Source organism: Aricia agestis, chromosome 1 (genome assembly GCF_905147365.1).
Source record: "Aricia agestis chromosome 1, ilAriAges1.1, whole genome shotgun sequence".
Classification (NCBI taxonomy): domain Eukaryota; kingdom Metazoa; phylum Arthropoda; class Insecta; order Lepidoptera; family Lycaenidae; genus Aricia; species Aricia agestis.
Window position 1 is genome coordinate 25206800 of NC_056406.1, and position 62004 is coordinate 25268803.

General features: G+C 36.0%; 2 protein-coding genes and 2 non-coding genes across 6 annotated transcripts; 3 read left to right on the top strand and 1 right to left on the bottom strand.

Annotated features, from left to right (window-relative positions):
• Window positions 1-26984: 26984 nt before the first annotated feature.
• On the bottom strand, window positions 26985-34565 carry LOC121725455 (HEAT repeat-containing protein 1). Its single transcript, XM_042112453.1, has 4 exons — window positions 33297-34565; window positions 28558-33054; window positions 27998-28417; window positions 26985-27225 (listed from the first exon to the last, which is right to left on the bottom strand). Exons 1-4 carry the CDS (start codon window positions 34463-34465, stop codon window positions 27033-27035), a joined length of 6279 nt encoding a protein of 2092 aa, XP_041968387.1. The 5' UTR covers window positions 34466-34565; the 3' UTR covers window positions 26985-27032.
• Window positions 34566-35748: 1183 nt separating this feature from the next.
• LOC121726922 (lysosomal thioesterase PPT2 homolog) lies at window positions 35749-39779 on the top strand. 3 transcript variants are annotated; one of them, XM_042114586.1, is made up of 8 exons: window positions 35749-36183; window positions 36461-36602; window positions 36797-36904; window positions 37193-37364; window positions 38511-38612; window positions 39050-39265; window positions 39458-39491; window positions 39574-39779. In XM_042114586.1, the coding sequence occupies exons 1-6, from the start codon at window positions 36046-36048 to the stop codon at window positions 39249-39251; spliced, it is 864 nt and encodes a 287-aa protein (XP_041970520.1). In that variant the 5' UTR covers window positions 35749-36045; the 3' UTR covers window positions 39252-39265; window positions 39458-39491; window positions 39574-39779. The 3 variants fall into 3 exon arrangements, with proteins under 3 accessions (XP_041970520.1, XP_041970515.1, XP_041970506.1); XM_042114581.1 differs by having other exon boundaries at window positions 39458-39779; XM_042114572.1 differs by having other exon boundaries at window positions 39050-39779.
• Window positions 38335-38406, top strand: Trnaq-cug. Its single transcript has one exon. It is a non-coding gene; the product is annotated as a tRNA-Gln (tRNA).
• A 3890-nt stretch (window positions 39780-43669) lies between the features above and the next one.
• LOC121734616 lies at window positions 43670-43789 on the top strand. Its single transcript, XR_006036764.1, has one exon. It is a non-coding gene; the product is annotated as a U5 spliceosomal RNA (small nuclear RNA).
• The last annotated feature ends 18215 nt before the right edge of the window (window positions 43790-62004 follow it).

Sequence of the window (62004 nt, forward strand, 5' to 3'; positions counted from 1 at the left end):
TGTGTTAAGCTCAACCTGAAAGGAGCAGCGCTGAATGAGTCACTTTTCTTGCACACCCTGAAACATTAATATCACTTGGGTTTGTTACACCCTCTATCATAATATTATTTATACTATACTGGGCTTGTTTGGAGTAAAATTACCTATGACGTTAAAACTCGGTGCCTTGAAATAGGATTTATCTACTTTCGCAGTTTTGTCGGTAAAAAATACTACGTGGTAAAACTTTCAACCCCAATTTTTAGCCACATCAAGTTTGTTTTAGATACAAACCACGAGAAAAATCACAATACTTCATAGTAAAAGTTCATTTTTAAACTCTATCACTATTTTGGACCGTAGACGAATGTTATATTAAAATTATATTAAAATAGCCTAAACACATTAACCATGCTTTTAATATCAGCTAAATAGCTTAAGCTTAAAATTTATTTTCAAGTCAAATATTGGAGAAATCGGTGATGATTATGATGAAAAATATTAAAGCAAGCTGATTAATTCATAACGTATTAATAGACCAGGGTAGAAGCCTTTAAAAATAATGAAATGTGAAAAAAAATTATAATAGAATGAAACCCATTAGAAAAGGAGGGAAATATGATAAAAATTAAAGGAAAAATAATTTACGGGCGATCTGAGGTTGGGAAGGGGATGGGGGTGAGTTTTTAAGGGTAAAAAACGGATTTTCTCGATTTCCGGCAAAACTAAAAGTCCTATCGAAAAAAGTCAAATGGAAAAGTTGTAGATAATAAAAAGATCTAAAACTTTTGTATTTACACTTTTTTCACATAACCTCAAAATTTATGTGAAAAATTCAAAAAACCAAGTTTCTGGTTTTTTATTTTTATCTTTTACAATTTTTTTTTTTTTTTAACGAAATTTTGTGAAAACTTACCTTTTTATGTCCCAAATACGCTGTAATTTATTTAATTAAAAATATTTATTTTTTCACCTTATTTTGAATTAATATCGAAAAAACACCCTAATTTTCAATCGAAAATTCACCCGTCAAAATATCAGCTTTTTTCAAAAAGTTGGTGTGGTTTCTGTTCGTTGAAATCTCTACTTTCCGATGGTGAAAAAAAATATATATGTTATTATGGTAAATCTTCTCAGAAAACGCAAAAATTAAAAAAAAACTTGAATTCGAAAAACTTTTTTTAATTATTATAAATAATTTCATCTAAAAAATGTGATTGCTGCAATTTGTTTCAATTAAAAAGTTGATTTATTTAATTCTAATTACATTTATCAAAATCATTTAATGTGTTCTGTTTTTTAATATACTGTAATACATTATTTCTTGTATCGCTGCTTTGAACACATGAAATTTTTTCTTTTGATTTATTACCGAAAAATCCACCGCAGATAAAGCAATGAGACCCTGGACTATTAAAGCAAATGTGCACGTTAAAACAATGGAATAAACTTTTGTTTATGTTCTTTCACAATTTCAACCGTTAAGTATTTTAATAAAGGGCAGCAGACGGGTCTGGAGTGCTTCATACTAGATTGTCGCTGCGATTTACTAATATCAATATTATAATAAATACGAAAGTGTGTCTGTATGTCTAGTTATCCTTACGTAAGAAGGTTAAACCGATTCCATTAAACTCGATATGGAAAGTCTCGGTGAACTGGCTAGGATTCCTAAACGAATTCCTTCGTGAACATGTTAAAGCATATTTTAGTTTCATAATGAAACCACGGTCCCATAACAAATACCTATTAGGATTTGGGCTAGTACAAACATTTAGACTCTACATCTAGAAGGCAACATCTAGCTATAAAGATAATATCGTTTTTAGTATGAAGCGCCTTTATTTGTGTATAATTTCTCCAGCATTAATTTGTCGGTTATGACTGAAGTTATGAACATGTAGCAATATTCAGCGCTTGCTTACAAATAACTAAGTCTATGACTTAGTCATTAATTATTCATCATCATCATACCATAGTAATGATGGACATGGTTAAAGACATTAATATTAAGCTTCACTTTGATCGCAACCTCGTTGCAAGTGTGTAGCGCAGGATACGTAAATTTATCCGGGATAAAAACAATCCTTTCCCGAGACACATCGATTTCCACAGTTGAAGTGGGAAAAGGTGTCAGACAGGCGACACACTATTGCGTTTAAAATATTTTTGTATGGACTATCAAGAGGTTGCCCGCAATGGTGATTGTCCATTTTTTTTTATTTTGCTCATTACAAAAACATTTCGAGGAATAAGGTCAGTGATCGTTTTTCTGTATATAAACGAGAAAAATACCCATTAGTTACTTATATTTTTAAACAAGTATGTATAACGTTTGTTTGACCTTCAATGGCGTTAAATTAGCAATAAATTCGACCAACATTACGTTTCGAACTTTTGGTAAGCTTCTCGTATCAGCTTTCGCATAATGAACCAGCCATTATAATGTTATTTATAATGGCTGGTTCGTCTAATGCAAGTTGCATTTGACGAACCAGCCATTATAAATAACATTGAAAGGAAATTTAAAACATAAATTATGCAGAGGTCAATTGGCGGCCGATGATGACGTCAGAGCGAAACTTTAAAAATTTATTGAGAAAAAACTAGCCAATGAATTTCAAAATTATTTAATTTATATTCTTAAAATACCCTATTTTAACGAAAAAAAATATAAAAAGTACATGTGATTTTTTTTGGTCAATGCCCAATTTCTATGCGCCAATACTTATCTACAGTGTGTAACAAAAATAAGTGATAATACTTTAGGGTGTGTACGTATTTCTTGTAGAGTTCACAGTCAAAATAGCAGCGCTAAAAGACCAAAAAAATTGTTCACTTTTGTATGGGGAAACTCGTGACGCTCGGGCCCTTGCCCATACAAAAGTGAAAAAAAAATCGTCGTTCAGAGCTGCTACTTTCACAGTGAACTCTCTACAAGGAACACGTACACGCCCTTAAGTATTATCACTTGTTGTTATATAGAATAATTATTATCACCGTAAACTATAATATTATGACGAACCTATATTTCGTATAACATTAGTATGTATATTGTATAGCACATGAACGTGTGGGCACCTAGTTACTATACATAATATAAAGACTAGGTATGAATTAATATAATTACAGCCGTCACCAAGTTTGAGGAGAGCCGCTGAGTATAAATTGCGATGTGATGAACTTTTCCCACAAACTTCCATGATTGCTTTTCCAGGTATTTGTCAGTGCTGGTGTACCAACCAAATATTAGATTGAAATAGGTCTGCTCATAATTGAATGCCCAAGTCTATAACGGCCGCACTCACAGTGCAGCAGTGGAACAAATGTAATTAATTTAAAATTTTGACATAAGCCTCATACATTATCAAACTCTTCATTAAATTGAATGTTAATCATAGGTAGTGTAGTGGATTTTATACTCGTAATGAGTTGTGTTATGTTTTTGAAATATTGTTTTTTCTCTATGACATTTTTAGACATTTACTTTGTGTTAGAATTTGTCCTACTTATTCCGTACAAATGCAATAAAATATTTAATTACAAACCCGTGGATACTTCCTATCAATTAATTTACACACACAGGTAGGGAAAGCTCTATGAATGACGGAAATGTAGGAAAATATCAAAGATCTCTAAGCCTGAAATATATTGCATTAATTATATTTTCCCAAACTTGTAAGCTTCCCAATGATGGATTAAAAAAATATACCTTTTCCACCAGCAATCAAAACATATTCCGGCATTGACAATAATTTGCAATGCCTTTTTTTTAGCTGCGACGCGGTTGAAAGTCTAACGGCCTCACTTTGATAAATATAATAATGATTTAACTTCAATTTCTTGAAAATTTGAAAAGAAATTGTATGGGGCTTATACCAAAATCTTCATTTAACTACAGTTAAATAGTCAATATTCGTCTCTGTCTCTGAGTTTGGCAGTTACTTAACATCTTTAAATTTTAATAATAATTATAAAGAGGCCAAACAGAATCACAGATTACTCAATATCACGAATTCACGTGAATTCACGTTCAAGAACAGAATCCACGTGTCAATCTGACCTACTTACCAGACACTAATGTGCTAAAAATAGTTTGTCCCCAAGCCAGAAGTTTTCCCATTAGCGATACGACCCATCAAGACAGTCCGGTACAAGGATAAGGGAAGATCCATCATTGATCCTATCCATATACCAGGGATATTCCCAAATTCGAATAAAAAGAATACGATAAGGAAACGTAACTCTCATACATCTACATTCTATAGTTTTTATTATTGTTCCTTTACAAACACTGAAACACAGTATTTAAAAAACACTTCCAGCACGTTTTTTTTAATGAAATAAAGGGGGCAAACGAGCAAACGGGTCACCTGATGGAAAGCAACTTCCGTCGCCCATGGACACTCGCAGCATCAGAAGAGCTGCAAGTGCGTTGCCGGCCTTTTAAGAGGGAACAGGGTAATAGGGGAGGGTAAGGAAGGAAAGGGAAGGGAATAGGGGAGGGTAGAGAAGGGAAGGGAATAGGGGAGGGTAGGGAAGGGAATAGGATAGGGGATTGGGCCTCCGGTAAACTCACTCACTCGGCAAAACACAGCGCAAGCGCTGTTTCACGCCGGTTTTCAGAACGTGGTATTTCTCCGGTCGAGCCGGCCCATTCGTGCCGAAGCATGGCTCTCCCACGTATAAACGTTCAGGCGTGCGCTTTTTCTGTAGCGTTTGGAAAAACACGCGAGCTGAAGCGCGTGTACAGAAAATGCGGAACGCGCCCTTGCAAGTGTCTAAACACACTAGGCCGAAGTTCGGCATGATGACTTCTGCAATGTATTTTAAATTACTGATGACACACCGTGCCGAAATTACGTCGCGTTATATTGTAAGCGTAGCGCATTGCTGGCGTAAAAGCCGAACTTCGGACGCGTATTTTCAGCCTAGTGTATTTTGAAGACAAACGGATGACCTAATGGAAAGCAATTACCGTCGCCCATGGACACTCGCAAGTCACAACATCATAAACTTACTACGTCATAAAGTCGTACTTGATACTCAAAGTTACGAACTAAAGCTCACATCATGATATTAGACACGGCAATAATAATTATCGCAGAACCTTTTGACACAGTTACGTTACCTTAGTATCATCTTATTTCGATTGTCGATTACAAAATCTATAGAATACTAGCTGTTCCGGCAAACGTTGCTTTGCTATACAGTATAAATCAAGTATTTCACCCATTTTATTTTATTGAAGTGACTAAATAAGTATGTTACCATGGCAACGTCCATCGCTCTCCCGTCGCACAAACAACGGTCGCCGTCAGTCTCGAGTTGTAATAATTTACTATTATTTATTCAACAAACGCACTTATCAATATAAAAAGTACCCAGTAGCCGATTCTCAGATCCACTGAATATGCATATAAAATTTGGTTAAAATCAGTAAAGCCGTTTCGGAGGAGTACGCGGCCTAACATTGTGACTCGAGAATTTTATATAATATAAGAAGATTATAAATATCCTATGTCCTTTCCTGGGATTCAAACTATCTTCATACCAAATTTCAGCAAAATCAGTTCAGCAGTTTGGGCGTGAACAGGTAACAGACGTCAGATAGACAGACAGACAGATAGACAGACACACTTTCGCATTTACAATATTAGTGTGGATGTGAAATATGTCAGTATCTGTCTGTTACCTCTTCACACCCAAACCACTAAACCGATTTTGCTGTTGGTATGGACTATGGCAGGGGTTCTCAATCTTTTTCAGCCTGCGGTGCAGTTACACGTAAAATATTTTGTCACGGCGCCCTACTTTACCTAGCTATTATAAAAATATACATCAATAAACACCTTTAATGATTATAGTTAGGTTAAGCAAGTAAATAATAATAATTAATCATCTGCTTGCTTTGTATAATTCATAATATTATAATTTAGATTTTATAATATATTTTGTGGTTTCGGATAATGATGGAGGATCGACTCACGAACCACGGCGCCCCTTTTGTCTTTCCACGGCGCACCAGGGCGCCGCGGCGCACAGTTTGGGAACCCCTGGACTATGGAGATACTTAAGCGCCGAGAAAAGACGTAGGATACTTTTTATCCCGGAAAATGTGCGGTTCCCGCGCGATTTAAATTACCGCACTGTCCGCAACAAAAGAGTGTTCTTTTCATTGCACGTCTATTAAATTCAGTCTATTTCGGTTAAGAATTGTTAATTCGGATTCAACGCATTCTTATTTGTTTCTTGAGCCTATTCTTAAAGGTATAATCCTGTTTAGCAAGACAAATGTAAAATAAAGTCAAGGTTTTCCAAAAATCCCTCGAATTATGCGATTAGTAAGGTAAGAATATTAATTATTAAATCTACGGAAGACCGCAATATAACAAGAAGAAACAAACATCCTATCTACAGGGTGTAAAAAACTAAGCTTACTTAAGGGTGTGTATAGGACGTAGGTCACCTATATAGAGTTCACTGTGAAAGTTGGACTCAAAGTATCTCCCAAACAGAGAAATCGGTTCAGCGGTTTAAGCGTGAAAAGGTAACAGACAGACGGACAGACTAGCACACTTTCGCATTTATAATAGATATTTCATATTACTTATGAGTTATGGATGTATGACTATACACCACCAGTATGATTAGGTACGTATAAGTTATTAGTTATAGGACTCAAGTAGCAAAACTCAAGTACCTCAACTCGACAGGGCTTAAAATACATTCAATAAAAAATTTATTCATATTTTATTTAACATGTAAAATTATTGTTGCGAGCAAAAATATATGCAAATCGAGTTCGGTTTCGGATGAATATGTAACGAGTGGTTTATACTTTGAACCGAGCGATTCCTGGAGGCTTTGTGCTGAAAAGAAGCAAGGACCTTTTATTTGAGGTAAAAAGTAAGCAAGGGGTTTCTCAGCCTTTCATTTGTGGCAAAAAATAACCGAGGAGTTTCTCAACCTTTACATTTATGGTCAAAAAGCAAAGAGTTCTCAACCTTTTTTTACTTGTAAAAAGAAACAATGATGGATTGTGTTTTCATGTCAAGAATAGCATTAGCCGTACTTATCGTATATTATGTACTGTACATTTTAGATCAAAATTACTTACCTAGACTTAATAAAGAAAAATTTACTTGACTGTTAAAGATGTATGGAGTTTGATAGAAAAAAGACTTTCCTAAGTAACAGCACAGACATAGATCAAGATAGATACCGCATGTCCCTCCATTTGTATGAAAACGAGCGTGCCACTTTTTTCCTACCTACTGTGACGTACCGATGATAAGAAACGTGTCCATTATCTAGGCCAACGTTTCTATTAGAATTTATACAGCTCTATAATTAGGTATTTTTAGGGTTCCGTACCTCAAAAGGAAAAAACGGAACCCTTATAGGATCACTTTGTTGTCCGTCTGTCCGTCCGTCCGTCTGTCAAGACCCTTTTTCTCAGGAACGCGTGGAGGTATGAAGCTGAAATTTATATCAATTATTCAGGTCTACTGTCCCTTGAAGCTGTGAAAAAATCAAACTTCTAAGCCAACGCAATCAAAAGATACAGCCGTTTATGCCGCAAATTTTCGACACTTGCAAGGGAATCAAAACCTACAGGGTGCTTCCCGTGAACTCAGAATCTTGAAATTTGGTACGAAGCAACGTCTTATAGCATAGATAAAGGAAAAATTACGAAAACCATAAATTTTTAGTTACATCACATAATATATTTTTTTTTAATAATTTTAAACTTACTACCCATTTCCTCATAAACGCGTAGAGGTATTAAATTGAAATTCATACCAAATACTCGGGTCTATAATACCTTTAAGCTGTCGGAACCCTCGGTGCGCGAGTCCGACTCGCACTTGGCCGGTTTTTTTTTAATTTGATTGACGTCCGATTCCGCAGACCTTCGAAAGACGAACATTGCTTGTCGTTTGAGAACGCGATATGGCACGCGAAGTACATACACATGCGGTATCTACCTATCTCGATCTATGTCTGTGGTAACAGATCATTTTGAGATGCTGATGCCAAATTCCATATAATTTCTAACTTTGACTGTAAACTGACAAAGGCATTTTGACTAATAGGCAAGGCGCTCATATGTAATTTGAAACGTAAGAACTAAAAAAACAGTCAATATTTTCACTTTGAGTCTTCGTCCAACTAAAATAGGTAATTTTTGCAAATGGAAGTAGGACCTACTTCCATTTGCAAAAATTACCTAGTATACATAATTAATATTTAATAAATTCCGCCGGAATCTAGATAGCAGAATGCTAACTTTATCTATAGCTATGCAAATGACTGGCTGGGATGTGCTGATACGCTCGGTTTTAAATGCCTTATTAAGTTTAATAAGTCCTTCAAAGTCTACGTTTTCTACGTTGTTGAATACATAATAATATAATAATCTCTTTCATTTTAGATCAAGAAATGCACTTATGTTTTTAAAAACATGCAATTATAACTTGCACCATTCCCCAATGACAATATAATACGTAGGCATGTAGAGCCAACGTTTGAGTCCTTAATTATAGTTTGTACTTACATTTGAGTATTGACATTCGCGAATCGCGTGGATCACTTGAAATTAAATCATTTATGCCAACGCAATTTTTGATTTTCTACCAAATAAAATCATGACTCGTACCTCCTGTGTCCTCTTTAAATCTCTGCCAACGGTATAATTACTGTTATTTTCCGTCAATAATGGTATTAAGGTACACCGTACAGGTTTTACTGAGTGATTGAGTTACAGCGTGCGTTCAATTCGGCGGAAGGCTTTTAAGGAGCCTTCTCCACCACCTTATCACATTAACCTACATGTTACTTCTTGATGTTTTATTTTCTAATCAGCTTTAGAAATTTTCCTTTCTGAAGTTATTTATTGTAAAATTTACTTACTCGAGTGCGACGTAATATCATTATATAGTATTAGAATATTATATTCGAGTCTAGATACTATTATCTACAAAACCGGCCAAGTGCGTGTCGGGCCACGCACAATATAGGGTTCCGTAGTACCGCTAGTTTTTGATAATTTTTGTATGGTCAAAGAATGTACACTTGTAACGTGTTTTACACTATTAACAACATCATCTCAGTTACGATCAAAGGAATTTGAACGAAAAGTTCCTATACTCCTCCGAATAGTTACATTTTTTTTAGTTGATCGACTATTACTCAATAACGTATGAAGTCTTTATTAGCCGTGATAGTTTTCCTTTTAAATTCAGCATACTTCCTCCTCCTGTGAATTGTTTTACATTTCCAGAAGCAACCGTTTAGCTAGTAGAAGCGGGGAACACTGGACTCTAACGATTTTTCCACTTTAAAACTTTATATTTCACAAATGGTTCCTTAAATCGGAAAATTATGTGTAAATACTCGTAATATTTTTAAAAAACCTATCCAACAACACCTTACACGGTAAGGTGGACGGGAAAAAATATATCATCCCCGTTTGATGTGTAGGGGAGGTACCTTGTTGACTACGGAACCCTAAAAATGCAGCTTCGTTCCTTATTCGATTCGGTCTATTACATATCAAACTACAAAATGGTATTCTCATACCTAGATGTTATGGCCTAAGTTATTAATCTATTTTTAACACCTTACATGATATAAAATGTTGTCAAAAAAGCCAAAATAAGAACGAAAACAGAAACCATTCATCGTATCTACCTTTAGCTATGTCCACACTATGCACTTTCATCTTCAATTTTTGTCATATTCTCTCATTGAACTTTCGTTTTGGCGCATTCAATTATTGAATGCGTCAACGACCGCAACGCCAACATTGTCATTTTTGTTCAGTTGCATTGGGTGGAATATATTAAGCGACTTATTTGGTCATAAGAAATTCCAGAAAAAAAGAACCAAGCGAAAGTTTTGGATACGGTCAGAGCGCATGCGACGCGGGCATGCCTCACGTGCGCTGTTGACTGCGCTATAACGCATGCCCTTGATGAAAAAAAGAGGCACAGTGTGGACATAGCTTTTCACATTTTCTCACTCATCACTTCAATATGAATGTTTTAGGTGAAAAAATGCGGTAGGCTGATGGGATGGCTCTAATAAAGTTTATTAAGCCTTATTATACAACATGGCCCTCGCATGTCCTACTTTCCCCCTCTTGCCCTCACGAGAGGCGCCGCGAACGCTCGACAAGATTACACAATTAAATTTTGTCATTCGCACTTTTTAAAATTATATTAATAAGTAGGTACATTTTAATGAAGATACAACAATAAGAAAAAAATATTACAACAGAAAAGATAGACAAGCAATGAGCGGGCCGCGGGCGTTGCGTCCAAAAGGCGACGCTGGGCGACCGCCCAGGGCGCCTGATAAAAAGGGCGCTGAAGGCAAACAAAAGGGGCGCCAATTTTTTCAGCACTACCAGGATCCTGGGCGCCGGAGAATTCTCGCCCAGGGCGCTGGTAAAGCAAAAACCGGTACTGCCTATCTGCATACCTCAGCAAAATCGGTTCTGCGGTTGGAGCGTGAAGAAGCAACAAACAAACAGACACACTATTTCGCATTTATAAGATTAGGTGAGTACTATTACCTTTATATTTTTTATACAATTGTGTGTTCATCATGCAACAAACAAACTAAATATATTATATATTTTTCAATTTTTTACAACCTTATATTAATTTATTTATGAAACTATCTCATATCAGGAATATGATAGCAATGATAATTGTTATTACACATACTTACAGAAAACTGTTTAAATTATTCAGTTAAGATTTATAAGGTCAATATACTTAATATTATTATATTTTTATATTGCTGTTTCTTTTATTATTTTGTATATATTTTTATGGTATCTATAAAATGCATCAAGTAAGATTGTATCTCTCTGTTGTATTTCTCACTAGTTTAATATTTTAGAATGTATTCATTATTTTTCACACAATATTATGTCTACATCTTATTATATTATATACTAGCTGTTACCCGCGACTTCGTCCGCGTCAACAAAATGTAAAATTCATAGGTAAAAAATAAAAAAAGTAAAAAAATATCCTCCTCCTTTTTGGAAGTCGGTTAAAAAGTAGCATAAGTTACTCCTTATTACATCAGCTATCTGCCAATAGCAGTCCGGTCAAAATCGGTCCAGCCATTTCGGAGATTAGCCGGAACAAACAGACAGACATACAGACAGACAAAAATTCTAAAAATTGTAATTTTGGTGTAAGTACCGTCTTATTATTCATATGCATGTAGTAAAAAACAGTTATTTTAATATTACAAACAGACACTCCAATTTTATTTATATGTATAGATTATATGATATTATAATACTGCTTTCGTCTGCTTGTCATCTGCCCGAAAATAAAGGGGTCCACGGAAGATCAGGGACGACAGTACCGGTCGTCTTAACCTGAGTGGTCTCCGTTTCTGCACACTTGGGTGTTACACTGCCGTTCTATTGTCATAATATCAATTAATTTATGTTTTAGCTGTAGATTAGGGTAAATATGCTTTTATTATTATTGTGCTTGTTAAGATCAGTTTTATATATGACCTATATTATGTGTAACACTTAATGGTGGCAGAATAAACGTTTATTTATTTATTATATTTATTATTTATTTTACTAATTATTATTATAAAGGCTCCACGTTGGGCATCGCAGATAAAATTATCACCACGATCGCGAAGCTGTTTTTTTTTTTTTTTTTTTTTTTTTTTTTATTATAAAATTGGGGCCGTCTATAGACTGTTCGTCCATATCCTTTTTTTGTTATTTTATTATTTAGATTTTTCGCACCAAGGATAATTGAAATAATATTATGAATTTTAATTAATTGTGGTCCATCACGCCATGGACACTTTTTTTTTTTTTTTTTTTTTTATATATATATGTGTATATGTATATTTAATAGAATAGAGTATAATATGTTATACATATAATAAATAAATATATACATTTATTGTTTTATAAATTGCATAATAATAATATTAATGTTTTGAACGGTGAGGTCCCAGTCGGTGTGGTGGCCAGTAGATCCAACATTTTCCGATTTCCTTACATTTTATGCTGCTCCACCCTTTGCCTTTAGATGTTGTGACATTGGCTTGGTGGAGAGGGGTCACTCAAGCTGGGTGGAGTTTCTAGGTTGTTAAAAAGACATCGTTCTGTGTCGAATCTACCCGCCATGTGGCTTAGGACTTTATCGTTCCTGTCTTTTATAGCCATTTTTATATTATAATCTTTTATGTGTTCGGTTGACACCTCCGTGGCTCTTTTTATGAAGCTTGCCACAGCGTCTCCATCAGTGTCAGTGTAATAGACACAGGTGTTAGTGTGCCGGGATATAGCTACAACTGCATGAGGAACGCTGTCATGGATTGCCAGCTTTCGGGACTTGGTCTGTATGATGATCACCGAAGGACTCGTTAATCCCTGAGCTTCATGGATTGTGAGGACGCGAGAGTCCGTTCCCGATCCATAGCCTGTATTAGTGAGGGCTGCTTTCTCCTCTTGTGTGTGGACAAGATACAGGGTATTTAGATCGGTTTTAGGTATTCTCGCTCCTGTATACGCGAAGCTGTTTAGAATTCACCATCAACATGGACGATCATAGACAAATAAGTCCTAGCTGTAAACGTATCACTTCTTTTCTAAGGAAGAAAAATCAAAATGTGCCCATTTGAAACCTCCGTACTCAGAGACATTTAATTATGATTAACCTTCAGTTGAATGAAGAGTTTGACAGATAATATGTATAGGGCTTATATGTTCCACTCTGATTGCGGCAGTAAGACACATTAAATATTTCATTCTGCTTTCGATAAACTAAATCACAAAAAAATAATTTAAAAATATTAATTGGCCACCCAATTATGACTTTTAAAAACATTTCCGTAGCGAGTGGAAAAAGTGTTTTTGCGTCGTTCAAGCGCAACTTAGTTCGGAACTCGCGTTAATCCGGGGTATCAGAGTTGCCGCAGTTCGAAAGTCCCTGAAAGTGTCAGGGTTCCGTAATCGAAAGATAAATAATACGTGTGGCACTCGGGGACTGCCGCGGTTAAACGCTATAATTGCATAGCATTTTTTATCAACTTAATATGCAATTATAATTCGTATACGTCATGCGGGGTTTACACGGGTGACTATAGGCGCACGATTAACGGACGGAATTTCTTGAATGGGTCGCCGCGCCTAAAGCCCGCCATAAAAGCTATGCAGTAGCTTAAAATATGAAAGTTTAAGTACCGTAAGGTACTAATTATTATAATTATATTCTGTCATATTCTGTGGTCCCGTATTATTATAAACGTATTTGAATATTTGCACAGAACCCTTATGTTCCAATGTAGTTACACTTGGCTGATTTTTTGTCCACATTTTGCAGAATAACATTAACTGCATTGTTTGCGGAGTTGTGGACATCGTTCTAGTCGGCAGTGTTTTTTTAAAGTTTTAATGTTATTAGTTATTACCACGATTTTATTCACATAATGCATATAATATGCATTTGTTTATCCTGTTAAATAAATAAAAATAACGAAATAAATTAAGACATTCAGAGTGGATGAAGTGGGTAACAATTTGAAACCGACATTTTTTTCACACAAATGCACAGAATATATATTAGTAGTACCAAACAAATGGAGGCTTTAGAGTTAAATATAATCAAAGTTTATATATTATGTATGCCAGACATTATTTACGCACCGGCCACCGCCGAGGAAAAGTTAGAAAACTAATAAAAACTTTTGAAGATTTGTATGAATTTGACAGCTAATTTGCGAAACGTCTCATCACTCATGATCACAATATCTAACAATTCAGTAAAAATTTTGAAATACATCTACGCGTCGCGTTGCGGTCTAAATTAAACCCTAAGTCTTCGTCAAATCCGCAAGTTTTTATCTACCTAGTGACCACAAAAAATATGATCGATGAAGGAGATCCCGCTGGCTACGTCGATGCGATAAAAAGTAGCCTATGTGAGTTATAGCCCATAGGCTTACGTACTAAAAGATGTTGCTGTTACTCTAAGTAGTTACATCTTTTTCAGAAAAGTTTCATTCACATCGTGTATATAAATTATAAAGAAGAAAGAAGTACACCGTGAGAGTGCCATGCTTCGGCACGAATGGGCCGGCTCGACTGTAGAAATACCACGGGCTTACTTACAGATACAATTAAATTAAGAAATTAAAAAAAACCCTTGCGAAACAACTTTAAAAAGTAATAAAATAATATATTTTACTGACTTTAAGTTTAAATAATTCCTAAGTGTAAAGTGATATTTTAGTCCATAATTGTTGTCACGGTGTGTCGGGGGACCGCCAACAGTGTATTTTGTATCGCCAGGTCACTTATTGTCTCGATTTGGTTCGCTGTGAACTGACCCTTAAACTATAATGTTATGTGAAATCAAATATCTACATTAGCCGTCCCCCGACACACCTTGACAACAATTATGGACTAAAATATTGCTCGACTTGGCGGGGGCACTGCCTTGCCCCAAGATCACTTTACACATAGGAATTATTTAAACTTAAAGTCAGTAAAATATGTTATTTTATTACTTTTTAAAGTTGTTTGGCGGGGGTTTTTTCAAATTTCTTAATTTAATTTTATTTCATGCTTTTAAACTTGTGTTGGTTATAGTGCAGAATAATTTTTATCAACAGGATCCTAATATTACATCCCAATAAATACCAACTAGGAATGTCCTTTTGGATGAGGCCGTCAATATGAGTCCAAACATGAAACCTCCACTTTCGGTTCATATGGAGCTCGGCTCCTATAGAATCCAGGCGATGCTGCAGCAGCAGCATGCAAAAATTTATTGGTTATCTACGTCTTACTAGTTATCGCAATTAAAATGAGCCCAAACACGACACCATTGCTCTAAGTTGGTGAGGAGTTGGGTATCCTATTGATTACCAGGTGATGCTGCAGCACCAGGTCAACTTTCCATTAATGTGTAAATATTTATAAATGTCACGAACTAGTATGCAATTATAAGCCCACCAAACGACTGCTAATCGGCCCTTCACGAACCAGATGAACCGCGATTTTCCAGCACGGAGCAGGCTGATGATGATGAACTATAACTAACAACACTCTCAATTAAGTCAGCTTTCAAACAAAAAAAAACTAGATCAAAATCGGTCCAACCGTTTGGATGCTACGATGCCACAGACAGACAGACAGACAAATAGACCGATAGACAGACACGTCAAACTTATAACACCCCTCTTTTTTGTCGGGGGTTAAAAACCAGCGTTAAACAGCGCCTGCGCTGTATTTCCCCGAGTAAGTGAGTTTACCGGAGGCCCAATTTAACCTACCCTATTCTCTTCTTTACCCTCCCCTCCTCCCCTATTACCCTATTCCCTCTTAAAAGGCCGGCAACGCACCTGCAGCTCTTCTGATATTGCGAGTGTCCATAGGCGACGGAAGTTGCTTTCCATCAGCTGACCCGTTTGCTCGTTTCCCCCCTTATTTTATTAAATAAAACAAGGATCCAATAGTTTCAGAGCCTTGCAATTTGCAAATAATATTATGTATTTACACAGTAAACACTTTACACGCTGTGCTTGTCTTTGTCATGTTGAAAAGGTATATTATAATCTACGATTATAATTTATAATATTATATTATATTGTAGGTAATAATATGTTATATGAGTTATGACACACCTGAGACAACAACTTTAAATAGTTGCGTTCTTTAGGCTTAAGGCCCAGTAGTCCCTAAAATAAGCAGGTCGATGTCTGTCAGTACGAATATCGACGTTAAGAACATTAAAATAATAGTCCCCAGTACACGGAACTAACTTTTTTCTGATACATACAAATTTACCACTTTGTGAGTGCCTTGTTTACGATGAGTCCGACAAACTTTTCTATGCGAAAAATTTCGGCGCTGCTGCATTTTCGAATGCTTGACTCCTGGAATTGTCGATATGACGTCACCATGGCTCCTCGTACATACAACTTTCATTTTTTGGAATTTGTTTAATAAAGCTAATTTAAAAACTGTGGTCAACTTGTCCGACAAGAATCACGCTGCGTATGGAGTGTCCGACAGCCCAAAGATGTTAATATTATGTCACTATGGCTCTTCGTACATACAACTTTAATTTTATTCAAATTTGTTTAATAAAGTTAATGTAAAAACTGTGGTCAACTTGTCCGACAAGAATCACGCTGCATATTGGAGTTTCGACCAGCCCAAAAATGTTGATGTGACGTCATTATGTCCCCGTATATGCAACTTTAAATTTAGTAGTTTTCGATTTAAAATAAAGTAGGGTAAATGACTAGTGATTGGACAGTGCCAGTCATTGGAAAAAACACAAAAACACAATATTTATTAAGGTTGCTTTAATTAAAAACTGCCTTTTTTTAATTCATAGAACGCCTGATTTTAAATAAAAACAGGCAGTTTTTTAAGCAACCTTAGTAAATATTATAGAGGCCCTTCAATATTTAAATAATCGGCCAACTGCAAGTCGGACTCGCGCACGAAGGGTTCCGTTATCCGTACCATTATCATTATAGAGCAGCATTAGGCCATAAATTGTGTTTTTGTATGGGATTAATTAATTTTTTATTTTATATAAATTTTATTATGAAATATTAATGTAAACATATAATTAAGGATTTTGTGAAGAATTCAAGTACCTACCTGTTGTCATTATTAATATAGTGCAAAAAAGGCAAAAAAATCACATTTGTGGTATGGGACATTAAATATTAATTTTTATTTGTTTTTTTTTTTATGAAATAAGGGGGCAAACAAGCAAACGGGTCACCTGATGGAAAGCAACTTCCGTCGCCCATGGACACTCGCAGCATCAGAAGAGCTGCAGCCCCCGTAGACAAGTGGCAAAACGCTAACGCTAACGCTAGCGCTAGCGCTACAAAATGTATGGATTTGACATTAGTATTCGCTAGCGAAGCGATGACTTATGTCAAATCGCATACATTTTGTAGCGCTAGCGTTAGCGTTAGCGCTTTGCCACTTGTCTACAGGCCCAGGTGCGTTGCCGGCCTTTTAAGAGGGAATAGGGTAATAGGGTAGGGTAGGGAAGGGAAAGGGTAGGGGATTGGGGAGGGTAGGGGATTGGGCCTCCGGTAAACTCACTCACTCGGCGAAACACAGCGCAAGCGCTGTTTCACGCCGGTTTTCTGTGAGAACGTGATATTTCTCTGGTCGAGCCGGCCCATTCGTGCCGAAGCATGGCTCTCCCACGTATAAATTTTTCTTATTTGTTGTTATAGGGGCAACAGATATACATAAATCTGTGAAAATTTCAAATCTGTAGCTATTACTTTTCTTGAGTTACAGCCGGAAGACACACAGACGGCCATACAACGAAGTCTTAGTAATAGGGTCCCGTTTTTACCCTTTGCGTACGGAACCCCAAAAAACCGGCCAAGTGCGAGTTGGACTCACCTATATTGGTTTATTTCTATGAAACTACATAAAAGGTTTTTGATTTATTTTTTATATTTCAGTTGTATTTAATGAAAGTTAAATGAAGGTTTACAATTTATGACGTATAAAAAAAACTACTAACTAGATATTATCTCGTTCGTGATTTTTTTTTCATTTTCTTGTCGGACTGACTATTTAACTCAATATATTTGTCGGACAAGTTGATATAGGTATTTAAAATAACATTATCTATCATTGCTATTTTTGTCCGACATGTATAATGTACGAAGAGCCATAGTGACGTCATAGCGACATCTTTGGAGTGTCGGACACTCCAGACGCAGCGTGATTCTTGTCGGACAAGTTGACCACAGTTTTTGAATTAACTTTATTAAACAAATTCCAAAAAATGAAAGATGTATGTACGAGGAGCCATGGTGACGTCATATCGACAATTCCAGGAGTCAAGCATTCCAAAACGCAGCAGCGTCAAAATTTTTTGCATAAAAAAGTTTGTCGGATTCATCGTAAACAAGGCACTCACAAAGTGGTAAATTTGTATGTATCAGAAAAAAGTTAGTTCCGTGTACTGGGAACTATAACATTAATATCAGCGCGCCTTGTATAGTGGCTGTTACGCGCTCGCCGCGTGCCTTGATACCTAATAGAAAATAGGAGTAAAAACTTTTTGTTTTTACTTTTTTAGTATTACACAAATCAAACATATCAAATCGTTTACGTTAGGTTACGACACATATACTACATTTTTTGTTTTTTCTAGAAAGTGTGTAATTTAGCCATAAAATGCTTTAATTATGAAAAACAGCGTTATAACAGTCATCTTTGAGATTTTTTTCTATGGAGCAGAATTTTTCAAATTGTGTACTGATATACCTTTGCGTATAGGAAATTTTCTCAATTTTAAAACGGTACTTATTTTATACTTAAATAATAACATTTCCTTTACTAAAAACGTGTTTTAAAAAACCCATTTTACGTAGTCGCAACAACCACAGCGCCTTAAGAGGCAACCTCTATTAATTTTTTTGGGTAGGATTTAACCCAGAAAATTGTGTTTATTTCAGACAACTTTATACAAAAAACTTTTGATTTCAAATAAATCTCTTTACGTAAATCTCTCTATAGCGATCTATATCTCTGTATCTCTTTCACAAAGGTCCGGGGAACACATCGGCCGGACAAATTGAAAAGTCGCTGAAGTGAATCCACTACCAATACACCTCTTTTGAATCTGGAAATTGTATCCTTTAAATCGCATTTTGTTTGTCACGTTGTGTACGCTAAAAATTAAGTTGTGCAAGACAAAAATATCAACAGTGGAATTCTGAACGTCCATTATACCACAGAATAGGTAATAGTACAAGTAATTATAAATTTAGTTTGTTATTATTTTTAGCAATATTCCGCGAAAACAACTTCCACCTTTAAGTAAATGAGTGAGTGTACGCATAGGCATGCGTACAGCACCTCCCTCCTCCCACACTGCCTATGCGTACACTCGCATGCAAGAACTTGCAAACACCACCACCACACAAGCAATAATGTTGGCAAATCCGTGCAAGGCCCCTCACCACCATGCAGGTTGAAAACCTCGACGCGCGTTTTGCCCCAACACCGGAGCATCCTCAGGATGTGGACTCTACGAACAACGTCCGTTAAGACTTAACGGACGTTGTTCGTAGAGTATAGGCAGTGTGGGAGGAGGGAGGTGCTGTACGCATGCCTATGCGTGCACTCACTCATTTACTTAAAGGTGGAAGTTGTTTTCGCGGAATATTGCTAAAAATAATAACAAACTAAATTTAAACTATGGATTTCCGCAAACTAACGCCTGATTCCATTAACTATTTACAAGTAATTATACTAACATTATAAATCTGTCTGTCTGTATAATTCTTTACGCCCAAACCGCTGAGCCGATTTTGCTGAAATTTGGTATGAATATATTTTGATTCCCTTGAAAGGACATAAAGGATACTTTTTTTTTTTCTTGAAATAAGGGGGCAAACGAGCAAACGGGTCACCTGATGGAAAGCAACTTCCGTCGCCCATGGACACTCGCAGCATCAGAAGAGCTGCAAGTGCGTTGCCAGCCTTTTAAGAGGGCATAGGGTAATAGGGGAGGGTAGGGAAGGGAAGGGAATAGTTGAGGGTAGCGAAGGGAATAGGGTAGGGGTTAGGGGATTGGGCCTCCGGTAAACTTACTCACTCGGCGAAACACAGCGCAAGCGTTGTTTCACGCCGGTTTTCTGTGAGAACGTGGTATTTATCCGGTCGAGCCGGCCCATTCGTGCCGAAGCATGGCTCTCCCACGTATCCCGGAATTCGATTTCCACGCGATAAACTAATTTTGGCGCAAAGAACTGGAGACGAAACTGAGTGATGGTAATAGCACATTAGTTCCAAAGGCCACTGTTAGCCGAAACACTCTTGTCGGTCTGTAGGTTGGAAAGTATTTTTGAACATTAATTTTTTTATCTTGTTTTAACAGCCGTCATTTCAAATTAATATGCCGGCTGTTAAAACAGACTCTACGAACTAAAGTTCTATGATAAGTTTTCGTACAACTTTAGTTGTAACTATAATAACTTTAGATTTTGCCGTTTCTATACTTCTTATAATTTACATTGTGAACAAGCAAGTAGCGAATGAACCCTCCTTAGCGGTTCAAAACCGCAATAAATCTCGTCACGCGACTATAAATTGTCGCCTAACGTTTTTTCATTCCGATCGCAAATGGGGCTGAAATGTACTCGTAAACAGTACTTTGACTCGATCACTTGTGGTGGGGACAGGACGCCGTTTGCACGTTTAATGTCTCTGAAAAGAGTGCCCCAATGCATGCAGTTGTAGGTGTTTGTGTTGCAGTTTATTCTACTAAATAAATAAGTAAAGATTGTTATGACTATGTACTTATAATTATAGACATAAATCATAATCGTTATTTACAAGAATAATACATGAATTAATGATAATTATAATACTCCTCTCTTGCTGTTTTAAAGGGAAAGCATTACATTTGAGCTCATGGGCGTACCCAGGTTCTGGGCCCCCCCCCCCCCCCCCGGCCCAGGTTCTGGGCCAGGGGGGGGGGGGGGGGGGGGGCAATCAGATTTTTCATAAGCTAGGTGTTTATAAAGAATAAAAAATTAATAATTTTTAGTTGTAAAAATATTGTATTGCAAACAAAAGGCAAAATTCATTTTCTTAATTTTTATAGATAAAAGTACTAGATAATATCATGACCCCCCCCCCCCCCCCCCCCCCCTTGGTACGCCCTGGATGTTTGAGCTTATGTTAGCTATAAAATTATCCGCAACGCAACTTTGCAAATCCATTAGCGCCAGCTAGGAAGTAATTGAAATGTCTCTCACAGTAATGTACTTAATCTCTGAGTGTGTAAATTATAAGAGTGATAATTACTCGTTGGCTATTTAACGCGTGTGTTATGAGAAGTAAAATCACTTTGAACAGACTGTACATCATAATAAAAGTTATAATTATCATACCTAGTTTCAGGTTTAATAGAATAATATTAATAGTCTTCATACAAAACATAAGCAGTGGGTAGTGCCTCGGCTTTATTTCAAAATCATTGCCCTGACTTGTATAAATTACCTCGCGAACATTTGGAAAGAATTGTGGAATCAAGAGCTGAAAAAAACTTTCAAGTACAATTTTTCCGCTTTTTACGTGACAAAGGACTGACGGTAGTCGCTAACAAATAATATATTTATTATCAAACGACTATATATAAGTATATATATAGGTATATATATATATATATATATATTGCGAATTCGAATCGCATTATACTTCCCCAATTATCTGCGACAAAATTCATACTTAGTACATAATTATTATTTTTAACAAACAATTTAACCCGACTACCAAGGTAAAAGGTAAGTAAAATTATTTTAAATAATTTAAGAAGGATCAAAATATACCTAATTATTATTCCTTATTATAGTGCCGTCTTCAGACATCAACTAAACCTCAACTATTTCTGTATACTCAATCTTCATGCTTTTGAAGTCGGTACCAGTCCCAGAAACCAAATATTTTGTCATAGAATGACGATTCTGAGCTGGTACTGACATTACTACTCGTAAAGAGTAAGAATTATTTAATACTTTTTAGTCTTACTTAAAGATTAGAGTCGGTTTAAATTTTTTGTTATTACAATAATTTTCTCGGAGACATTTATAATTATACTTATCTAACTTGTAAAGCGTTTTGAAATATTACTCAATAGTCTAGCTCAGCTATTGGCATTAGTTACACAACTTGGCGGTTTATCCGTCGTCTAACAAATAGCCCATAATCTGTCATCTCTGTCCCAAATCCCAATTATTGTGGGATTAAAGCGATTATACGGGTAGAGTTGTTGTTTCGATCTTATTACTAATGCAGAAAGGTTCTACCTACTGCAGCCTGCAGGTAGTAAGACTTGGTGTGCAGCACACGTAGCTGTTGCACCTTTGGAATTAACACAATATATTTTGTGAAAATATTGCTAAGTAATCGATATAATTATTTTCATTGTCTTTATTGCGCGAAAACAGTAATATAACTGATAAGTATAACTTATTTCTAGATGTCCCGAAGTCTTATTATCTTTCTTTGAGTTGTATACCTACCTATAACTTTAGTTTATCACGCTAAGATTAATGGAAGCGAAGAAATAGAGAAAAATTTGGAAAAAATGGGGGAAATTATTTGAAATAGCTTATTTGAACGCGCTAATCTCAGGAACTACTGGTCCGATTTGAAAAATTCTTTCAATGTTAGATAGTCCATGTATCGAGAAAGGCTATGGGCTATATTTTATCACGCTACGACTAATGAGAGCAAAGAAATAGAGGAAAATGTGGAAAAAAAATGGGGGAAATTATTTGAAAGGGCTTATCTCACGAACTACTTTAGCAATTTTTCTGTTATTTCGCACAGATAAGAAGTAGACCACTTGAGGGATATTTTTTGTGGACTAATATTTTGTCTGTGAAATATCTAATTTACGCGGGAGAACTTCTCCCGGAGAAGCTGCGTGGAACGTTATATTTCGCGTGGTCATGACATCACGCGTAAACGGCTGGACCCATTTTGCTGGGTATAAAGATATTATGAGTCCCGAAAAAGAATATAGGATACATTTTGTCCCGGAACGTTACTGCACATTATACTTTTATGATTTGCGCGTAAACTATTCAATCTATTTTGATGGAATTTGGTATGGAGATAATTTAAGTCTCGGGAAAGGATTAGTATTAGTATAGATTATTCTTCGTTTCTCCAAACAAAAAGCAATATTGTCACATTAATTTAACGAACCTTGCATTGACGCCCTCTGCACTCCTCACTGGCGGAAGCCCATTTGCGCTAGTCATTATTGCTTTAATAGGTAGGTAACTTTATAGTTTATATAGTTTTTATTATTCGTAGGTTTATATTCATCATTTGACATTTTCGCGACTAGCAAATAGCAATATGCTACATAGTACCCTATAATTAGTCAAAAAGCGACACTATCAGCATCTGTGATCAGCATCTAGGTACACACCTTGTCGACACTCGACCACGCAAATTGCTATCACAATATCACAATATCGAGGAGGAATTGATCCCGAGCTCTAATTAAAACCGAATGAGGGGGAAGTAGAAGAGTAGGGGAAAAGGGGGGAGAGAAGGAGTCACGTCGTCGAAATAATTGACGTTTTGTCTGTAAGCGCCTACTACATAGCTGATAAACTCGAGATTAAGTCGAAGCGTGTTTAATTAAAAATTAAACCAATTGTTGTCTAATTAAAATGTTACAGGAAGTGTATGATTGGGGTGTGTTAGACATATAGGCTTATTATAGAATAGACCCCACCTATTTTACAGTACATTGGTACTGTAAAATAGGTGGGGCGCGGCGCGGCATGTATGGATTTGACAGATTTCAATTGCGTGAGACGTCTTGCGAATCTGTCAAATCTATACTAATTTAGAATTTTTTAATGCATCTACGTGTCGCGTTGCGGTCTGAATCAACCCTTAGGGTCAGTTCAGACCGCAACGTGACGCGTAGATGCATTTCTAAATTAGTATGGATTTGACAGATTCGTAAGACGTCTCACGCTGACGACATCTGTAAAATCCATACAAATTTAGGTCGCGTCGCGTCGCGCCTCGCCTCGTCACGTTGCGGTCTGAATTGACCCTAAGGTCATTTCAGACCGCAACGTGACGAGGCGAGGCGAGGCGCGGCGCGGCATGTATGGATTTGACAGATTTCAATTGCGTGAGACGTCTTGCGAATCTGTCAAATCCATACTAATTTAGAAATGCATCTACGCGTCGCGTTGCGGTCTGAATCAACCCTTAATATTAGCTAGCCTCACAGAACACCGAAATAAGGAGCTCCTACTAGAAAAACAAAAGCGCCTGCCTCAACATACCAGGGGTGCTATTTATGTATCCGGAATTAAAAAAAGAAACAAACATATATCATTTAGTATGGTTTTATTGCTTTTCAAAATATTCGCCGCGATGATCGACACACTTTTGCATACGCTGGAACCAATTTTCATAGCACTTTTTCCATTCTGATTGAGGTATCTCCAAAACGTGCATTTTGAACGCATCAACAGCCTCTTCGCGGCTCGAAAAACGTTGACCACGTAATTTGTTCTTCGCGTATGGAAATAAAAAGAAATCGTTAGGTGCCAAATCAGGGCTGTACGGCGGATGACCAGTCAATTCGATCTTTTGACCCTCCAAAAACTGAGTTGTTTCAGCTGAGGCGTGACAGCTAGCATTGTCGTGATGTAATATGATTCTGCGTTGTCGGTTGTCCTTTCTTATTTCTTCAAAGACTTCTGGTAAACAAATGGTCGTATACCATTCAGAATTAACCGTTTTACGATTCTCTAATGGCACTGTAGCCACATGTCCATTAATTCCAAAAAAACAGGCGACCATTTGCTTCAAAGTACTTTTTGCACGAGTAACTTTTGTTGGTTTCGGCTCATCTTGGAACACCCACACCGTTGACTGTTGTTTAGTTTCGGGGTCATATGCATAGATCCAAGATTCATCACCTGTGTAGATATTATAAACGGCTTTTGACGTACCACGGTTGTATTTTTTTATCATTTTTTTGCACCAATCGACACGAGCCCGTTTTTGATCGATTGTCAAGTTGTGCGGAATCCAACGCGAACATATTTTTTTTACAGCCAAATGTTCGTGTAATATCTTATGTATGCTCGTCATACTTATGCCTAAGGACGCCTCTATCTCGCGATATGTAACATGACGATCACGCATTATTAGTTCCCGCACAGCATCTATATTTTGTGGGACAACAGCTGTTTTTGGGCGACCTTCTTTATTTTCATCCGTGAGCATAGACCGCCCACGATTAAACTCACTGTACCAGTGATAAACAGTGGTTTTTGATGGTGCTTCATCTCCAAAAGTTGCGGTGAGTTGAATAAAGCACTGTTGTTGATTTAGCCCACGCCGAAAATCGTAGTAAATCATTGCACGAAAATGTTCACGCGTTAAATCCATGGCAAATGAAGACACGCAATTTTCAAAATGACGCCACAATGGAAAAATAATTGACAGTCACATGAAACAAAATGTATTCTTCAACCAAAGAGTTCTTTGTATTTTCAAATGTTGTAATTACTTTTTAAATATTGTTCTTGTAAGTGGCCAGTTCCGGATACATAAATAGCAGCCCTCGTAACTTCTAGAGTTTTTAGGGTACGGACCCAAAGGGTATAAACGTGACCGGGTACTGAGACTTCGATGTCTGTCCGTCTGTCTCCAGGCTGTATCTCATAGTATAGGTATCTCAAGAACCGCTATAGCTAGACTTCTATCACAGATTGTCTATTTCTGTTGCTGCTATAACAGCAAATACTAACAACAAAATATAATTAAGTAATATTTAAGGCAGGCTCCCATTACAACAAACGTAATTTTTTGCTTTTAATCAATAATGGCTAATGGTAGGCACGTGAAATACTCAGAAAATCCCTAATTATATTTGTATTTTCATAATTAAGTATGTACTTAATAATAAAATTAAATTAATATTTAAGATGGGCTCTGTCCCTCCGTGCGCGAGTCCAACTCGCACTTGGTCGATTTTTTATTATTGGTAATAATATGTCATTCTCACATTCAAGGAAATATGTTTATTTCCTGGCAAAAAGTGAGTGAAGATTTGACATTAAATTCAAGTACATAGGTAAGGATTACTATTTACTAATTACCCTACGGGCTACGCCCTACAAAAACCTACCTAAGTAATTTAAGTAAAATTACAGATTGAGTAACTTTTAATAGTTTGCATTAATTTGTTTATTGAATTTTTTTCCTGTAAAATGTACGACATAGCCCATCTTGAGTTTATAAATAAGCGACGTTAGTAAATTATTACGTTAATTAAATATATATAGAACGTTATATAAATATATAAATAAATATAGAACGTTAATAAAATACGCTAGTAAAAAAGTAATAAAAAATTGGGTCCCAATATGTAACTTGTTAGCTAGTGTTTTGAATAAGACCTAACAATCAAATTCTAGTGGAACAGTCAGATTGCAAATTGGCAGTATTTGCATAAGAAGTGGCTCCAGGCGCCTCTAAATTGTGGATGCCTCGACACGACTTGCCACTAACGGCATTAGAATATTATATTATCTACCTGATTTTAGACTACGGTACCTAGCTCACATGAGAATTAGAAATTAAAGTTACATTTAATACCTTTACCTGTAGCTACATACCTCTACCTATGACCTATGTACTTTAATAACCTATTAGTTTATTATAATGTAACGCGACCTCTAAAATTGTTGAAGTAGTAAAATAATATTAAAATTACCCGGCAAGACTTTAACTATACTTACCTACTCAGCTTTACTTTATTATGGTTCCTGAGAATTAAAAATATACCCACCAATAGCGCAGTCTATAAACGGTGAATGGAACTGTTTCTGTGTCGACGGCAGTCAGCGGCACGCGTCGGCGGTAATCTTATGATGTATGAAAATAATATTGTTTTATTCCTGCTCCGCCTTGATGAAACAATCTTAAAGTAATCTTACCTACTTTTAAGAAGTGGTGGTACAAAATCTCTAAGTAATATTAAAAAAACTGCTTTTAGAGGTGGTTGACTGCCGCCAACACGTACCGTCGACTGCCGCCAACACGTACCGTCGACTGCCGCCGACGCGTGCTGTCGACTGCCGCCGACACGGTGCCGTTCATCTGTAAGCACTCTAATACTCTGATATAAAAAAAAAAAACGTATATCAGTAGCGACGGCAAAAGGGATCTTGGAAGATATTTCTCAATCGATATTTCTATAACATAACTATTAAAACTAGCCCTTAGTAATCTGCGACTTAAGAACTAGTTAAGGACGATAAGAACAATAAAACAACATGTTTAACACTGTAAAATATAGCTTTTAACACTACTTAATTAGAAAAGTCCAGTTTATGTTCCATATTTCCTACTTATATTGCAAAATAAAAACAATACGTCCTGTTATATAAATGTTGCGTATATTTAAGCAAAACTCAAAGAGATTCTAGAAATATTTCTCCAGAGGCTCGCCTAGTATCTGCTCGAGTGTTCTGACAGCGTTCTTGGTGGCTGTCTCTATTCTGGGGTCACCGTCTTCTAGAAGTTCAGCTAGGAAAGGTACACTTTCTGCCAGTAGAGGTAGCCAGTTGCTGCCGAGCTGTGAAGCCATGGCTACTAGACATTCCAGTGCTGTTAGCCTGTAACAAATGAGAATTGATTTCTTGAATAATGGTCCATTCTACTACTGTCAAAGTCAATTCATAGGCAGATGGCGGACCTTTTTTTTTCGTTGGGGAAATGCTATTAAGCATCCCCAGCGGTCTGGGGATGGCTACCGGGGTATGTGGGACTCCCCAGGGCGGTGAGGCCGCGCCCGGGCATACCCACTAAAAACCCAACGAGTGTTCCTACTTTCCGCTTTAGACAGAGCCACGGGATACGCGGGATACATAGCCGCGACCCTGCCAGCGAATACTCCTAAAGGCACTAGTGCATGGCTGTTAGGCCCACAGTGCACTGTACTATGATGCGATGCGCGGAACACTTAGCGCATCGCAGCCAACTCGGGAGAGGCAGATGGCGGACCTACGAGATTTGTTCGATTAAACCACAAACAAACAGAAGATCACGAGTCACGACTTATACAGAATTGACACAACCCGACCAAATTACTCCGCCACCTGCCTATGAATCAATTTCTTAAATGGTACACAAGTAGGAACACATTTTGCAATTACTCTCAAGACAAGTTTACTCTAATGATATTTTATCTACATATATTGAGATAAAGATTAACGGTGTTAACACATTGACGCTGCAAACCGCGAAAAAGAGATGAGAAGACAATCGATTGAACGTAATTCAACATAATGTTTGACGTTTAGCGTTTGACGTAAAACTTAAGATCTATAAGCCGCTTTTCACAGGTTATATCGTCAATTTGGTATGTTAAAAATGAGCAAAAATTACCTTATTTCAGAATCATTGTGTCTCGTCTTCAAGAGTATCTGATAGTTCAATAACTTCCATAGAGAATCGTCAGCTATAGCCACTGCGAACTGCGATATGCACGGTATCAGCAGCTCCGTAGCCCTGGACTTCAGACCTGGTACTCCACCCAGGGTATTCTCCAACTGGTCTACAACAGGCTGCATGAGAGTCTCAAACCTGCTCTTATTGAGGAAACTCTGAGTGTCATACAAGAACACTATTTGGAGGGTTTTAATTATGTTATTGACCAAGGCTATATTCTTCTCCTCGGAATCGAAGAATAGTTCTTCGGTCTTGCTGTTGTTGCATGCGTCTAGCAGTTCTGCAGCATTTTTTACGAAATGACCCGCAAACAACACAAAGAGTCCTTTCAGTTTGTCGGCAATGACGCTGCTAAGTCTGGAAATAGAAAAATACATGTTGGTTATTATAACAAAAAGGTACTAAAAATATTTCAGTAAACAGCAATAAAACATTTTAAGGAAAATAAACTACGTCTTATTTTGGAAGAGGAAATGAAATCAAATATTTTCAAATACCTGTAGAAAGTAATAGTCCTATCCTTTTGTCCATCAATATTAGTCCGTATTGCCCAGTCGTAGATCTTGAAATAGAACGGTCTGAAGCTCGTCTCCGACAGTTTCAGCACCAAGTTGACTAAAGCGTTTACAATTTCTCCCTCCGCTTTGTCAATGACTGTTGCGTCTACGTCTTTTTCGGCCGCGTCGCTTCTTAGTTGTAAAGCTGACAGGAAGAAGGTCGTCAGATCCTGCTGCAAAGCGGTAAAATCAGCGGCGGTAACGTTCACGAAACTATCAGCCAATACAGACATGAGGGGCCCCACAGCATCGTAGTTTTCCTTCTCCAAAATCAACTGATGGGTCTCGTTGGCAACGGGAATTAAGACTCGAGGTGGAATGGAAGTGGCTATCTTCTTCTTGATGTTCACAAGCTTCGCGACCACCTTACTTTCCTGATCGGACGCCTGCCATTTGCCCAACAGAACGGAGTACTCGTACAAGATCTTCTGCAAATATGGACTCAGGAAAAGCGGCACACTCTCGACTATCTTCGATATAGCAGTCACCGTGCTCAGCAGAACTAATTCGGGCGTGTCTGCCTTACGTTGTTTCTTTAGAACTTTAATCAGGGCGGGCATAAACTTCCTCAAGCTACCGAGTGCGTGCGCCTTCAGATTGGAGCACAATTCAGCCAAGCACAACACCACGGACGCCATCACGTTTCCATTGATATTGGGATTGCAGGTGTAAGTTGTTACCGTCTCCAGAACTGGTCTAAATGGTTCTGGGTTAGAGGAAGCTAATAAACGAGTCAGGAGTTTTAACGATAGCAAGGCAGCTTGTTGGTTCAGTTCTACCTCCTGCACTACGTTATCTTTAGCAGTTTCCTCAGTATTATCTATCGTTTTGACAATTTCCAGCAGCGGCGGCAGCAGCGAGAACAGCAACTCTTGGTCAACATCAGCAAACATTTCGGGAGAAAACTGTATTTTAGAGTTCAATAGTTCCATGGATTTCCTACGAACCGTGTGTATGGTGTGCATAAGCAGCCCTCGGATAACTGACAAGAACATTGGAGCAGAAAGCAGGTTGTTTGTATGATCGAGAAGGTCGTAGCTGTGATGAAGCATGACCCGCCAATATTTGGCAGTTTTCTCATCGGTAACCTTAGAAATAGTTTGAATGAACGTCAAAGTGTTGATGATGAACGTCTTGTAGTTGGTCTCCATTGCTTTCGCGTCAGTAACTTGAGTGCAGTGCTGGACAAATCTTGACGACGATATAAATGAGTTCATAAAGGTAACGATGACGTATTTGTAGTGTCTCAGTTGGATTGGACTGTGTCCGTTCACACTGAATATGTCGCTCGGATCGACGTCGGTGTCCATAGAATTCTCGTCCTTCTGCATAGGTAGTGACTTCATGTAGAGCATCAGTTTTATAAAATTGTCCAAGCATATTTCAGGAGGATATTCTAGTAAGATGCTCTGGCCGAAGTCCATCCTATTCACTGGGGACTCTTTATCGGCTAAGGTCCTCGGAGGTCTCGTATCTTTCTTCTTATTGTCGTTGAAGTGCGCAATATGCGTCTCTAGCAGTAAAGCCAGGAATACCCATAGAAACTGGCTGGGACCCAACGTATCGATTAACTTCTTGTAGAGCGGCAGTCTTCTATGTTCCGGAACGTGTAGGACTACGTCTGCGAATATCCGCAGCACGGGCACTACGCGCTTTTGAAGTTTTTCAAGCTCCTTCTCCGAATACTCCTCGACTTTCCTGTCTAGTTTTACCAATATAGGGATAAGGGTTTCGATGATTCTTATTATAATTTGGAAGCTGTATGCGTCGTCGTGTCTGAGAACCGATGAGCCCATAAAGGTGAATATCTCCATTGTATGATGAAGAACTTGCTCCGGCAGCATGTACGCGGCATGCGACAGCAGAATCAGGGCATGATGCTGTGTTTGGGGATTTTGGGTGCCTCGAATACATTGCACCACAAGTTCCACATCGAATATATTCTTCAAAGCCTTCATTTGGTCTTTCTCAGTTTCGTCGACGAATTTCTTGCTGTAGAACCAGAGAGACGAGAGTATTAGTTGTTTCGTATATTCTACGTACGACTGCTCCTCAAACCGCAAACATTTATTGAGTATCTGGAACATCATAGCGACGAAGGAGTTATCGACGGTCATTTTCTTCTTATTCTGGACGTACTCGAGTAGAGTCACCCCTATACGCCACTCATCAGTTTCGACAAGCTGGTGTGACAACATAGATACAGATGTCTTTTTCTTCTTTGGCACATTCGCGCCAGGATCTACCGCATTTAGCATCTTTTCTAAGATTGGCTTGTAGTCTTTGAAATTCAAATGCAACTTTTTCATAACCTTGGACGCAACACTGGCGATAGAAGAGTTGCCGCTAAAGGTGCCAGCAGATGTGATAAGATAGACCAGATCTTTTACTTTCTCTGTAGGTACTTTCTTGAAAGCATCCTCTGTAATTTCTTTCATAATGAGAGCGCATGGACTCGAAAATGTTTGGTCTTCATTCAGCACACACTCTCTATACTCTTTTAATCCCGCTTCGATTGACTTCCAGACTTGTTCCTTACTAAATACAGCAACAGTACTCTCGTTTATTTGACTGTAAACGTTTCTCAGCAAATTGGACTCGTAAATGTCGAATGCGAACTTTTTGTCCAACTCATTAGTTTTCATTTTCTTTTCTAGATGATTCAAAGCGGGGACAATGTGCGAAAAGCTATTTCCAGTATTGATAGCCGATAGAAGTTTAACTAAATTACATTTTACGTGTGATGGTGTGTCTCCTAGCAGTATCCCAGTCAGTTTCAGAAGACAATTTTTACGGAAGAGCTTATTCCCAACTTTATCATGAGTGAGTATAGTTTTTAAAATTTGCAGAATTTGTTCGTGATCCAAGACTAATTCTTCTTCGTGAGCCAGTAATTCTTTCAGCAATTGCACATACACTAGATTTTTATCAGCATCATACTCTTGAAGATCTTTCATTAATTCAGTGACATATCTTCTAATGATAGCAACGGGATGGTTAAGGTTGAACAGCAGAGTGGCAATGAGTACATCAGATTCGTAAATCCATTTTGAGTCTCTCTGAACGGCTATGAAATTTGAAATCAATTTAAGACTTCTTATTTGGAGTTCAGGGTTCACTACATCTTTTGAGTTGGTTGCATAAAGAATATGAGCGCTAGCGACATTACAAACAAACTCAAACCTCTCTTTACCATTATTGAACAGTTTTTTCAAAAGTTCCTGTAGCAGTTTTGCATAATTACTGGAATAGGTGGGTATGCCACAACCAGCAATAAAAATTTCAAATAGTCTTCGCACCAGAACAGTCTCTGGTGTGCTGAGAATATTGCACCAGGGTTTTGTTATGTCTTTGTTACTTACTTGCTCAATGAGTCTATAAAATACATACTCCATAAACTCAAATAATAATTTATTCTGCTTAGCAAGGGTGATGAACTCTGTAATATTGGCTGACGAAAATGATGCTTGCACAGAACTTGCAATTATTGTACTCTTCTCAATAGTTTCTAGAAGTAGATCTAGAATATCTGTCACATCTTGTGTAGATGACTGATTCAATGAGGCTGACTTTAGAAGTATGTATAAACAAACATCCAAAACACTCTGCTTATTCACTCGGTTTATATCCAGTATTTTATTAAAATCTACACTTCTATTAACAAAGAGCTCATTGAAAATATTCTGGCAAATTAGTTCATGATTATCTTTGGTTTGCTTTGAAGACTTTAAAGTTTGCAAACCAAATTTTTTGCCCCATGTAGATGTCATAATGTGGTGAGAAAGGTCAGCAAATTTTTTATTTTGTGGGAAAATGTAGGGTACTACAGCCAAAACTGTATCTTGATCCACTGGCAGGTTTTGTAGAGTAGTAAATTTAGTAATAGTTTTCTTTATTATCGGCTTCCATTCGGAATCATCTTTTGACACGATGCTTGTAAATATTGCAGTCACATTATTTTCATCCAGGACTTCTTCTAGATTTTTATTGGGGATCAACAGAGCTGCATCAACCACCTCTATATTATCGTCAGTTAATCTTGCAACAATTGAATCCTTTAAGAATTCTTCATTCTCCAATTTCAATGAATTGAACTCTTTAGCGATGTACTTTACAGCTTCAACTCGCAATTCAGCATTGATATGGTTTAAATTTTCAAAAAGAAATGTGTCCCCCACTTTGTGTGCTACTGCCGGCTTAAAACCTAGAATTTGTGACAACTGCCGTCTTCTATGTGGTGATATGTCGGAGCTCATCTCCTTCTTGATAACTGAGTCAAATGCATCAGGATACTTAGTTTCTAGTTTCTTCAAAACAACGGAATACCATTCTGTGACCATTTTTGTGAAATTTTCACTGTCCTCGTCAATTATTTCTAAGTCACTTTCATCATCCTCCTCCTTGTCTTTTTTAGTGTGAAATGTTTTTAGAATGCATCTGAAATTGACAGAATGTTTAATTATTATCTGATAAATAAATTAACACCTCTACTACTAACATCATGATCTACATTGCGTATAGGATATTAGTTATAGAATGTTTTGTTAAGCTTTTAGCACTTTTAGTTAGTTATAGTAATTAAAACAAAGAAGACAAAATCTACAGACTAATTAAGTTTTTTTTTATCCAAGTTATGATAATTTATGATTTACAGCAAAAAGTATTGTAAAAAAGCATACCTTATAACATTTTCTGGATGTTGCCCTTTCAAATCAACCTCGTCCAACAGAATCTCAGGTAGTTGAGACATTATTCTGAAATCCTCCTTATCTTTTTGTAAAATTGGCAAAACACTTTTGAGAAATATTTCCACAAATGCCTCAACACTTATTTTGAGCTCAATCAGTTTTTTCAAATGTGTGCAGAGGACCATCATGACGTCACTTGAAATATTGCTCAAAATATCTTTTGGCATTTTCTTCAAATGTCTCTGGTGGGTGTATATCAAGGAGATGAGAGTTACTGCCTCATAAGTCAAATCAAATTCAGTTGTAAAAACTTTGTAGATGATTTCATCAATAGTTTTCTTTTTAAATGTAGCTTTTGTTGACAAGTAGCCCAAAATAATGTATGCCGAAGATCTGTAATCTGCAATGTTGGATACTATGCCATTAACAATAGGTGCCAGCAGAGAAGTGATCATGGCTTCCGTGACAAACTTTGTAGTATTTATTGTTCCTATGGCAGTGGAGCAGAAGAATGCAAACACAGTGTTCAGCTGAGAACACCTCTCACCAAACTCATTCACATATTTCATTGTCATATTTGAAATAAAGTGTAGAGTACCAGTGTTGGATACACACTGGTTGTACAAAACCTGTCTAGTTAAGGACACACCATGCTTCTGTAGAGGCTCCAGCCAATTCCACCGATTTGATGACGACTTTAAATCGAACAGTTGAATAAACCGGACGAAAATTTTAGTTTCATGATAGGGTAATATTAGAGTCATAATAGCATCCTGGTTATACTGGTGAATATGGTACCGGTTCACCAACCATTCTAGCGCCTTGTGCGACGATTGTAGCAAGAAGTAGGGTGACAGCTGTAGAAGAAACTTCTCGATAGTGTGGTCCAAATTTTTATTTACTTCCTTGCTTTCTACGGCCCTCTCGAAATCTTTCGATGACACACTAAATAAGGAATCTTGGTACGGTCGAAAGCCTTCGTAGAGGGCGATCAATTCTCGAAGCCCGCTTACACCGATTTCATAGAAGGTATCGCGATCCTTTAGTGCCGCTTCTTTAGGGTCGAAAAGTAAAGAAGCCCTCTTCTTATCGTCTTTGTATAACGATGTCTGGGGCGCTGAAAGCTTTTGAAGTTGCTCGGCTAACGATGTAGTCGCCATAATTACTGGCGGTAGATTACCACACTCAAATCACAATATAAATTCCACAAATTTAGCTATTATTTTTAAAAGATTAATAGATTTACGAAATACGTTATACGAACACGACATCCCACGTGCAACTGACGTCTGACACATGTGACATGACATAAGACATCTGTTAAATTGACATGCAGTTTTCTTAACAAAGGGAAAAATAAGGCAAAAAAAATCAGAAATAATTAAAATTACCAGTTTTTGCATTAATTTTAGAAAACTAAATAACTTCTTAATAAAATATTATATTTTAAATAAAAGGAAGATAACTACAGCAACATATTTTAATTATTATTAAATATTATTCCATTGGTTTTGGAATTTTATTGTAGAGCTAGACACCTACCCCGCGTTCCAGATGACGTTAGAAACGCTCACGCTCAAGACCGTAGTTTTTCCCGTTCCACTAGCTTGTGAGCGTCAGTGATACAAACCCAAGTGGAACGGATTATGGATCGTTTTGAGCGTTTTGAGAAGAGTTTAAAAAAAGAACTATATTTTTTTTATACATAGGTACATTGAACCGAACTTGGATATTACGATCCTTTTCTTCAAGTCGTAAATAAAAGTACCTAATTTTATTGTTTATAGTTACAATTATTTTAATAAAATATGTAGATACATAATATTATATTTGTTTCGTTTTTAGTATTACATTTTTTTACTTAAGTAACCATATTTTAATATAGTTAAACTTTTATTATATTTGAGTTTTCACATTGAATCATATTTTAATAACAAAACCACATATTTTGAATATTGACTATTGTCACAATATACATATAAACGTTAGGTAACAATACCGCTTAATGCTTAGTCAAGTACGAGTAAGTCAACAGGTATAGGAGAGATGAGATGTTATTTAATTAAAATATTATTTGTAATGAAATAATATAAAGTTTTTTGTCTCTACTCTCTCCTGAAAACTTTCCAAACATGGCTTTCGCGATATAGTTACGTTAAAATTTAAAAAAAACTAGAACGCCCACTTTGACCCATCTTCGTCAAGGGTCGTTTTGAGCGAAAATGATGACGTCATGAGTGACGTCATAGCCGCTATCAAAACGACCCCGGTCGCCAAAGGGAACGGCAGAAGGGGACGTTTTGAGCGTTTTGGTCAAAATTAACGTCATCTGGAACGCAGCCCTAACAGTAGAACAACAATAAACAGGGAAGAAGAAGAATTACAAAAATATTCGAATTTTGAAATATCAATTTACATTTTACTTGCAAAAAGAAAAGCTAATGTTGGATTTATTGAAATAGTTATTGTAAATGGTTCAATATTGACCCTAACGGTCAAAGATAAATGATACAGTGTCAACAATACACGCTTGTTCTTTATAAAACTACAATCTGCGTCATCGACACTTGCTATTTATACAAAGTAATACATCACAATTCACATTCTGCATTCACAACCACTTGATTCAAATTTCAAACAAAGAACTCGTGTTAGGAAGGTTCTCGCAGTGAGGCATACAGCTGTTTTGTAATTACTAATTACTGTCCAATATCATTGAGTGTAACAAGAATTTATAACAATGATTATCCATATGAAATTATGCCTAATAAGTGCATTATGCCTTTGCTATTGTTCTGCATACAAGCCTGTGGTGCTTATTCATGGAATCATGACTGGAAGTGGGAGCATGGAGATGATAAGCCGTAGGATACAGGAAGTAAGTGATATTATCAGTAAGTGTACCTACTGAAAATAATTTAGGTTCAGACTTGAGAAAGCCTAACAAAGGCTTTAAAATACAATAATATTCTTTCTTACTTCTTGTTTATTTTGCTCCAGTAAAAAGTAGGTATACCCATGGTCTACTCTATATCTACTCTTTGCTTGTGCCAAAAAAACAAAATAGGAAAGCTTCAGAACTTGTTTTATACATACTAAGACAGTATGTTATGTTGCTTTTTTTTATAATACTTTAATATATTTTTGGTTTTCAGAAACATCCAGGCACCAAAGTATATAATGTAAACAGGTTTGAGAGCTGGTCGAGCCTGGAGACAATGTGGCACCAGGTTTTAGAGATTGGGAATGATGTTGCAAACATATCCAGTCAACACCCTGAAGGAATTAATTTAATTGGTAATCTTTTTAATTGAAAAATTTTAGGTGGGATCCGGATACTGTGGGAAAAAATTTACGAGGTCCAGAAAAAAACATGCTTGTCCTATGTAGCTTAAAATATTATTTTAATTAATAAAGGTATAGCTTATACAGCATAATATTATAATATTATCATTCATTATTAAGTAAATAATAATCATTATCTATTTCAGGTTATTCCCAGGGTGGTCTAGTGGCGAGAGGCATAGTACAGACATTCCCTAATGTGTCTGTCAGCACATTCATATCCTTGAGCTCGCCACAAGCTGGACAGTATGGCGGTAATACTTTTAAGTTAAATATTTATAACCCAAATGACATGACCGGGCAGAATTTCATACAATATTTTAAATGATGAGGTTTAGTGTAAAGTCATGATTAAGAATTTAACAGCAATCTATGGTTATTAATTATCAAACAAGCTATAAAATAAAACAGCTAGTGAAATAAAAAGAAAAAAAAAAAAGTTTTTAAAATAACTACTTTCTATACACTTGATAAAACAATAAAACTAAAGACTAAATAACATTGTAGCTATAAATATTCAGTGTTATTTTTTAATCTTACAGCTGGATTCCTGCACATAGTATTCCCAGGGCTGGTAAAAGATACTGCATATGAGTTATTCTATTCCCGAGTTGGCCAGCACACGTCCGTTGGAAACTACTGGAAGGATCCCTACCATCAAACCCTGTATGAACAGTACAATGTGTACTTGCCATACATCAACAATCATATAAAGTAAGAAAATTACATACTTATTATATTTGCTAAAATATTTTATATGAATGCATAGTGCATACATGGACATTGCGTAACAAAATATATTGGCTAAAAGTCTGCTACAATATAACTACCTAATATTTAAATAACAGGTTTTCCTCAGAAGCAGAATCTTGCTTCTCTATTATAAAAAAAGGTGTTTATATCATGGTAATGCATAGGAAAGCTAATAAACTACCTGATGCAAATTCTGTAATATTCTTAGGCTAACAATATTACAGATTTGCATCAGATAGTGACCTTGAAATTGATAATGTTAATCTGCGTCAAACTGAATCTTATTATTGTTATTGCCTTGACCTAAAAATTCTTTTCACATCTTGAAGATCACTTCCTAGTTTCTGTGTTATCGTTTCATTGCTGGATAAGCGCCATCTTGTGACGCATTTTGTAACTTCAATGACGTCACATCTTGTGTTATAAATTATAATATTTTGTTCACGTTTAATTAATATTCGATGTTAATTTTTAATTTATGGCTTAATTTTTCCATAATTAGGCTTTTTAGGCCCGATTCGACCAAACTTGAAGTTACACGAGTATAACTATCATGAGAATAATAATTTTACTCCTTTAATTTACTCTAGGATATTATTGTTTGCATTTTACCAAGTTACTCAAAGAGTATGAAATAAAATGTCAATTATAGTTCACAATGAGACCGACCGTGACACCCTGTTGTGCAACTATTCTCAGTTTAATATTTACTCCACCAAAATAGCCCATGTAAATATTAACTCCCGTATAATTAACTCATTCTTGGATTAGAAGTTGGAAAAACGCAAAACCAGCTTACTCTTAGATTAGGAGACAGTTATACTCGAGTAAAATTTTACTCCAGTTTGGTCGAATCCGCCCTAAAAATGTAATAAACACATGAATAACTATTTGTAAATACTGTTTCAAAATTTCAGCTAGACAGTCAACAGGTTCCATGGTGTAATGGTTAGCACTCTGGACTCTGAATCCAGCGATCCGAGTTCAAATCTCGGTGGAACCTTGTCTTTTTGTTTCTTTTTTTTCAACATTCTTTAAAGTTATTTTACTGATATACGCTATTATTTATATTTTTACTAAATTAATTTTCCTTTCTTATGTTTGCAGGTCAGTGCAATCGGAGAATTTCAAATCGAATATTCTGAGGCTGAAGCGTTTGGTCCTTATTGGTGGCCCTGATGATCAAGTGATAACTCCTTGGCAGAGCAGGTCAGTTTAATATAATATATAAAATTAAGTTAAGTACTTATATAAAAAAAAATCAGGGTTCTATACCTAAAAGTCTTATACAGAAACAAAACAACTGTAAGTTACTGTAAGAGTATGGTGCTACTGCAATAAATATCAGTTACCTCTTTAACAACAAAATAAATACAAAACATTGCATAGGGATAAATAAATAAATAATTAAAAAAAAAAACTATTATTTCCTGACTCTTTACTTATATTATTATAATTTAGATTTGAAAAGAAAACAGTTATATTTTTTAAGAGGAATCCTAAATTAACAGGTAAAGGCCTCCAATTCCATTCATTTTGTTCTGTCCTGGGCTAACAGTATTCAGTTTGTGCAAGCAATATTCTTAACTACAGAGGAATAACATACAAATATTTTAATCTGTAACAATTTTTTCTGTGTTTTCCAGTCAATTCGGCTACTACGACAAAAACAACGAAACAGTAATCGAGATGAGGGACCAAGATATATACACCGAAGACCGAATCGGTCTCAAGTCTTTGGACCAGAGCGGCAGACTCCACCTGGTGACCGTTCCTGGAGTCAACCACTTCAATTGGCACATGAATGTTAGTATTGTGGACAACTACCTGCTACCTTACCTAGATTGAAGTAGTGAAAGTAGGAGTGGTGTATAGGGTGGCAGGGCTGGCAAAATGCCACAGGCCCCCGACCCAAAAAGGGCCCCGGCCTAAGAGGCCGTGGGGTTAGAAATTTTTTATACATTGTTTTATTATTAACGTGATGATTTTTAGTGATAGGGTCCCATCAATTTGCCACGGGCCCCGGATGTTATAGTTACGCCACTGGAAAGTAGACATTAGATTTTGTAAATGAAATTAAATGTAAATAGTATCATCATTCATAGGTGATTCAGACCGATGCTGCTGGGCTAAAGCAGTTTAAATTTCATTTCGATTTTGTAAATGAAACAGTATAGGGCCTAGTGCTACTGCAGGCTAAAGTTGCAGTGTAAATATCATGTCTCTTGTGTTGGTATAAGCATACATCAGTGGTCCCCAACATTTTTTTCTTGCGGGCGAAAAACATGTTTTGGTCTTGGAGTCGCGGGCCCGGCCGCAACAAAAAAAAATTAAGATTAAAAAATAACGTTCTTCAAAATTAACGATTTAAAAATGGAAAAATATTGCACGACTATCACGACGACTACATTATTTTGCCGGTGGGCGTGAATTTCAATATGGTTTAACATCACGCGGGCCACAATTCTGCCGTGCAGACACTAAAGCGCAGTAAGTGCAAAATCATGATTCGGAGAAAAACGCGTTTAAAGTTTAAAAACGTAGAAAAATATACTTATTAAAATGTATTTGTTTTGTTCTTTTTCAACTTTATCTCAAAGGGAATAACGTAAACTTAATCCTAGACATAAATAATGCCCTGAAAACCCTATGAATAATTTATTACAGGCATTAATATTTTTGGGGCCCCTTTACTGCACAGAAAAAAACCGAGAATTACATATTAAAACGCAGTAAAAAAGGTGCATTACTGCACTTTAGTTAGTTTTGTGTTCTGGAACATAAAAGAAGTAGTGCATACAAATGAAACAGCGTAATAATTTAATTATGAAAATTTTATTTTTAATAATCAAATAGGATGCGTTTTTCATTTGAACTTCGTTTCTAAGCTTAAAATTTATTAAAAAATCTGCATTTTTGCATAAAAAACTAACAATTATTATCTTCTCTTAGTACGTTAACATCGTTATTTTGAAATAATGCTTAAAACTGTAAATACCTAGTACTATATTTTAAAAAATACCATTTTATGTGCATTAGGAATACTAAGCACTTCATTATACAATTAATCAGTCCATAATTTGCACTGAAAGGAACACAAAAATGTATAAAATGGTGGAACTGAGAAATAAGTGGTATATTAATAAGTAACATTTTTTTTAACTTATCAATTGTCATTAATATCTTATTAATTAAAACCGGCCAAAACTAAGCGATTACACTTATCGTTAATTAATATGGCGTCATTTTAACCATTGTTGATATAGTAAAATCTAATATTGACCTCACCATGCAATAATAATCATTATAATTGAATATCAAAATACGATTTACAATAGCCTGCAAGTACTCATATCTTATTGTAAAAGATAGTTGTACGAATTGCATACATACAACTTTTTCAAAGAATACTATACAAATACTGCATTTTAGTAAGTAGTATAGATTATATCAATATAGCAATTAACTTTTTAAAATGCAGTATTATACCTGAATTTACTGCATTTTAATTAGTAATCACTAGTACTGATTAAATGCAGTAAAAACTGTTTGTATGGAGTTAGCATATACTGCGTTTTAATTAGGTTTTCACGTGACTGTGTGTGTATACGGAACTATATAAAAACAGTATTTTATTTGTATTTACTGCGTTTTAATCTGAAATCACAAAAAAATCCTTGCAGCAAGTGATTTTACTGCGATTTATATAGCAATAATGTCTTTTTAGCGGTAAAATGGGGTCATTACTGCATTTTCAAAAATCTTTATGGTTAAAAATAAAATACTTCCATTTAACGTAGGATAATGTGAGTAAGCCAGAAATAAAGAGAAAAAAATCTAGATTTAGAATATATCAAAAACGGAAAATCACCAAAATGCGCCTTACTGCGCTTTAGTGTCTGCACGGCAGAATTAATAAAGTCCTGGCGCGACCTATTTTTATATCTAACTATCTTAAAATTTTTACATGTGGTAACTTCATAATATGATATACTTATTATTATTATTCATAATACACACTACCCAGTTCTATACATTAGTATAGGCCGATAATATACCCGTATACTATTTGTATTTAATTTAAAAAATATATTGATCAATGAATCAAATTGATTTTGTAGTATACTTAGTTTTAACTTAACTCACGCTCAATTGTGATTGTTAGTAATATCAGAGACCAAACATACATTTTGTCTATGGTATTATGAAGTAAGGTAAGTTTTACAATTTTTTTTGGCTATGATTTGGGTTTGTAAACAATTCGAATGAAATGGATCTGAAAATAATCATGTTATTACGCAGGTTTTAATGTTCCTTTTAGTGTGTCTAATAATTTTCTAAATAAGAATTACAAAAATGTATCAAAAACTGTAATATTGCAGTAATATTATGATAATTATGTTTTAAAACCAAAAGGTATGCATTTTAAACTTATATAAGTATACAAAGTTATTAAACTATCAAAATGTATTTTTTTTTAATTATTTATATTGTGCTAGCAATTAAAATAAGCCATATTTTACCATTTTTAATCATAAATAATCAGTAGTGCATGATAATTTTAAGTAGACAATTGTACAAAATTTTCTTATATTTTATAGTTTTTATTCATTACGATTTGTGTGAAAATCAATTTTTTTTTAAATGTAAGTATTTTTAGTTTCATTTATAATTTCAATTTACTAATGATTTTAAAATGCCCATTTGTTAAAAATTAAAATGTTAACAAGAGATCTGTACAAGTTGCCAAACAGTTTAACAATAATACTCTTTTACTAGAAAGTAGAAATGCATATTATGTAGAATCTCGTATAGGCCATCCTTTGTACTAGGGTTCTTTCAAACTATTGTTATGGATAATAACAAGAATATTGTACAAAAACGTTTTTACGACGTTAGCAAAAATAATGGTATTTTTTAATGGCGTAAATTGGATTTCATAAAATCAAAACCAGCTCTTACAGTTTAAGATTTTTTAAAACTAAATTTAAGTATTCGAATTGCAACAAAATGTTAATACTTATGTATTATCAGATACCAGACATTATCTAGGGTTACTTTTTATTATCTAGAGTTACTTTTTAAAAATGTGGTGTGCCTAGCGTATAATAGCTTAATTATTAATATTGAGAAGACATGGCGGCTATGAAATAAAAGTTTTATACATCATCAACCTACTTTTAATTTGTCCGAAATCCTTGTAACCTCAGACCAAATAAATTTTATTCGGTCTTAGCTTGTAGCTTATATAAGTACAAATAAAATTTTATGTCATTTTAAAAGGTCTTAGATAATTTTCTTTTTAATTAAAGCGTAGTTAATAATATTAGTCGTTTAATAAATTAGAGCCATTAAAATTTTCTGGGTAGGTATAGCCCCTTTACTGACACAATCACAGTGGAAAAAATTAACATTAATTACATGGCTATAAAAAGAATAAAGAGCATAGATAAAGTATTATAGTATAGATGTAATCTTAGCCCGTCATCGCGTGGCCATTTTGTGCTTATTTTCATACAAGTAGTGTGCGTTTGTTTTCTTGAATATTTTATTTGTCGATTATTTCGAAGCACATTATGATACAGGAAAGAAAGTCAATTAGTTCATGATATCGATTAACTATAGTTTAAGTGATGAGAATCCGTAAACACACGTAAAAAGCTATGCAATTTTTATAGCCAAATTATTAAATAATGTGACATTTTTAGCACTAATGCCTTATATAGCATGAATAAGGGATTAATAAACTTATAAATTATCTTTTTAGCTTACAAAAATACCGATTGAAAGCCCAAAAAACGTTGTTCAAAACTTACGTATTTAATGTTAAATCCACGTGTTTCAGGCATTCTTTGACCATTCTTATGGTTTATTATTTAGTGGAACCACAAAACTCAACAATATCTAGCATTAAATGTTCACTAAAAACCTTTATTAACACTTTTATTACATGAAATATGCAGACCGATTCCTTTGTTATGTCCTAGTAAGTAGGACATAACATTACACGCTTTTGACGCTTATACACCCATAAACCTATGTATATATTATGTCTATGTATACACCGATATAAGTCTCTCTCCAGTCTATAGTACCTCAATGATAAAGAGACTCGGAAAACATGGTTCATAAATCATAGATCACGAGGTAAATTTTGTTTTAATTAGTAATTAAACTTACCGCTAGATGTCGCTGTGCCTGCTCTACATCGCGCTATCGGTAGCACGAAAGTTTTTGTTGACTACTCTGCGATCACTCCACGACGCCAACTCTGGTTTCCCTTCAAAACGTATAAATCTTTCGCCTTTTACTAAAGATTTCCGTGGAGGGGAACACTCAAATGAGTCTTTCTCAATTTTTTAACGGGTCTGGTGCAAACCAGACCTTAATAAATCTCATGACTTTTACAGTACAAAAGTGTACTTATCTGCTAAGGCTGTTAGGCCTTAGGCCTACCGACAAAATATTATCTTTTTACGATGCAGTGTTGTCAGTTGTCACGTCTACCAACTTTGTGGTAGATCTACCTATTTCACCGCCCTTCTACCTACCCTTCTATCTACCAACTTCGGTATCAAATCTACCTATTTTTCGACATACACGTTACACTCTCCTCACTCCTCAGATACCATTTTGGTATAAATTGTACCAAAATGGTATCTAAGTCGTCTTGGTACAATACTTCCTTCAGCAATTATCATTTAAAAACAAAAACGGACTGCTGCTGTTCTGAGCAAGGGCGTCGCCAGCCGATAATCATACCTAATGTTTATACTAATCGTTATTATAATAATATCACATACTTAATATTATGTTTTACTATTAGGTTAACAACAGTTGCGTGTATTATTGTGATGAAAACTAATTCACTCTTGACAAATCATACCTAATTATAATTATTAACACATTTATAATTATTATTACTTAATCTCTGTATCCGGTCACCAGTGTAAGGTGTTACAGAAACATTATACTTACCTGGCGTTATGTAGTAAAGGGGCGATTCCATTATCGCGGGTGCAACATTTTGACGCACTTAAAGCGTCCTACTGACAAAATAAAACACATTTATTAATAAATTATCTTTTGAAGGGATACATTTTAACTAGTGTCAATCATAAATTGTAAATGAAAACTAAAATTAAATCTAAGAAAAGCCACAAAACATGTTTGAAGTGCTATCGCGGGTGCAACCAAATTGGTCCTCTATTAAGAACTCGGACGAGTTCATTTGAGAATACTGCTAATTGTGGAACTTTTAGTAATTTATTAACCCATATTTCAAAAGTGTATAAGACAAAGAAATTATTTAACTAGATACAATTAATTTAAGTAATTAGTACTAGGAATTATTAACAATTTTTCCGATCGCGGGTGCAACATTAGAATATCGCGGGTGCAACGAGTCTAAAGAAATTGAATTTATTCATAAGTCTGCGACTGATTTCTACATTTTTGATATGCAATACATAATATTATTAGTAAATTGTAATAATTCTATTTAAAATTTCATTATTTTTTAATTATCAGTCATTTATCGATCTGAGAAAAGAAATCATCTAAATCACTAAAAACAATTAAATAATGTAACTTAAGCAAACCTTTTTCGATGTATTGTTATAAAACCGAACTAAAGCACACATATTTATAATTTAAAAGAATATGGGCGAATTATAAGTAAAAATATTTTTTTCAAAGAAAAATATTAAATATTTATGATTTTTCCTGTCATTTGTAGCATCTCTTCTAAAATATTTAAAAATAGAAGAATATAAAACACGATGTGACTCCATTAAATTTTTTATAAATCTTGTAATTACATGTAAAGTAATAATAACAAATATAATCTAACGTTATTGTTTACCTTAATAATATGAAATAAGACGAAAACCACTAGAATAGTAAAAAAATAATATGTTGCATTTCCAATTGTACTGCTTCGATCGCGGGCGCAACCACTTTAAAGGTTCTGTTTTTTTATTAAAAATAATAAAATAGTTTGTTACAATGATTAATTCTAATTTCTCCCACATTTCTCCTTACTTTCACAAAGTTTTAAATTATTAACAACATATTTTAGCGAGAAAACTAAACTTTTGTACCTTTTTTATCGCGGGTGCAACCACGGCAATTTTCCTTTAATAATGTTTGAAAACTATTTCAAAATTGTTGTTTTTTTTGCAACGAAATAGAAACTTATTTTATAACAGTCAATATTATGTAACGAAATTCAACTTCGAGCTAGTGATTTAGATTAAAAATGATCATGTGTGGCATAAGCAGTTTTTCTCGCGCCGTTAGATGATTTCACTTCAAAATGCTCTAAATCATTCAAATTACAATTTTTACTCATAAAAGTTCTTTTGCTAGTAAATATACATCTTTTTATTTATAATTCAATAAAAAAATGTAACAAATACTATACTTTAAAAATTCGTGTTGAGGGTCGTCTCTAGCGGAATCGCCCAAAGATAAGTTTTCATTCGTGAGTAATAGTTGACTAAACAGAACTGTTTACTCAGAAATTAGGTTCGCTGTAACAGTCATTGCTGTGTTTACTCTATTCAGGATGTCACGATATTGGGAATCCTATAATCTGCTTTAAGTACCTACCTAATCCTCAACATACATGGAAATTATACTTTAATCTAATAAGTATTGATGTTTTAAAGAGGTTATGAGGCTTGTGATATTATTGTAAACTCAGTGTAAAATTTAATCCTACTGCTGGGGGTAATCTTTGGATCTACTGAACAGATTTCGAAAATTCTCTCATTTATACTATTTTAGAGTGTTTTAAGACGTGTCATAGGCTATCTATATAGATATTAATATATATTAATACACAAGCGAAAAACTTTGTATTCCTTTTGACGAAAAATGAGGAAACGTAGATGAATGAAATTTTGCTCAGTTATAGTTTATATGGTGAAGGAGTGCATCGAGCTAATACTATTTTGAAATTATGCTTTTATCACCCATTTTTTTAACAAATAAAACATTACACACACTACAACACTCACACTCAAGAAGATGACAGATTTTTGAGTGACAAGCCTATACATACGAATTATACTCTTTTATTTATGGTTGAAGCTGTTGACAACAAGTTGACAAATTGAAAATGGATTATAGTTTTTTTATTGAATCTTAGATATACTTACTATTAGACAATGCTTACACGACCAGTCTGAGATCTGCTGAGTCCCAGAGACGAGAGTTGAAAAAATATGATAAAGTCAATATTTTTTTACAAATTAAACGTAGTAGTCCTAATTTCGTTGAAACTAAGGTCGAATTTCGACCATTGGGCGATCTCTAGTAAAAGTAATTCGATGCCAGCAATAGTCGTAAAGTAAAGGACATTTTGGTGAAAATTAGTTATAACTAATATACTTATTACTGTATTATACTATTGATTATTATTATTATGTATTATATCGAATTATATTGATAAATATATTATTTTACTACAACTCGGGCGAGTTAACTTGACACTCCCACTCCCACTCCCTCGCTTCCCCGCGCAGCACCCCGCTCTCGTCGTACGCGTCCAGTAGCGTTAGCATATTATATCTGTTACCGTTACACGTGTGTTATTGAGTTTGCGTTTCGGAGTTATTTGTTAGTAGTTAATGGTTATTGTTTTTGGATTTTTGTTGAGTTTTGTTGTGTTATTTGTTAGTTGTTACGTTTGAACGTTAAATTTGTTAAGTTTTTGTTATTCGTATTAACGTTTGAACATTGCCGTGCGTCTGTGGTATGAATTAGCTACATACTCACGGAATATATTAATATGAAGCTAGATACAAATTATCGGACGCATCCATAAACCTCGTATTCCTGCTGGGGAACCCTTGGGCGAGTCCAACTCGTACTTGGTTAATACTGTGGTTAGTGTAGCCCTATAAAAATAACTAGTTCCGGTAACGTAATTTTTTTTTTGAAATAACTTAAAATAAAAAAAACTTTTTTTGCACTCAGTACTTAAGAGAAACGTCAATTGAACCAGGTGTCATGTTAATTCGCCCGAGTTGTAAATACCTTGGATTTCAATCATAAGTGACGAAAGTTTGTTATAGCCAAAAGCTAGTAAAATACAATAATAAAAATACAGAACATATTATAACTACTTACACCCATTTTGGAAGTTGGTTAAAAATATATAGAATAGAATAACGTGCATATATGCACGTGTCTTTGTGAGTTTGGACCACGGAGCTAATACTAAGAGGAGGTGTTGTAATCAAGTTTCCTTATGACACGACGCGTGACAATTTGCGGGGTGAGGGGGTGTCAAATTCCGCCCACTTCTCAATATTTCATCTATCGGCTAAAAGCCAAACTACTAGCTTAGGTCGATCTTGATGTTACTACGTAGTTTAACTATCTTACACTAGATGTCATTTTGTCTTGAATATTATGGGACGTACTACGGCCTTGGATATTTTTTACGTTTCAAATAGTTATCATAGGTGACGACAGATGGCGGTTTATAAGTAATATTATAATAAAAGCTATATAATCACGGTTTTAGGTATTAAATGTGTTTAATACTAAGTGAATAACGGTTTTCAGTATTCAAGTATGATTATTGTAATAAACTTATGCAAAATTATACGCATTTACGTCTGTATTATCTTTCAAAGGTTTGGCCACCTAGTGTCAAGTAGTATAAATGACTTGAAAACTGAAAGCTGAAATGTTCTAGAACTTTTATATTTAAATTACATTTAAAATTATTTCCAAATGAAATGTGATGGTGTTTATATTATCAGAACGTCTGTCTGAGTGTTTTCGACATTGTAAAACACAATACTTTATCCTTTCCTTGTTAAATACGCAGACAACACCAATTTATTGGAAGTCTCGTTACGTGTGCACCTGACAAACGCTGAAAGTGTACTGACTTAAGCCCCGCCCACAATAATGACGTCAGGACCTAGTTGAAAATCACAGTGCACAGTTGCTTAGGGCAGCTCCTCTTTGTATGAGCTCCGTGGTTTGGACGTTTGAATTTAAAGGTGGGTTGCACCAACTTACTTTAACTATAACTGTATTACTTTAATTACAATGCAAAATGTCAAATCTTTGGTTAAAGTTAAAAATGGACGCCATCAAGACGCCATATTTAACCATAACCATAGAGCTCGACAAGGCTTTAAATGCACGTGGCGAAAAAAGGAACTAACGCTGTGATCATACAAAAACGCCATTTTTGACAGTTCTCCTTTCCCAGCAGCGCCCCCGCCCACGTTCTTATAAAGCCTTGTCGGACCAGCAACGTCTTCTGTCAAATTATGTGGTCAAAGTTAAGGTTAAAGTTAAATTAGCCTTAACTATCACCATAACTTTAACTTTAACCACGCTTCTGGTGCAAGTTGCCCAACCTTAGTATTTTATACCAACAAAAACTTTTACGGAAATGCTACGAAGGGCACCCCCATTCCCTGCGAAGGCAATTCCAACCAAGGCAAGGGCCTCTACCTTTTCTTCGAAGTGTTTCGTTAAATATTAATATTGCACAAAAATAAATGCAAAGTGTCTGACTTTTCCAGGTGATTTATAAGTGGTCAATGCCTTTACCATAATATATAATATATATTGGTTCTCAATAAACTAAATTCGAAACTTTGCATAAATAAGTCAACTACAAATAATTTGTCAAAATAAAAAAAACGTGTTTTCATACTTATTATTTATATTTTTTATTATTATTAAAATAATTAGGCGTTCAATACGGGAATACTGCATTATTACCGACTTTCCTCAAAATTATTTTTTACCGGACAGGCCTCGGAAATACCGGACTGTACGCTTAGATACCGGACATCTGGCAACCCTAGATATGAGTAATATCTTCCGATCACTACCCTTGACACAAAAATAAGTCCGCTAGGGGATTCCTGACCACTGCAGTATGCCGTAAGCCGTTATAATTTCTCGGAAGGAAAACGTCAAATACTTCAATGTAGAAAATATTACAATGTATTATTATAATACCTATGTTGCTGTGATTATGTAATTGTTATGTATTTAATCGCTTGATAAAAAAAAATACCGTACATTTTTAGCCTGTGCCTGGCTGTGCATCTCTTGCGTGCCCCCACCACCACCCCCAGTTACTACCTCTATGGATGGCTGGCCTTCCAGTTTTACTCGAAATCGAGCATAAACCACCGTGTGGACCGCAAAACTCACAGCTCGAAGGCTCGCATCGAGCCGGCCTGACAATTTTTTTGACACTAGTTTTTATTATTCGTAGCTAATTTCCTTCGAACAGGAGTAAAACTATCGAGCAATGCTGAATGTGTGTACGAAAGCCCGAGCCGTGGTTTAACTCTACATGATTGCTTGATCGAGCAAAACCGTATGTGAGTACTTACACTTAGACATAAAATAATTGACTATTATAATACATATTTAGATCGAAGATTTTGGATTTTTATTAAGTACTAAAACTCTATGTCTAAGTAATATTATGTATGTAAAAGGTAATTGTAATTGTTATTGAATACATTGTCTACACTTCATTTACGTCATCATGATTTTATTGCAATTTGCACTTGCCTTATGGTGTAGCTTATTTAGTGTCTTACATCTGGGACACATAAAACTATGACGTTGGGACATAGCATATTGGTTTATGTGACGTCATAGTTCATAGCGGTTGTGAATTTCGTGATTGGTACGTGAGAACTGAGAAGTTCAAAGCTAAGTCATATTATTCAGAATCCATTTCAAATTTCGTAGTCGGATTCTCATACCTCGAAAGTCGAATGTCGCTTCGATTTCTGGCTGTTTCACACGCGCGTGCGATGGGCTGAACTGAATCAGAATTTTGAGAATCGGATCCTCGGACTCCTCGGAGTCGAAGGGCGAGATTTTAAACATTGTTGTAAAAAGGTGTTTAAAGTTTATAGAGACGAATAATATTAATAACATATAACTTTTAAGATTTTATAAGTTACGAGCATTTGCCCGCGGCTTCGCTCGCGTTAAGGAGTATTATTATATACAAACTTTCATCCCCTATTTTAACCCCTTGGAGGTGGAATTGATCAAAATCCTTTCTTAGCGGATGCCTACGTTATAACATCTACCTGCAAGCCAAATTTCAGCCCGATCCGTCCAGTGGTTTGGGCTGTGCGTTGATAGATCACTGTCAATCAGTCAGTCACCTTTGAATTTTATATATACAGATATAGATATAGATTACGAGCTTTTGCCCGCGGCTTCGCTCGCGTTAAGAAGTATTATTATATACAAACTTTCATCCCCTATTTGAACCCCTTGGGGTTGGAATTTATCAAAATCCTTTCTTAGCGGATGCCTACGTTATAACATCTACCTGCAAGCCAAATTTCAGCCCGATCCGTCCAGTGGTTTGGGCTGTGCGTTGATAGATCACTATGTCAATCAGTCAGTCACCTTTGAATTTTATATATACAGATATAGATATAGATTACGAGCTTTTGCCCGCGGCTTCGCTCGCGTTAAGAAGTATTATTATATACAAACTTTCATCCCCTTTTTGAACCCCTTGGGGTTGGAATTTATCAAAATCCTTTCTTAGCGGATGCCTACGTTATAACATCTACCTGCAAGCCAAATTTCAGCCCGATCCGTCCAGTGGTTTGGGCTGTGCGTTGATAGATCACTATGTCAATCAGTCAGTCACCTTTGAATTTTATATATACAGATATAGATATAGATTACGAGCTTTTGCCCGCGGCTTCGCTCGCGTTAAGAAGTATTATTATATACAAACTTTCATCCCCTACTTGAACCCCTTGGGGTTGGAATTGATCAAAATCCTTTCTTAGCGGATGCCTACGTCAAAATATTATCTACCTGCATGCCAAATTTCAGCCCGTTCGATCCAGTGGTTTAGACTGTGCGTTGATAGATCACCATGTCAGTCAGTCACCTTTGAGTTTTATATATATAGATTTATTAACATTGGTCTCTGAGTGGGGCACTTACCCACTGTGTTAAAAAGCCGAGCCCAAATGTACTCATACTGCGTGTAGTCATGTTCCAAGTAATATCATATCAATTGAATCTATTCAAAGAGCACTTGTGTAATTTATCGGGAAGTGGCAAAAAGGATTCTAATCGTTTTCTTTTTCCCAGTACGAGTAAAACGTTAAGCTCGCCCGGCATGCGCCTACGCATGACTCAGACATTTTTTGCAACGATCGCCCTTACTGAATGCAGTTTATGGTCAATGAGTAAAAGGAGTCCGTCATGACAGACACAATAATAATTATGTGAAATAGGCACATGTGTGAAATTAAGGCTCTATAGTCTACTAATATAGGTTTTAAAAGTTATGTAATATGTTACATGTAACTGTAAAGCTGATTTACAGAGAGACTTGGAATAGTTGGAAATATTTGTGTAATGTGTGTATATTTTATGTTAAGCTCTAACATTAACTTAATAGATATTTCAATATTTTTCTGCTTTTCTTTTGATGGTCACTAGGTACCTACTCAGTGGCCAAATTATTGTTAAAAATATATATATAAAAATAAAAATTCACTTCATCTTAATTCCTTTACTTTTACAACCTCATTTTTATCTAAACAATATTACATAATGTTTTAGTTTGCTAGTGCTATGGCCATTACAGCCAAAATATTATATTAATGCTCTTAGGTATCAAAACATAGAACCTCCATGGCAACTCTTATACTCTATGCGTAAACGTGTAGACTGTAGACCCGCCTCCTCATGTCTGGCATTCACATGACTCACACATTTCTACGGGGGCTGATTACATTAATTTCATAAGGTGCAGTGACTCATCGCGTGTTATCTCACGGGTTTCGGCGAAACTTGTAAACCTTGAGGAAGTATAATTTTTGATTCATAGTAGTAAATATATAAATATAATACCGTATACTTACAGTATATAATTATATGACCGGTGAACTTCGTATCACTTTCCTCCTAATCTTTCCTGGACTTTCACAAATATTCAAGACAAAAATAGTCTAATCAGTTCAGCCGTTCTTGAGTTAGAATAACATGATTATTTTTTAACAAAAAGTTGAACCCGACTTCCAAGGAAAAAACAATATTCTTAAAATGACCTAAAAAGTATGAAATAATTCTTATTCTTCATTAGTGCCTTTTTCAAAATTCGACTAAATCTCAACGAATTCTGTACTCAATTTTCATTCTTTTGAAGTCGGTACCAGCCCAGAACTGAGATACTTTACATAGAACTTAGCCAGTACCTTGACTGTGACTTTTGTGAACATGGTACCAACCTCGGATTCAACCCTGTACAACAACAAAATAATCATGAAAATCGGTCCACAAACGGCGAAGTTATGGTTGAACACACAAAAAAAAATATATATGTATATGTATACAGGGTGTAACAAAAATAAGTGATAATACTTCAGGGTGTGTACGTGTTCCTTATAGAGAGTTCACTGTGAAAGTAGCAGCGCTGAAAGACCAATTTTTTTTTTCACTTTTGTATGAGGAAACTCGTGACGTTCGGGCGCTTGCCCATATAAAAGTGAAAAAAATTTTTGGTCTTTCAGCTCTGCTACTTTCACAGTGAACTCTCTAGAAGGAACACATACACACCCTAAAGTATTATCACTTGTTTTTTGTTACACCCTGTATATATAAACAGACGAACATATAACCTCCTCCTTTTTGGAATACGGTTAAAAATACAAAATTCATTATTTATAAGAACTTAATATTATAAAGCGGAAGAGTTTGTTAGTTTGTTTGTTTGAACGCGCTAATCTCAGGAACTACTTAAAAAATTATTTCAGTGTTAGAAGTCCATTTATCGAGGAAGGCTTTAGGCTATATCTTATCACGCTAAGACTAATAGGAGCGAAGAAATAGAGGAAACTTTCTCCGAAGTTGAGTCAAGACTCAAATATCGCATTAGACACGGTTTCATTAAAATATGCTGTTGCTATCGCATTTAGTATCAGCATAATATGACACGTCATGTTGTATGACAAATCGTTATGACGTGTGTGACAAAAATTACGTTTTTACTGTTTTAGGAAATTGACCATTTTTGGTAAATATGACGTAAGTACGAAATTCTCGATACATACAAACATACCTAGTACTAAGATTAGCATTGAAAATATCAAAATGTGCGTCCGAGGCTCCGAGCTAATTCCAAAACAAATAATTCGGTGTAGGTTATTGCGCTAATGACTTGACACAAATTATAATCTATTTAATGAGATTTTTTTCCTATCATGTCATGAATAATATTCGTAGTATGAACTACGAATATTATTTATGACATAAATCGTGCAGGAACCGTTCACATTTGACACGATTAGAACTTCGTATCCCTTTTCCCTGAGATCAAACAAATTTCGTCAATTCACTTTTGGCGGCTCAGTACAGGTAGAAAACAAGTCAGACATACAGAAATATACATAGGCAGACATATACAGACAGACTTCCCCATTTATAATATTTGTGAACTTACTTATGGATAATAATTATTATTATTGTTTATCAAACTACTTGAACAAACAAACGTTGTCTGGCAGAAACTGCTGTTAGCAGGAAGACCGCCTATTATTATTTGCGCCTATTATTTTTTTTTTTTTTTGAGGAGGGGAAATGCATTACGCATCCCCCGCCCCCTCGGGGGGAAGGGGCAGGGGTATGTCGGACTCCCTCCGGCTCGGTGCGCCGGAGGTTTACCGACTAAAACCCCCCCATGCCCTCGTCAACGCTACACGCGGAGGAGCGGGATCGAAATACGCACCGCATCCACCGCAGCGCTTGCCGCATCCGGCACCACAACACTGCAGCAGCCTATGCCGCCACCTGCATTCACCGAGAGGCTCCCCGGGCATCGGGGGAGCCTGTCTCCTCGGGGCCTATGTTGTGGGCGGTGATCCCCCGATCAGCCACTCACAGGCCTAGGCTTCCACCTCCATGGCGGGGGCGTTTTGACTCGCCCCTGCCAGAAGAAGCAGCTCGGCTCTTCTGCGCAGTCGGCGGCCTTGTGCCCCGGCTTGCCGCAGCGGAAACAATTCCCGCTACGGTCCACCGGGGACTGGCAATTCGGCGCCAAGTGGCCGGTGTCTAGGCATCGGTAGCACCGCATTGGCCTCGCGGCCAGCAGCACCACCTTTGCCATGACCCAGCCTACCTGCAGCCGCCCAGAAGTTGCTAACTTCTTGGCAGCCGCCGTGGGGACGTGAAGCCACAAGCTCCGCGCGCCCCTAGGGCCCACCGTCATTCTGCCCGACCTGATGTCGGTGGCCGGGCAACCGCCTTCTTTTGCCGCCGCCTTGGTGACATCGGCGGCAGTCGCTGCGTCGTCCAATCCTGAAACGAGCAGATCCACCCTTTGGACAGGGCGAGCGATCCTCACTGCGTCCCTGTCCAGAACCTCCCTCAACTTGTTCGCGAGGGCATCCGCTTTCAGCTGGGCGTCCTCCCCGGACACTTCAAGTATCCGGGCGCCCGTCCTCGCTAGCCGGAATCGAACCTTGTTGCTTCTCTGGTAGATTCCTACCGCCTCAAGGTCGATCCGGCTCGTCGCCTCCTTGAGTATGGAAGCGTACGTCACGCTCTGGTCCACCCCCCTCTCCAGCGTGAGAGTAATGACGGCGGACCTGCGCAAACGCAGCTCCCTCTTCTTTTTTCTCTTGGGGACAGCCTTTTTGGCAGCTCCCTTTCCCTTCTTCTTCCTCCCTCGTGGTTCTTTCTCCCACTTTGGACCACGCGGGGTCAGACGCAGACGGGGCGGGTGTTCTTGCCCTCGTCTGTTCGTATTGTACTTGTATCTATAAAGAATCAGGAGTTCTCTCAGCACCTTCCGAACCACGGTATACCAGGTATATCTCGATGCAAAATCTTACTTGTTGGTAGCATATGCTTAGAATACTTCTTACGAAACCAAAGTCACCACATGTTTCCCTATAAGTTTTGAGGAGTTCCCTCGATTACTTATGGATCCTTCATCAGTTCACCACTTTTGTAAATATAATACCAAATTGGGATGATACCCTATATACCAAAAGAAAAATTTTGAAAATCGGTTAACAAACGGCGGAGTAATCGTTGAATATAAGAAAACGAACATAACACCTCCCCCATTTTGAAAGTCGATTAAAATTGTAGCCTATGTGTTATTCTGATGTATAAGCTATATTATTGTAAAGTTTCATTAAAATCCGTTCAGTAGTTTTTGCGTGAAAGAGTAACAAACATCCATACATCCACACATTCATACATCCATACATCCAAACAAACTTTCGCCTTTATAATATTAGTAGGATTGTGTTACGATAACACAAATGTAACACAAATGTAACATAATCGTAACACAAATGCAACACAAAAGACTTAGAATTTACAACTATTTAAGATTATATTTCGGTTATTTATTGCAACTAGGCATTAATGGGCGATTTATAATATACCTTTGACCTCATCGCTAGCAAATATAATACAATAACATTAAAATATCTGTTTATTACCTTAGAATTCACATTTACTTTTATTTTTTTCCACATAAACAAAAACGTTACGACCAGTTTAGACTCATTTACTCCTGAAATAATAAACCTAGCATTTTTTTTCTTAATTTTGTTGATGACAGTGCTGCCGTGCTAACACTGCATTTGCACGTTGACTCTTTAAATAGTACTTTTGGGGTAAAAATTCGTCACACAAATAATACGTAACACAAAATAAAAAGCCATATTTTATTTTAAACTATCGATAAAACAAGTCAATTGAAGGGTTTTCGCAACAATATTAATATTAGAGCAAAGGACTATCATCTAATTCTTCGACGGTATACTTATTATTCAGATATTCTCTACAATTTAATGGATATTCCAACCAGATACTGCAGAAAAAAACGACAAAAACGTCACACAAATAAATTGACAATTTTGGCGGCCCACATAGTTTTCATATATTGTGTTTTTTAAGTTTAAGTTCAGTTTTAAAATAAGTACTTAGTACAAATAAAGAGTTTTCTATTCTATACTAATTTAACAGCTTACGGCTCCTATCATAACTTTCTCTCGACTAAAGTCATGGTATTCCCAGGGCTGTTTACCTTTTGATGTTATCTGTCATTATCACTCGCCACTTCAAAATGTTTATCACAATTTGAATGAGCTCTTTGTAATTAATACCACTTAATATCTTGTAGAATGTAGAGTTACCATAATTTATGTGAAAAACGGATGGTTGGATCTTCGATACTTATAATAAGTATTGTACCTAATTAGTTTAGGCTACACAAATAAAAAAAACTACAATAATAATATGTCTGTGTAGTGTACCAAAATTATATTCCATCTTTTTCTTCTCTTATCCTCCTATCTTTTAGATATTAATCTTATAAGCATACATTTTGACTAATTAAAAGTCTAGTCTAGATGACGTCCGCAAATCCGTTGCGCCAAAACTCGTTTATCTCCGGGAACTGTACATTTTTCCGGGCTAAAAGTATTTATTCTATGTCCTTTCCCGAGACTCAAAGTATCTCTATACCAAATTTTAGCAAAATCGTTTCAACGGCTTAGGCGTGAAGAGGTAACAGACAGGCACACTTTCGCATTTATGATATTAAGGGCCTGTTTCACCACTTCCTGATAAGTGCCGGATGGGCTATCCACAACATAACTTGACAGATAAAATACGGAGAGTCTGTCAAATAAGTTGTGGATTGCCTATACGGCACATTATCAGGAAGTGTTGAAACAGGCCCTAAGTAATGATAACGCAGTTTATCAGACACAATTTATTTATTAAATTATATTATTATGGTCTCTGTAAAAGACTGTCAATTACATAAAATATGGTGAACACATGTTATATTATATGCACATGTAAAATGAAAAAAAACCAATTACTACGTGCAGGGGATTTTTTCTGACAATAAATACATAACGATGTAAATAATTTACAAGATATATAATAGAGGAAATAACTATTTACAGTAATGACTCTGGTAATAATATAGGTAAGCATAGTGTGAAGATTTAGGTACCGCAAAATAATTTGTCATAACTCAGTGGTCATAATGCCTTTATGTTAGACCAAGTTCGAATGGTCAACTATTTAAGGTAAGTACTATTCATTTATCGCTCGGGAAATGTACCATCGAGGAAGTTGATTCCTATGCAATTGACAGACCAACGTTATTTGGTCGAATATGTCAATATTCAATGTTAATTGTGATCTGTCAGCTGCGTTTGACGTAACGCAACCAAACTACTTAGGTCCCCGATTTGCATAGGAATCAACTTCTCTGATAGTACATTTCCGGGATAAAAGTATCCTATGCCCTTACCCGGGATCCAAAGTATCTCTATAGCAAACAGAAAAATCTGTTCAGTGGTTTAAGCGTGAAGAGGTAAGAAAAGGACAGACACACTTTCGCGCATATAATATTAGTATGGATATATGGTCAAATTACGACAGGAGATAAATCTAACTGAGGTTAATTATTTCTTTTCTGTGATTAATATGTAATTCATGCCAAATTACAGCTTTGTAGGTCCTATAGTCTCTGAGCAAAACCACGGACAGACAGACAGACGGACAGACCTAAACTATAAGGGTTCCTTGTTGACTACGGAACCCTAAAAATGAAGAGCTGCACGTGCGTTGCCGGCCTTTTTAGGGTTCCGTACACAAAGGGTAAAAACGGGACCCTATAACTAAGACTTTTTCTGTCCCTCTGTATGTCACCAGGCTGTAACTCAAGAACGGTAATAGCTAGAGAGTTGAAATTTTCACAAATTGTGTATATCCGTTGTCGCTATAACAACAAATACTAAAAACAAAATAAAATTTGTATGTAAGGGGGGCTTCCATACAACAAACGTGATTTTTGGCCTTTTTTGCTCTATATCAATTTTAGCAACAAGTAGATACTTGAATTTTTCACACAATCCTTAATTTTAATGTTAACTTTAATATTTAATAATAATATTAATATAAAATAAAAAATTAAGAGGGGATCCCGTACAAAAAAAAACTAATTATGCACAAATTTTTCTCTACGGAATGGAACCCTCCGTGCGCGAGTCCGACTCGCACTTGGCCGATTATTTAAAGAGGGAATACGCTCTCTTTTTGAAGGTTTGCAGGTCGTATAGGTCCGGAAATACTGCTGGTGACAGTTCGTTCCAGTTTTGTTTTTCATTTTTCATTTGATACGCTTCGCTAGGTTTTATGAAGATATTTCTGGAATGTGTGATCCCTGGTCGCTGGTGTAACACAATACGGTAATTGTGGCGTCTAGTACTTATCCGGTGTAGGACATCTAAAATTATGCCAGACAACGCTTACTACATTCTGCTAAATGAATCCAACGTTAATCTGGCTTAGATATAGTTCAGAAGTCGGATCGTATCAAACAGCACCATGTTTAAATAGTTAAGTTAAAAATAATACCAATATCAAAACTTCAAGTGTCAGGAATCAGAAATCTACAAAATATTGAACCGATCAAATCACAGAGATTTCCTTGCAGCTTTTCATGAAAAACAAAACACATTTTCCAGAACTTACTAACTGGCCATTAAGCCGAAACTTTTTCGTTTTCGCTTCGGTATAGAATCGCCGGTCAAAATGTATGGAATTGACATAAGACGAGTCGAACGTCAACGTCATACTAACGAACGCTTATGTCAATTCCATACATTTTCATCGGCGATTCTATAACGAAGCGAAAACGAAAAGATTTTGGCACACCCCCCTGATCAGGCCGATGATGACGAATTATTGCTGAGAGCACTCTTGATCATCAGTTTTTAAACAAAAAAAAAACGTTCACCCATTTGGATGCTACGGGACGACTCGTTAAAAATGTTTATCACAGAACGCAAAAAAACTAAATTACATCGAAATAAACATAATAATATAATATTAAGTTATTAGAAGACGCTGGCTTAGACAGGGGGAATCCCTCGCAAGAGCAACGTCCATTCTAATTTATAAGGTCAAGTATTATTAAATATTTTGTTTCAATGAATATATCGTATGTCTTTATTAATAATTAACTAATAATAATTAATATTTTTTGTTAGATGATAATTATTATCATCTAACAAAAAATATCATAATATTTTGTAATGTTACGTAACGTTAGGGAGATCGCAGACGACTGTATGGGCGCCGCAGACTCGATCGCACAAAAAGTCTGTCGTCTGCGATCTCCCTTAATCAGCCAAAAATAAACAGGCAAATGTCGACCTCTGTGGCTCAGTGGTGAGCGCGTCGGTAGCTCAAGCCGGGGGTCGCGGGTTCGAATCCCGCCGACGGAACAAAAAGTTTTCAATGTTCCCGGGTCTGGATGTGTATTAAATATGTGTATGATATAATAAAAATCTTAAATATATGTATAGTATAAAAGTATTAAATATATTTCCGTTGTCTGGTACCTGTAACACAAGTCCTTTAGGTACTTAGCACGGGGCCAGACTGACGTGGTGTGAAGCGTCCATAGATATTATTATTAAATCTTTCAATATCTTATGTTATCGATTCCAAAGTTTAAAAATAACAAGTTCTCGAGATAAAGATAAGTCTCTAAGAAAATATTGGGTAAGTAGCTAAAAATAGCGCTTAGCTATCATAATAATTTTGGTGTATTTATGGACATTGGACATCGACCGTTAAGATTTCGGATGATTAGATCTGAACCTGTCCCAAAGAATAAACATATTATTATACTTCATATTGTAAAAGTGAAAGTGTCTGTCTTAAATCAATTGCGATGAAAAGTAGAGATAGCTTAAGTTTGGTAAAGGATTGTTATGATAGTACAGAAGAGTTTTTATCATGGAAAAATATAAGGTTGCAGCGTGATTGTAACTATTATGTAGGTAGGTACTAGGTAATCTACCTAACAAAAATCTAAGGGTTCTCCATACCACAAAAAATTACGTCCAAACTCCAATATCAACGGACAGACTATAGGACCGTTAAAAGTTGAGTCATATTTGTTTGTAATTACTAGACGGTTTTCGATAACATCACAGCCCCGAGGTGACTGACATCGGGATTCGGCGCCAAGGTGAGACAGAGGAGAGGACCGGTTCCCAAAATCTCGTTCGAGGTTCTGGACAAATATTTCAAGAATTTTGGGACTTTCCCCACGTCATGGGGAAGTTATTGAATTGGTAAAACCGAACAATCCCATTTTATGATGATTAGATTACCATGATGTCGACATTGATTGCGAAGCTATAACACGCATCAACGACGTTGATCGTGGGCGATCATAGACAAAAAATACGATTCGGTCTCTACCTGTCTTGTAGAGGCAAGCCAGCCAACGTCGAAAGTAGAAAAAAAATTGAAATAATGATTGATTGTTGATCCACATTTTGTATATCGCTACTATGTATTGTCGCGTCGCGTCTCGCAACATTTCAATGGGAACTGGCTTCAAACCTTTAAAGTCTTTACATATTGTCTCTAAGACCCCCATCTTTATTCTTAGACAAGCTGCTGCCCGCTCGTGTGCGTGAAGGCTATATAGCACAAAAAGTATAACGTTAATGTAGCGTGGTAATATGTAGCCTCTATGTTGACCCGACCTCTCATAGTAATATTCATGCAGCAGTTAATCCATGCAGTACTTTTTGAGTTTAGCTCGGGCATACATTCAGACAAACAAGCAAAAATTCTAAAAAACTATATTTTTGGCTTCGATATCGATTGTAGATCACGCCCCAAGTACTTATTCTTTTTAAAAAAAATATTCAATGTTTTGACTTTCCTACGATTTTATTTTATGTATAAAGATAAGCCTTTTCACCTACTTTCTAGAAAGAGGCTTTCGGCTGATAGAGGGAGAGAGAACTTCAAGGTTATGTTACTTTAAATATAGGTATGTGCCATGTTTTTAAATGTTTGTTCTTGTTTATAATATAAACTATAAAGCGATAAGAATTGATAGCGCGGATAAACCTTGTAAAATAAAAAATTGTTTTTATTTATAATAACAATGAAAGTCAATTTTAATGTCTGGGTTGCAGTTAGTTTATTTCGAGAAAGGTAACTAATTGTCACAGTCAGAGAGGAATATTAATCACTTAACTGTAATTAAATAAACATTTTAATAAGCCCCATACATCATCTATCAAACACTTTAAACGTCTCTGAGTGCGACCGTAAATCTCTGAAGCTACTGCAAACATTCTGAGTAATTAGAAAATTTTAACACACGTACCTAATAACTACTCTTAAGGAATTAAATAAGCATCTGTTTTAAACACTAAAGCTTGGCTATAAGTCTTGGTTGGCTTGGGTAGCGTCAAGCCATAGATAACATCTAACGTAAGTTAACCGTAGACAGATACAACATGCACCGTCGAAGAAATTTATTACCACCATCTTTGTTGTCCTACGTCTACGACGAGTTTCACATAATGTGACCAAATCACGTAGGTTCGCCTTTATGAATCAATTTCCTGATAGTACATAAAACAACATAATGTTGCAGACATAGAAAATAGAAGTATAGTATCTGTAGAACAAGGAAATCACAGTAATCAAGGCCTATTTGTTACCTCGTTCATAAATTAATGTCAATTAAAGTTGC

Bases quoted from the DNA above. Each gene is read 5' to 3' on its own strand.
- LOC121725455 (XM_042112453.1), bottom strand. From the start codon at position 34,465: ATGGCGACTACATCGTTAGCCGAGCAACTTCAAAAGCTTTCAGCGCCC. The intron at 33,055-33,296 runs GTATGCTTTTTT...TGTCAATTTCAG, and splicing joins CATCCAGAAAATGTTATAAG to ATGCATTCTAAAAACATTTC. The intron at 28,418-28,557 runs GTATTTGAAAAT...TTCTATTTCCAG, and splicing joins AGGACTATTACTTTCTACAG to ACTTAGCAGCGTCATTGCCG.
- LOC121726922 (XM_042114572.1), top strand. From the start codon at position 36,046: ATGATTATCCATATGAAATTATGCCTAATAAGTGCATTATGCCTTTGC. The intron at 36,603-36,796 runs GTAATCTTTTTA...TATCTATTTCAG, and splicing joins TGAAGGAATTAATTTAATTG to GTTATTCCCAGGGTGGTCTA. The intron at 38,613-39,049 runs GTCAGTTTAATA...TGTGTTTTCCAG, and splicing joins ATAACTCCTTGGCAGAGCAG to TCAATTCGGCTACTACGACA.